Here is a 72,089-nt window from a genome sequence, read left to right as displayed (position 1 = left end):
CTGTGGGTTTTTTTTCCCTCTCATTTGAGGAAATCCCTTCTCTAGTCTCTTAGAATTCCTAACTCCCTTTAAGCTAAATGGCACCTCCCACACAAACCTTTTCCTGATTTCCCCCAAATCTTAGCTCCCTTCTGAATTTACTTTGCATAGATTTTATATTTACTTATCAATATACTTGTTATCCTCTCCCCTTCCAATGGAATGTAAGCTCTTCGAAAGCAGGGACTGTTCTGTTTTTGTCCCTAGTATTTGTAGCACAAGCACATAATAAATACTGAAGTTAATGAGTGTCAGTTTATTAGTGTCAGCAATGCAAATGATAGACACAATAAAACATATTTACTGAGCAGTTATCACATACAGAGTATTACTGCAGCACCACAAAAGGGAGATTCAGGGCTCAAATCCCGTGGCATGGTCATCATCATAGTGATAAGAAGTCAGATTTATATTGTCATCAAAGGAGATAACATCTGTAAAGTATTTTGCAAACCTTAAACTGCTCTACAAATGCTAACTGTTGTATTGTTTTGAAGTTACTAACCACTTTATTCACATCTCATTTAAGATTCACAACCCTACAAAGAAATTACTATCATCATTTAGGGGCAGCTAGGTGGCACAGTGGACGGAGTGCTGGACCTAGAGTCAGGAAAACTCATCTGCCTGAGTTCAAATCTGGCTTCAGACACTTGCTGGCTGTGTGGCTCTGGGCAAGTTACTTACTCCTGTTTGCCTTACTTTCCTCATATGTAAAATGAGCTGGAGAAGGAAATGGACTACTCTAGTATCTTTACCAAGAAAACCCCAAATGGGGTCACACAGAGTCAGGCATGACTGAACAACATCATCATTCTCATTTTACTAATGAGGAAACCAACTCCCCAAGACTTCCCCAAAGATACAAAATAGGTTAGTGACAGAGCCGGGAAAAGTACACAGATCGATTGACTTCTAGGTTGCCTTTTCCACTTGTGTTGTCTGATAGGACTGCAAATGTCCAGGTTCTGAAGCCAGGAGGAGCTGGACTTGAATCCTACCCTGTCACTTAGTACTGTGTGACCTTTGGCAAGTCATCTCTGTCTGATCACCCCTAAAATGAAGGAGGTGAACTCTGATGTCCCTCCCAACTCTAAATTCTGTGATCTTATTTTTTTTCTGTGATCTTATGATACCATGTCCTGTACATACAGTTCTTGAAAAGCATTGATAATAATATTTAATACAATATTAATTATTTGCATCGCCAAGTCTATTAATTGTCCACAAATGACCTTGACATTCATCTCTGTAATATCTCTGGTAGTCTTAAAACCCTAAGTGGAAGAGGTGAAGAGAAGCTTAAGATAGAATAGGAATAAGGAAAGCTTCATCTTCCAAGAATAACACATGATCATAACCTGGGGCAAGAAGAGTATAATGGCTCACCTTTGTTAGTCCAGTCCACCAACAAATAGTCAATGAATAGTAACAGCTCATATTTCTAAAGCAATTTGCATTCCCTTATAGCCATTAATTTTTGTGGAGACTCACCAGGCTACATCAACTTATGTTACCTGGAGTTCCTTTTTTGGGGGGAGGGGGGTGGGAGATTTGAGCCATTGTGTCCCTATGTCCCCTCTGCTGCAGTCCCATTTGGGTATTTCATTGTAAGGAACGGGTGACTCTAGGTTCTTGAAGGCTGTGCCAGTAAAGCAGAAATTTTGAGAGGTCTTATTAGACTTCAAGGACAGTTCAGTAATGAACGATATGTCTACTGTCTGAGGACCTGAGGATGGAAAAAGTCATCACAACAACTATGGAAGAACATCTACTAAGTCATACAGGAGGTTGTAATCTCTGTTAGTAAAAGAAATAGCCACACTCATTAAATCCCAGCTGTTAGAGGGTGTGAAGCCACTCTAAATTCGTACAGTGATGAGACAAATTAGTGGCAGAAAAGTGGTATTGTCTTATGAACATCTATAAATTTTAGTAAGAGTATTGGTAATGTCTTGTAGAGCTAATAAAGGAAGGCCAGTATTGTAAACTCTACTTTAAAAATTTTAAAAACTAAAACTAAAGTTATAGATTCATTTCTCCCCTAACTTGGTATTTATGTAACCTGTCTACCTCCAATCTAATTCAATTCCACAAACACTTCTTAAGTTTCTGAGATGTGGAAGACATTGCTAGACAGTGGGGACATAATGATGAAAACAAAATGTCTGATTCAAGAAGTGTCTACTTTATTGATATCTTTATGTTCAATGTATCTTGCCTGGAGGATGCTATCATTGCATTCATCTATTTAGTTTAATGTGACCTCCAAGCACAAAGACTTAGTTTTCTATATTTCCTTATTGTAATAAAAATAATTTAAGCTATTGAATCAAAAAGATATATTAATATAGCAAGTGATATATTAATATAATTGGAGAAAGATTCCATAATATAAGAGAGAATTTTAATATGTACCTCAGTGAAGCCATCTTGCTTCATTTCACCCACATATAATAAATAGTTAATAAGAAAAAATAAAAATAAAACAAAAACAAAAAGAAGTTTATGCTTTAATTTTTTAATCAGATATTGGTGCAGACCTGTGATTTCATCAGTACTATATAGGGAAGTTCAGGTGTGACAATGAAATCTATAGTCTCAGAAAGCTGTTCAGGGCATGGAGAAGTTAAGTGTTCTCTTGTGATCACATAGACAGTATGTGTCAAAGGCAGGGGTTGAAAATAGGTATTCCTGACTCCAAGAATGGTCTTCTATTCACTACGCCACATTTCCTCTATCCTTTAATGGGGCAAATAAAAACACGTACACAATGAGGTATGATTTGTATTACTAGGTATGATGTTTTTCTCTTAGCTGTCTGACCCTTCTCAATATCCTTTGCTGCATTGTCATCCATATCACTCTCCCTTGCTGTAGGTGTAGCTAAAGGCTCTGTCTTGGGCCTTCCTCTTTTCTCTCTCTTTAGACTCTCTCTTAGTGATCTCCTCAGCACCCATGGGTTTATCACCTTTATGCTAACAATTCACAGATCTATCTATACAGCCATAGTCTCTCTCCTGAACTCTAGTTCTGTGTGTTGAACAGCTTACTGGACGTTTCAGACTGATTGCCCAATAAAGATCTCAAATTCAACATGTCCATTACAGAACTTGGAGCAGCAGGTGGCACAATGGATAAAATGCACATTTACTGTACTTAAAGTCAGGAAAACTCCTTTTCCTGATATCAAATCTGGCCTCATCCACTGACTAGCTGTGTGCCCCTGTTTGCCTCAGTTTCCTCACCTGTAAAATAAACTGGAGAAGGAAATGGCAAACCAGTATCTTTGCCAAGAAAATCCCTAATGGGGTCACAAAGAGTCAGACATAACTGAAACAACTCAGTAACAAAAATACAGAACTCATTTTCTTTCCCCCAAAACCAAGCCTCTTCCAAACTTATCCATTTCTTTTGAGGGTGCCTCCATCTTCCCAATAACTCATGTTCACAAAATCAGTGCCATCTTCTGCTCCTTACTCTCCTTTATTCCCCATTTCACATATCCATTCAACTGTCAAATCTTATTGGTTCCAACTCCATAGCATCTCTTATATCCATCCTTTGACTGAATCCAAACACCATACTTGAGGACCTAGAGGGTCATATATGCCCTTGAGACTGCAGGTTCCCCACCCTTGCTCTAGTGGCTTCCTGTATCAAATATAAATGCCTCTATTTCAAAGTTTTTTCACAGACTGGCTCCAACCTACTTTTCTAGATTTGTTGAACATTACTCCCTTTTACGTCTGTTCCTTTCAGACAGCACTCCATTTTCAATTCCTGTGTCTCTGCAATCAATGTCCCCTGCGCATAGAATGCACTCCTTCCCTCCTTACCTATACCTCTTACAATTTGTCATTTCCTTCAAGGCTTCATTCAGACAGTACCTTCTACATGAAGAAAGCTTGTACAGCATGTACAGGAAAAGGAAAAGTCTTGTGTCCCCCAGCTGCTGGTGCCCTCTTTCAAAAACTATTTTGTATCTATTTTGAATACACTTATGTATGTACATGTTGTTGCCTCTCCAGCTAGATTGTAAGCTCCTTGAGGGTAGGAACTATTTTTGTCTTTGTGTATCCAATGTCTAACAGTACCTAGCACATAGAAGGTGCTTAATAAATGCTGATAGATTGATAGTATGGTATAGTGGATAGAGAGCTGGCCTCAGGAAGATCTGAGTTCGGGTGCCACCTCTGACACACAGACTGTATGAACCTGGGAAAATCATTCAACCTCTGTCTACCCCAAGCAACTCTCTAAGACTCCAAGTTGAAGAATTGTTGCCCATCTCCTTTGGTAGATGGAGTTCCCTCACTGAGAGTGAGGAAATCTCAGGTCTGGACAAAAAATAAAATAAGACAAGTACAATACAAAGTAGAATGTGATGGGACAAAGCAGTGCCCCAGGTCCTTCAATTTCAAGTCTACCGCTTATCTTACCATAGTACCTTGCTGCTACATTTGAACTCAGGAAGATGAGTCTTCCTGACTACGGGTCCAGCACTCTATTCACTACCCACCTAGCTGCCTCAGAGTCAGAAAGACCTAAGTTCAAATCTGGCCTCAGACATTTAGTAGCTGGGTGACACTGGGAAAGCACTTAACCTGTTTGCCTCAGTTTCCTCATCTGTAAAATGGACATAGTACCTCCCACGTTTGTGGTAAGGATCAAGTGAGGTAATAATTGTATAGTGTTTAGCACAGTGTCTGGTGTTTAGCAAATGCTTATTGCCTTCCTTCCTGAGACAAGGCAAAAACTTCATTTCCTCTTGAGGCAGCCAATTCCACTTTGGGGCAGCTCTACTTATTAAGAAGTTTTGCCTGACATCAAACCTAAATCCACATCTCTGCAACTTGTGCCCATTAAACCTAGTTCTACTCTCCAGAACCAAAGAGAATAGATCTACCAGGGGTGAGGAGCCTTGAGGCCCTGAGGTCACATGTGGCCTTCTAGGTCCTCAGGTGTGGCCTTTTGACTGAGGCCAAGTTTTACAGAACAAATCTTCTATTAAAGGTATTTGTTCTGTGAAGTTTGGATTCAGTCAAAGGGCCACACTTGGTTCTCCACCCTTGATAAATGAATCTGTGGATGCAGGTATTCCCTTCATTAGGGTATCTTGTAGTCCATTCTTTTTCCAGCCTTTTCATTTTGTGACAGGCTTGTCCGTGTTCTATTATATGTCTTTTGTAGAGGCCTTCTTCTAGATCTCTTTATGTAGATTTAGGTTGCTGTGTGGCATTTGGGTGGTCCATCTATTATCCTTGATTCTTGGGGCAGCTAGGTGGAGCAGTGGTTAGAGCACCGGCCCTGGATTCAGGAGGACCTGAGTTCAAATCTGGCCTCAGACAATAACACTTACTAACTGTGTGACCCTGGGCAAGTCACTTAACCCCATTGCCTAACAAAAAAAGAGAGAGAGAGAGCTGCTATTATCCTTGATTCTCATTGCATGACAGGGTCAATATCTTTGCTTCTTCAATGTTCTTCAGTGACATCCCTTGGACCACTCACTTCTTGTGCATAGATCTCATATACCATAGCTTACTTTGCCTACCATTCGTCTCTCCATTTCCCTTTGGATCACCCATAACTTTTAACGTTTGGAGGCTGTGGTGTTCCAAAACTGGCAACCACATATCATTGCCTAAAGAATATTTATGTTAAAAATGTAGGGGCTTCATTGTGCCTATGAACACTGAAAGCAGTGCACAATTCCCCAAGTGCAATCTAGCCTACTGTCCTCCTTCTAATCCTGCATCCAACAGCAGCAACTATCCTAGGGACATATACTGATGTACTAACTCGATGGGCTTCCCACCCAAATACATGGCATATTTTGGACACTGGACATTATTTTTCATTCTTTTAGTTTTTTCCTATCTGGATTGTTAGGTTAAATTCTTTTGGGTAATCAGAGATCTCACCAAGAAGGCTCTATAATATTCTGAGACAACTCAATCAATAGAAAAGCATCCGCTAACGTGGACATCATCAAGCATAAAAAAAAATCCCTCTTCCATTTGTAGCCTGTGTAGGAAGTCCTCCATGAAAATGGTGAACACATTTGGTGAGTATGCGTTCTCATCTTTTTACTCCTTGTTTGATATTTTTGGAAAAAAGAAGAAAAAGAGGAAGAAAAAATTCAAGTTTTGCTGACTGTTTTCTCTTTTTTAATTAAATTTTATTTCTTTCAATTATCAAACATTTATTTTCCCCTTCTATTTGCCAACTCCCACTTAAAAAGAAAAAAAATCTTTTAAACTAATATGGAGGATCCCTGAATAGTTATCTCTGTTCTTACAGTGATGAAATAATCTTGTATGATATTGGTTTGCATAAATGTGTGAGACTCCTTGTTGGAGAGGAGCTTATCAGGTTTGGTTTTGCTCTAGGGAGTCAAATGCCATTGTCAGCAAGCAATAAAGACAGTGGGATCTAGTATTTCCTGCATGGTTTGGCAATTGTGAGATTGCAAGGATGTGGTCTGCTGTAGAAAATTATTTATGAAAACTTGTCTGTCCCCTTTTCATATTTACATCAAGGATGCTTGCAATGTATATGTAAATTATTTTCATAAAGTTTTTATAAGGATGAAAAAGTATGTAGGTCAGTAGGAAATGCTATTCTTTTGATAACCTTTTAGGGGTTGATAATATCCTCATTTATGATTTCCCCCATCTTTTTAGGCCTTTTTTCCTTCTCCCTCAAAAATCTAGTTAAATTGTTCTTTGATGCCTTCTAGATTGTGTCAAAGTGGACAATTCTGGCCTCAGTTTCCTCTTCTGTAAAATGAGTGAGTTAGACCTAGATAGTGTCCAAGTGTACTACCTATTCTGATATTCTAGGAAACCAAGATCATTTGCTCCACAGATGCCTATTGGATTGTTTGATTTTTACAGAGCCTTAGAGATTTTTATACCCAGGGGAAAATCACAAAATATTGATCAAAAAGGTCTGGGGAGGAAACTCCCAGAGCTTCCTCTTTTAACTAATTATGCTCTTAAACTGGGTGCTGGAGATTAGTTATTCTACATTATCAAAGAACTCTAGCTCAGGATTCCAAGGACCTGGGTTCAAACCCCACCCCTGACTACGTGTGTGACATTTGGAAAGTCACTTAGTTTCCCTGGGCCTCAGTTTTTCCATTGGTGAACCAATAAGCATTTACTAAGCACTTACTGTGTACCAGGCACTGGGATACAGATACAAGTAAAACGAAAGACAGTCGGCCTTTGAGAAGCTGGTATTTTAATGGGGGAACACAACACACAAAAAAAGGAGACAAAAATCAAATGCAAGCATGGAAGGAAGGAAATAAGTATTTATTGAGGACCTACCAGGTGATAGAAAACGTATTAAGTGCTTTATGAATATTATCTCATTTGTCTTCACAGCTACGATAGGTAAGTAATTATCCTTATTTTATAATTGAGGAAACTAAGGCAGACAGAGCTTAAAGTGACATGGTCACACAGCTAGTATTTGAGAACAGATTTGGATTCCTCTTCCTGACTCCAGGCCCAATGGTCTATCCACTGCACCACCTTGCTTCTAGATGCATAATATAACCAGGAAGGAAGTAAAGATTGATTGGCCTGGGCCTTCCCCAAAATGGAGGAGTCTTTACCAAGTCTTCACCAAGGGATACTGAAGCTGAGGCATGGTTTCAAAGTATAGCAAGTCAGAAGTGGGTGCAGTAGACTCAATGACCTCTGATATCCTTCTGGCCCTATAACTAGATCCCATGATCCTATGGTTCCAAGTGTGGTCAATGCCCTCTAAATTCCTAAGCCACGGGGCAAAGCCATAGTCACTGACAGATTTCTGGAAGACTCAGAGCTTAATATCCCCAGTGTCTTCCTTACCGAGCAGAGGATGATAGATGTATAACATTCCTTTAAAACTACATAGGGAGATACTACCACCCTTTGTCTTTTCCCCAAAGAATGGGGCCTAATAGCATAGAATATCTATGCAAAAAATCCCATTCAACTTCTTTTCAAAGGCTTTAGCTGATATTCTGGCTTCAAGTAATCAGCTTTACAAGTAAAGAAACCCCCAGCTTTGAATCTAGTCTTAGACACAACCTGTGTGAACCTGGACAAATCACTTAACCTCCTTGGGCCTCAGTTTCCTCATCTGTAAAATGAGATTATACTAGTCTAAAGTCTCTTCCAATTCTAAATCTATGTTTACCAAGTAAAGAAAGAAAAATAGTTCATCTCTCCCTCTGTGATTGGGCTGAGTAAACCGTTTGTGAATCACTTCCCTCGATTCTTATTAGTTCCTTCACATTACATTGGCTTCAATCCACAGGCGGAGGAATGTTAAAATACTTCTGCAAGTGGCCAGGTGAACCAGTGCCGAGCCTCACCAAAATTCTCCAGCAATGTTTTCCAAACTGATCAATCAGCAAGCATTTATCAAATGATTTTTATCTGCCAATCTCTGTATAGTTGCTGAGGATACAAAGACAGATACAAAATAACCTGGTGTCCCCAAGAAGCTTATATTCTATTTGGGAGATAAAATGTACACATACAAATATGATAGGTTTATTTTTTTTTTCTTGGAGGGGTTACTAGTAATAGAGGGAAGGGGTGATCAGAAGAGACCGAAAATGGAATCCAGTCTGTCTTTGCTGGGAAAAGATTCAACACGATGAGGGGGTAGAGAAAGAGCTGAGAAAAGCATCTCCTGGCCAGACTGGTGAATCAGAGAAGACAGGATTGGAAGCTGATCTGTCCAATAAAGGGGCTATCCAGAGGGAGCCCCAAATTCCCTTCCAGCTCTTAAATCCCAAGATAGGAATTATCATTTTCTTTGCATTGTCAGTCCCCCAGTGCCCTACATAAGCCCTCTTTCTGTGGCCTGAAGAAATGGTGGCGTTTTCTTTCCCTCCGTTTGTTTCTAAAAGCTGAATTGTGCCTTTGAGGCCGACTCTATTTTCCTCCAAAGTTACCATGAAGAAAAAAGTATAAATCTCACTTTTTACTGGGGCCTGGCACTCCGGGCCAGCGGCCCAGGCAGGCACACTCACTCACTCACACGCACTCACACACACACAAAGACCAGAGGCGACCATGCCATAATGTAAAATAGTTAAAAGCTTATTAGAGCCCTCCAGAGCAGGACGATTTCCACTTTGTTTCAGAACACCCCGAGCCCGGCCTTTCAAGCTATTGTGCTGGCTGCAATTCAAATCTCTCTTTGTCAGTGTGAATGGGCCCTCTGAGAGCTCCTTTATGCCCGCATATTCCCCACAGGCATATATCCCTTAGCTCCATTACTGATCCACCCAAGTATTCAGCCCGCACCTTCTGCCTTCCCTTTTCACTCCCCAAAGTTCCGAGTGACGTGAACGACTCTCTCTGTGCTCCCTGAAAAGTGCACCCCAGCCACTTCCCAGGGGAAAGGGGGGAAGGGGGGAAGGGGGGAAGGGGAAGAGAAGAGGCGGGGTCAGCCCCAGTCACAGCTGGGGAGAGCTAGGCTCACACTTTGCTGTCGCTGCTGCCCTGGTGCCGGACAGGAGGGGACGTGTGACTGACTGCAAATGATTGATTTTTTTTTCTCTCACTCTTTCCTGGACTGAGGCTTGTGTGAGCATGTGGACGAACAAGTGACATGATCCACACCACCCCCAAATCAACACATTCCCTTCACCTCGGCCTTCCTTAAACCAGAAGAAAAAGTCCCAGAGAGCCCATTTCCTCTCTTTACTTAATGAGGGCACTTAAAAAACAAAAAACAAAACAAAAAAAAAAAAAAACAGAGAGCCCCTGAAAGTCTGCCCTCTCTCCATTGCTCTGCTATGTGTTTGCGGAGACGTTCACATCTGTTTGCACTTCGGAAAACACCAGCGAAAGCTTTCAAGGGAAAGAAGGCAGTGATTCGGCCCCTGTTACTACCTCTTTCCAACGCTTATTTCTGCATGCCCACCTCCTCCTCACCTTGCATATAAACGTGATGTGACTGTTCCTGAGCTGAAGTATAAGGGTCACAGATCCAAAGGCGTCCTTTCCTATCTAAATTTAAACAATTGCTGTTAACAATGCAATTTTAGGCAGAAAATCTTCTAACTAGATTAAATCCAGAGGCCACTGAAACAGGAAAAAACCCACACACACACACACATGCAGCATTGAAAGTAAACGTGAGGCCTCCTAACAGGATAGAGAGTGTGAAATCCATGCAGAGGAGAGAGAATAGCCCGTGCCGTGGCCCATTCTTTCCTTCCCACACGGCCTTGACCGTTTGACTCCGAGGCCATTGAGTTGATCAGCTGGAGTCTTTTGGGCTGTGAATGGGGACCCAGTGGAAAGACACAAGTCTAAGAGCTAACGCTTCCATTTCAAGAAGCCTGAGTTGGGGGGTTTTAATGCCAGTAAACATATCGCAATCAGGGTTCCCTTCTAATAGAGGCAACACCATATCTCCTCTTGTCACACCCTCACCCCAAAGAAAATGGATCAAGAGAAGTCACCAGCAGGCCCTAAAAGGTTATTTTTTGTCTGTTTGTTTTTTGTTTGTTTAAGGGAGAAAATTCAAACAAAGGTTTTAGCAAACTTTCTTTGAGAGATACTTTGGAAACGCCCTCGAAGCAAAGTACCTTTGAAAATAACAGTACTAGCCCCAACCCCACCCCACCCCCTCTTCAAATCACAGCCCCAGGACCAAAGAGGGAAAAAGATATTAAAAGTGGTTTCAATTGTTGAAGCTTTTGGGTGGTTGGAGGAGGGGAAAGAAGGGGAATGGCTTAGGCTCCCTGCGGAATAGAGAAGAGCAGAGTTTTCCACTCTTCAATCAACCTGCCTTGCTAGTAGTAAATCTTAATAAATCTTTGAATTGAAACGAATGTGTTGAATTCTAACCCTAACCAGAGAGGGTGACAACAGATTTCTTCTGGGGCTGGATCCTCCTGGGATTTTTCATTCTTAACTAGTTGGACTTCCATCTACCTTCTAGGGGAAAGCTTGATTAGAAATGTGAATTTGAGACCCACTATCTTTCTGACATTAATAAGAAAATACCAACTCCATTGCCCAAAGAGTACTGCTGCCCTGAGTTAGGTATGGTTCTAATGCTTTCTTACTCAGCCTGGAGTATTTTATGGGGCAGTGCCTTATAAAAACATCAAAGGATTTGGAGTTAGAAAGAGACTTAGAGATCAACTAATCTAATCTCCTCACTGTATTTTTTAAAATCTCCTTTTTAATATAAGCTTAGTAAATAGCAACAAACATGAACAGTTCAATATTCAAAGTGCAACATAAAAAGGGATTTTATATGAAACTGAATATTATGTAGAATTTTTTAAAATTCCATTATATACAGCCTGGTTTTTTCTGTAATAATTCAAATCCAGTATGGTAGCTCCAACATTTCCCTGCTTGCCTGTTAATTTTTTAAATGATTCATTGGTTATTTTTCCCCCAAGTGTTAATATCATTACTGTCTATTCCCCTAAACTCTCCTACTCCCATAAAATAAAATAAATATAAAGGCCCATTCCTATAATAAATAACAAGTCCATATGTTGACATTTTCTGAAAATGTATGTCACTTTCTGAACCTAGATTTACCACTTCTCTCCTAAGAGGTAGGAGACACGGACCTCTAAGGAATCAAGTTGGTCATTTTTTCCTGCAGGGTTTGATCATTGTATTATTTTTCAATAAAATTTGATTGTATGCACAGATGAGTGTGTCTTACAACTCTAATGTGGTAAATTATTTTTTTTTTACAAGTGCACTGTGCATTAGAGTAAGCCTATATCCTTTGGAATACTGTTTTCCAAGCCTCCTACTCCTTCATAGTGGTGGCTGTTAAATCATGTGTGATCCTGACTAAGGCTCTTTCAATAGTTGAATTATTTCTTTCTGGCTACTTGCAGCATTTTTTCTTTGACCTGGAAGCTCTGTATGGTGGCTATAATGTTCCTGAGAGTTTTAGTTGTGGATTTTTTTCTGGGGTGACTAGTAGATTCTTTCAATTTCCGATTTACTCTCTGGTTCTAAGAAATTTGGGCACTTTTATGATTTCTTGCAATATGATACCCAGGCTTTTTATTTATTTATTTATTGTTTTGCTATGACTTTCAGGTGGTCCATTGATTTTAAATAATCTCTCTTTGATTTGTTTTCTATATCAGTTGTTTTTGCTATAAGATAACTTGCATTTCCTCCTATTTTTTTTTTTTTTTAATATTCCTGGTTGTCTCAAAGAGTCATTAGCTTCAATTTGGCCCATTGTAATTTTGAAGGAGTTTGTTACTTAGGTAAGGTTTTGTATTTCTTGTGCCAAGCTGTTAATTCCCTTTCCAATTCTATGTTCCATAGCTCTCAGTTTTTTCCTCTAGTGCTCTCATTTAATTTATTAACAAAAAAACAAACAAACAAAACAACAAAACATTTTAAAGCTCTTGCTTTATCTGTTCCAGGAATTCTAATTGTTGTTTTTAAGCTATGTTTATGTTTGAGGCTTTGCTTATAGATGTTTTGCATTCTCTTCTGGATTTATATCTTGAGTTTCCCTATCACTATAGTGTTTTATGGTAGGATTCTTTTTTTGTTTGTTTGTTTGTTTATTTGCTCATTCTTCCAACCTACTTCCTGTCTTTGGACTTTATATTAGAGCTGGGCCCTGTGGACTTCTAGAAGGAATATTTGGGATGAGCTTCAGTCTTCTAGGGTCTTACTACCACTTTCTTGGGTTACTGAGTGTTTTGTTATTCCAGAATCTCAGGGACAGTTTAGGATGATGATCTGCAAGCTTTCAGTGCTTCCAAAGTGGTCTGATCCACAGAAAAGTCTGATCATTGCTCTCCCCACCCCTGTCTGAGTTCTGCAAGTTCTGGTGCAGTTTAGGGCTTCAGAGGTACTGCGACCCCAGTATCACAACACATGGATCCTGCCCGAAAGAATTTGACCCAAGTCTTCTTTCAGCCAAAGACAAGGTTTGTTAGAACATCCATCATATTGGGCAGACTCTTAAGGTGTCTGAACATTAGTAAGCTATTGGCTAGATTTTAAGAATCTGAGCAGTGGCTAGATTTTAGGAATCTGAGCAGTGGCTAGCTTATATGAATTTAAGCAGTGGCTAGATTTTAGGAATCTGAGCCAATAGCTTACTAATGTTCAGACTCTTTAAGAGTCTGCCCAATATGATGGATGTTCTAATAAACCTTGTCTTTGACTGAAAGAAGGCTTGGGTCGAATTCTTTTGGGCAGGACCCGAGTATTGTGATATTGAGGTCCCAGCACCCCTAAACCCCTAAACCGCATCATTTTGGTGGCCTGTATGGGAAACTGCCTAACTCCAAGTTCTTCTCTAGCCAAGACTGGAAGGTATGTAAGCCTCCTCCTGCCCCCTCCCCAACCTCCTTTCTTGCTCTGCAGTTAGGGTTGCTCTCCAAGCAACAAGGCTTGGAGGTGCTTTTCAAGCAGACCGTTATGAGCCTGTCTCTTACTTGGCCTGATGCTCTCAAGTTCTTGGTCCACTGGGTCAGTTGAAGGTCATGGACCTGGGTATACCTTCCACAGCATAGAGGACAAGGATAGGCACCCTATCTGGAAGTGTATGCTCAATTCTGTTAATTCCCTTGGTGCTAGGGAATTGGGGAAAACTGCAGTTGCTTTTTGGTTCCCCTGAGGCTTACTTACTCCCTTCCCTCTGCACCTCTGAATCCTCCTTCATGGAGGTTACAGGAAAAGTTAGAACAGCTATGATGGATGTTCTATTAAACCTTGTCTTTGACAAATTCTTTCGGGCAGGACCCACGTGTTGTGATTTTGGGGTCCCAGGACCCCTGAATCCCTAAACCACATCAGTTTCTTACCTGGATTTGAGTCTGAGCAACACACCTGTGGTTTTGCCCTGGTTTGAAATTCCAGTAGATTATTGATGGACTCAGCTACCATCTACCAACTGGAAAGCTCTGTGGGTTCAGAGTGACAGAACTTTAGGCTTCCCTTTGGTCTGGGGTGCCTGCCCTGGTTATTCCACTACAGGTTACATACTATGTTAGGGGATGAAACTAACATTCTCCATCCTCTGTTACTTCTCTTCTCTCCTTCCCCATTCACTTCTAAGGTCAGAGACACACAGCTTCTATTTGCTTCTGAACTTGTCCTCGCTCAGTACTAGGCTCTACGATCACTTCTCATCCTAGAACACCAATCCCAGGTACAGGGCCTCTCCTCAATCTGCTCTGGATCTATGACCTAGAACTAGGTAATGAGCAACAGAGCTACCAGCTGGTTGTTGTTGTTCATCCTTTATTTTCACAGAGGACCAATGGCATCAGAGGTGATGTCTTGACTTGCACAAGAAGTGGATTTAAGTGAAGCAGAGCTGCACAAAGTCATCAGTCTTACTTCCTCTTCCATAGTTATCAAAGTCCAGTGGCAGGACAAAAGTCAGGACAACTGGCCATGGCCTGAGATGCAGTGGGTGATGTTGGCATCTTTGATGTCTGAGGAAGCTTCAAGTGTTCCACAGCACCTGTTTCAATTGTTTTCATGGCCATTGGAACAAATTGTTCTCAATCTGCCTATTCCACCAGGGAAAGTCTTCATGCTTGTGGTAGACACCCCCCAAATTCACCAACAGGTTTAAGAACTGTTGGTTACCTTCAACGTGGTTTAGCCCATCTGCTAGGGAGTGTCCATTGTGCATGATACAGTTTTTTGGAGCCACAGGGGACAATTGATTGACAGGTAGACACCAAAGGTTCAGGGAGGACTAGCACCTCTGGTGTGAGGGCTTGCCAAACTCTTTTCAGGGCTGCTAGTCTTCCCTGAAACTTTGGTGTCTACATGTCCCCCAGATCCCACCTGTGGTTCCAAGAAGCTGCATCAATCAATAAACTCTTATTAAACTCCTTCTGTATATCCTAGGTGAGAGAGGAAGTGAAATCTAGGAGATAGAGCGCTGGCCTTGAAGCAAGGAAGAAGAGGTTAAGTCATTTCCACTAGATAACTCTCTAAGACTCTTTAAGTTTCAGGGAAGGTGCCCACTTGCATTTGGTGGAAAGTATTTCTTCATTCAAGGGTACTTTATACCAATAAAATCTAATCCCTATCCCAGTATCACAGTCACTAGTATTGTGGATACAAAGATGAAAACAAAACTCTCCTTGCCCTTAAGGAATTTGTATTCTAGAGGGGGGGATAATATGCATTTTGCTCAATATAAACCTCAGTGTTTAATATGAGGATTTCATTCATTTGGGTCATTTCTTTCTGTCAACCTAAGCACCATGTGAAGACTTTCTCAAACACCTACCTCCAGCATAAGCTTACATCAACATACCCTTGGTAGACACAGTAGGGTGGGGATAACCATGAGAATGACAACAGATTCTAATATTTACAAACCTCCCTCAGGAGGTCAAATATATCAACAGCCCTTTCAGGTAAGCACTAAGGAATATTATTTTTCAAATTTTACAGATGAGAAAGTGAATAAGACCGATAATGAAGAGATGTTGTTGGGAGAAGACAACAAAAATCCAATGGTGAGAAATGGCATCACAATGGCATCATCTCACCAAATGGTGAGAAAAAAAAAATTCTAATCCTCTATTCCTATCGCCCCACCACTACTTCCCTTCAGAATATAAACTCTTTAAGGACCTGGACCATTTTTTTTTTTTTTGCTTTTTCTTTGTATCCCTAGGAGTTAGCACAGAAACTGCCGTAAGGTAAGTGCTTAATAAATGCTTGACCTAGTCGTTGATCTTAAATCTAATCATCTAAAAAGTCCTTTTCATTGTTCTTTTTCTAGGGTTTATTGTCTAAAGCTAGCCAGCCACCAGTTTGGGCAAAGTTTTGTTGAATTTAAATGTGGTTGTTTTAATGTATTTTAATGTAAAAACCATTCTTAGCTCCTGGGGGCATACAAAAACAAAAGCAGGCCTTTAGGCATAGTTTGTCTGCTCTCCTTATAATACTGACATTATCATCTAATTTAGCTGCTCTCTGTTTAGCCTCTCTCCCTCTCTCCCTCGTATATACCCCACTTCAATCCAAGGCTGCTAGTTTAATATTCCTAAAATTCAACTCTAAAATTATTCCCTTGTTCAAAAATTATTCCAAGAAAAATCATTCTGAACCCTGCAAAAAGGTAGATTCCTCTGTACTGGATCTGGGACCTCTTCTTGCCTTAATACACAGTCTGTCTGTGTGCTGGAAAAATAACTAAGCTGGTCTGTTAGTTGTTGTTGTTGTTTTTGCTTGTTTATATGTTTATTTATTTTTTTGCATTTCCTGAACAGTAAGTACTTGGTCTGGTGAGTTTTCTAGATCTGTGTGAAGAAGTTACAGGCTAGAGCTCAGCTGTACTTCTTCCTATTACTCTGCCATCTTGCTTTCATTGCCTTTTAAAAAATGTTTTTATTGATATCTTTTGCTTTTTCCAACACAGTTTTCCCCAGTATGCTTTCCCCCTCTACATCCCAGAGAGCCATCCCATGTAACAAATAGTATTAAAAAAAAAAAGACAAGAAAGAGAAGAGGAAAAAAAATCAAATCAATCAGTACATTGAAAAATTTTGAAAGCATATGTAATGTGCAACATCTGTTGACTTCCTGGGGGTAGGTTGGGAGTGTCCTCCTATATCTCTTCTTCCAAGTTATGCTTGATCTGTATAATTTTGCAACATTCACTTTTGATTTTTTTGTGTGTTAGTTTCTTTTTCCATTTACATTGTTACAGTCACTGTGTGTGTTTTTTTTGGTTCTGCTCACTTCACTCTGCATCAGTTCATGCCTCATAGCCTTTCAGACAAATATAATTTTCCTTTATCATCTTAGTAATCTGATAAGTATGAAGTAGGTCCTTTGAATTGTTCTAATTTTCATTTTATTAGCAGTGATTTGAGAATTTTTTTCATTTGTTGTTGGCCTGACTTTCTTCTTTTGAGAACTCTCTGTTCATATTCTTTGCTTATTTATATATTGGAGAATGGCATACATATATATGCCATATATAATATAATTATATTATTATAATGTATTACTATTGCATCTAATACATGCCACAATATGTAATATTCAATAACAAGCATTTATTAAGCACCTATGATGTGCCAGGAATAGGAAGCTGGATGGCTCAGTGGATAGAGTACTGGGCCTGGATTCAGGAAGGCCTGAGTTCAAATCTGGTCTCAGACATTTACTAGCTGTATGACCCTGGACAAGTAACTTAACCTCTGTTTGCCTTAATCTACTGCCAAATCACTCTAATATTTTTGCCAAGAAAACCCCATATGGGGTCACAAAAGTCAGGAATGACTCAACAACAACAATAACATGTGCCAGGCACTGTGCTAAATGCTAAGGATACAAAGAAAAGCAAAAACCAGTCTCAGCCCTCAAGGAGCTTTCTCTACAAAGACGAGACAACATGCCAACAATCATGCACAAACAAGATGTATGCAAGAAAATTTGGAGATAATCACCAAGGGAAAACACTAGCTTTAAGAGGGATCAAGGGGCAGCTAGCTGGTGCAGTGGATAGAGCACTGGCCCTGGAATTAGGAGGACCTGAGTTCAAATCCAGCCTCAGACACATAACACTTACTAGCTGTGTGACCCTGGGCAAGTCACTTAACCCTACTGCCTAGCGAAAAGAAAAAAAAAAGAGGGATCAAAAAAGGTTTTCACAGAAGGTAGAATTTTAGCTGAGACTTGAAAAGTTGATCAGTCAACAAAAAAGGACCAGAAACAAATGTATATAGTAACCTAGTGTTTGATAAACCCAAGGACTCCAAATATTGGGGGACATATTATTTAACAAAATCTACTGGTAAAGATGGAAAATCAGGAGACTTTTCCTTCCCTAAGGAAAAAAAGACAGGAAAGCTAGCAGATGAGGATGAGGAGGGAGAGAATTACAGGCATGGAGAATTTTGAGTAAAAATACCTAGAGTCAAGAAATAGAATATGAAGTATGAGGAATAGCAAAGTGCCCCATATCACTGGATCCCAGATTATGTGGATGACAAGGGTAGGAGAGATGGGAACAAAAGTCTGAGAAGACTGGAAAAGTAAGAAGGAGCTCAGTTATAAAAGGCTTTAAAAGCTAATCAGAGGATTTTATATTTGATCTTGGAGGTGATAGGCTCAGAGCCACTGTTGTTCACTGCATAGGACAGTGCTATTGTCAGTCATACCAGTACTTTAGGAAGATTCATTTGACAAGTGAATGGAGGATGAACTAGAGGGGAAAAGACTTATGGTGGGCTATCAACCAGTAAGCTACTGCAATAGTCTAGGTCTAAGATGTTGAGGTCCTACACTGCACTAGGGTGGTGGCAATGTCAGATGAAAGGAGGGGGCATAGACTAGAAATGTTGTGAAGGTAGAATTGACTGGACTGGGCAAGTGATTTTATGTAGGGCGATATGAAGGTTGAGAAAATGAGGAGTTAAGGATGACATTTAGGTTTTGAGCATTGAGTGAAACATGAGTCCAGTTCTGAACATGTTTACATTTCCAAAGATGTCTGTGGAATGCTGAAGATGTCTAAGGGACATCCAGATCAAGATATTCAATAGGCAGCTGCAAAGTTAGACTGGAGGTCAGGATTGAGGGCAGGACTAGATAAGTAGATCTGAGCATAATTGACTGAATAAAGATCATAATTGAATCCACAGAAGCTGATAAAATCATCAAGTGAAATAGTAATAAAGGGAGAAGTGAGAGAAGCTAGGACTGAACTTTGGGAACATGAATTTATTTGTATCACTTTCATAGACAGGTAGGTAGATAGATAGATAGATGGATGATAGATAGATAGACCTATACACATATGTTATATATATAGTTATATATGTGTATATGTATATGTACATATGATATCATATCTTTATCAGAGAAATATATTACAAAGATTTTTTTTCCAGTTAACTATTTTGATTTTGTTTTTCAATAACTTTTCAATTAAAAAAAAACTACCATAGTTCAAGCTTTCACTGCCTCTGGAGGGGGCGGGCATACTGCTTGCTGGGGGGATGCTGGAATGATTGGGGGGGCAGTAGTAGCCTTGGGTGCAATTGGGAGGTGGTTAAAAATAAGGGGACAAGGGGCAGCTAGATGGAGCAGTGGACAGAGCTCTGGCCTTGGAGTCAGGAGGACCTGAGTTCAAATCCAGCCTCAAACCAAACACTTGACACTTATTAGCTGTATGACCCTGGGCAAGTCACTTAATCCTGATTGCCTTTCTAAAAATAAAAAAATTAAAAAAAAAATAAGGGGGCAGTGGAAGCTTAAGAAGAGAAGAAAATTTTGAAAAACCATTTGTACTTGTTTTATATGTTGTGTAACAGAGTTAAAGTTGTAGTGATTTACATTATTTTCCAAATAAACACACAAAATGCAAGTTACAATTGATCAGTGGTCAAGACTGCCAACAGGTCTTAACAAGCAAGTGTTGGCAGGTGAGCACGTCACATATTGCCAGGAAGTCCACCATACATCAGCAGGAATATGTGTGTGTAATGACTTGTTTACAATACCATACTATACGGTTACATGACACAATATTGTGTCATTAAAATTTCAATGCAGGAAAAAACCCACAAATTTACAATAAATTATTAAATTTAAGATGCATAATTTAAAAATATTTTATATATTTTTGAAATGACAAATTAAATTAAAAAAACATTAAAGGGTTAAAGAAAGCAGATTTCCAGGGGGGTCCTGGATAATTTTTTTTGAAAAGGGGGTGGTAATTCAAATAAGTCTCGGGACCTCTGACCTAGATTATTGTAATGGCTCCCTAACTGATCCCTCTGCTTCAAGTTTCTCTCCACTCCGGACTATCCTCCATAGTATAGCCAAAGTAATTTTCTTTAAGTGCAGATCTGATCAAGTCACTTTAATAAACTCCAGGGGCTCCCTATTGCCTCTAGGATCAAATATAAACCCTTCTGTTTTACTTTTAAAGCCCTTCACAACCCTCTCCCAACCTACTCTCTTCTTGCAATCTTTGATCCTACCAAACTGATCCATGGTCTATTCCTCATGCATGACATGCCATCTCTTATCTCTGCTCCCTTGTAGTGATTGATGCCATGTATATACCCCATGCCTGGAATACACTACTACCTCACCTTTGCCTCATAGAATTCCTCTCTTCCTTCAAGACTTAGCTCAAGAAGTACTTCCTTTATGAAGCCTTTTCTGGCACCCCTAAAATACTAATGTCTTTCTAAAATTACCTTGTTCATTTTTATTCTTGTATACTGAATGTGCGTCTCTCAAACATTAAGTGCCTTGTAAATAGGAATTGTTTCATTCATTATATTTCTATCCCTGGTAACTAATGCAGCACTTAGTACATACTAGAAGTTTAATAAATACTTGATGATTGATTCATTGAAGGCAGAGCCTCAATGGATAACATCCCAGAAGGAGGAATTTTTAAACCTTGCCTCCAGTATACAGCCCTGTCTTGGCTCTATATTTGTTATTCTACTAAAGGCAAACCTTTCTTCCAACCTACAGTCTAATAGGAAAGGGAGAAAGAGGATGCAGCGAACCTTTCAGAACAGAGAAAGCCAAGCCATACAGATGGCTGGAGAAAGGGAGGGATGCATCTCAGCTCAAGAGGATGAATGGTAGTCCGACAAGCCAACAGAATGCACACTAATTTTTCATCATGGCATTTAAGGCTATCTGGGAGATGAATCTGTTATGAAACCAAAACCTTACCTGTTTTCTTGCTAAACTTGTACTTAGATTATTTTAAAAAAAAAATGTTTAGATCTGGACTAGAAGGAATATCATCTCTTTATACCATTCCTGTATATTATTGGCACTTTGAAATCATTAAAGGTATAATCTGGAAGCCCAGATTCCAGAATTCAGCTTTTAAAGTTGCCACAATTTTGGAGATGACATGAATAGCATTTAAATTCCACTTTCTCCTAATTTCACATTCTTATTGACACTTTTTATTTTTATATCACATTCATCTCTTACTATATCACCACCTGCAACCCCCAATACAAGCAGCTTTTCATGTAGATTTTAAAAGAGGGAAAGAAAAACAATTTAGCCAAATGGCACAATGGAAAGAGCCCTCTAGATTTCACATTTTAAGGACCTGGGTTCAAATCCCAGCTCTGCTACTGGGCAAATCACTTTATTTCTCTGGGTTTCAGTTTCCTTCTGTATAAAATGGGAGGGTTGGGCTAGATGACCTCTAAGGTCCTTTCTAGCCCTAAACCTACGAACCTATGAACATCAATCTATTCCACACCATAACCTCCGTAATGAAAGCAGGGAGGTGCATTTTTCTCAACTCTTCTCCGGGGGCCGTGCTTGGTCACGATAATGACTGTGTTCACTTTTGTTTTGTTGTTGTTCTTTCCCTTTACGTTGTTGTGGCCATTGTGCATACTGTTTTCCTGATTCTGCTCACTTCGTTGTGCATTAGTGCATATGTCTTACAGCTTTTCTAAATTCTTTATAGTCATTATTTCTCATGGCTCAGTAACATTCCATTACATTCATGTATCACAATTTGTTTAGTCATTCCTTGAGAGATACTTTGTTTCCAGGTTAAAGTTCCATTTTCAATTTTTTCTTTTTTTATGAACTTAGCAATCAATAAATACAAATATTTTAAAAAATGATGAACAAAAAAGAGGATGGCATATAAAACTATGAACTTCTGTTATGTAGTTTGCTTTTTAAAGTATAATGAATAAAATTGCCCTGTTTTGTGTACTCTCTTGAATTTTTTTCTTCTGTGTATTTTAATTTTTTAATGCTCTTTTGTTTCTTTTTTTAAAATATTCTATCTTTACCCATCCCCCAGCCCTCTCTTATAACAAGTATAGTCAAACAAACAAATCAGCAGACATTTATTTCTGTTTATCTTCAAAACGAGTGCCCTGCTGCCTTTCCTGCTGCCACCAATCCCCTCCCCCAGCCCTTTTGGAGAAAGGTTTGGATTTTTTCTCTCCTTGGCCCTTTCCATTCTGTGTTCTTTGAGAACCCCCTCATGTTTGTGTTCCTCTTTCTTTCCAATACAATGGTGCTCTCCATTTCCTAGGACTCCAGTCAGACAACCCTTAGATCTTTACTGAATGAAGTTGCCGTGGCCTAAGGTCAGCTGGGGGCGCAGGGAACAGAGGCATTCCCTTCAGCTGCTAATCTAAGCCATGGTAAGAGAGTTCTGAAAGCCCATCCACTTGAGACTATCCGAAAAACACTCACACCTCATGGAGGGCTCAGAATGTTGACTCGCCTGTCACTTGATCCAGCCTCCTTCTCTAAGCCCCCAAGGTATGGGAAGCTTAGAGACATTCATTCAGAGAAATCAATCCCCCTCTCTCCTATTCTCTCAGTGAAGGCAAATATCTCTCCTTTCCTCCCCATCAACCCCCAAACACAGTAAAGCAAAATGCTGAGGCTACTGCCCTCTATACCCTACTATTGAAAATAGTTTTATTCCTTAAAGAACTCAAGATTTATGGAGCATCTTGGTAGGCAAGAGGGCTTGGACAATTAGTCTCATCAAACAAACATCTTCTACCCTGACAGCCATCTAAGAGGAGGCCTCAGGGCAGCCTGAGGAGTTTTGATTTTCCAAAAGCTTTTAAGTGGCTCTCCTAATTTTCTGCCTTCCCCTCCCCTCCATAGCTAAAACTGACTTCATCCACTCCTCATCCTCCCTCAAGGATGACCATGGCAGATGTTGTAAGTAAAGGAGGCAGTGAATCTCTGAAACCTTCTGGGGTGTGTGTGTGTGTGTGTGTGTGTGTGTGTGTGTGTGTGTGTGTACGTGTGTGTGTGTGTGTGTGTGTACGTGTGTGTGTACGTGTGTACTCGGGTGCTCCTCCAATTCCCAAAGAACAAAATGGCCAAAGCCTCCTATTCTGTGCATTCCACTACCAGCTGGGACCAGAAACAGGGAAATCATTAAGGATAGAATAGCCATGACAGCTCCTGCACATTTTATCATATCTATTTTTTTAGTACCCTCCTAGATAATAGAGGCTTTAGATCAACAGTGCCAATCAAAGCCTCCCTGTTTCAATGGGGTTTTGTGTAATGTCCTTATCAGAGCCTCATAATACACAATGTGGACCATTCTTAATATGCCTTTACATTGCACACTGTAGTAGTTCCTTTCAGCTTGAAGGGGTTAGCAAATATTGAGATGACACAAACCCGCCTCATGTTCACTTGGCACAGGCTCCCAGACAGGGTCAATGAGAATTATGAATAATGTACCAACCCCACCAAACAGTGGTAAGCTTTCCCTAGGTTACAGGCTAGGCAGTAGAAACTTTGTTCCAGAGCCATTACAGGGCCCCCATATGCCCCAGGCATCACTTAAGATCTAGTGGCTTTGGGTTCAAACTGTGCCCCTTTCTGGAGCTCTGCCACTGAAGGACAATAGTTTATACTGGGAAGTCTGGGAACCATAGCAGATCAGAGGTGACCGGGGCTTAGAGTACCCTGGAGGTCAGGAGCCTATTCTATCAAATCTTCCAAATAGGCACCTGTTCTGTTCACAAATCTCTTCAAAGAAAAAAAAGATTCCACAGCCTCCATCCTAGCAAGAGCCATATATATATATATATATATAATATATATATATAGTATGTATGTATGTATATGTATATATGTGTGTGTGTGTGTATATGTATGTATATGTATATGTATATGTATATATATATATGTGTGTATATAAAATGTAGAGTCAGTTTCTGGTTCTAAGGAGCTGAATTCCAACCTAGCTCACCTATTTACCACCAGTGTGAGTCTGGACCTTTTCTGGGCCTCAAATGACATCCTTAAAATAAGACTCAGGACTAGGTCTTTAAGATGCCTTCCAGCTTTAAAATTCAACCTACTTTTCTTTCCAGTTTTATTTCATATTCCTCTCCTTCATAGTGTCTATGTTTTAGATGAACAGTGCCTGGAACTCAATTCTCCATTCCCTGCTTCCATACATTTGGAAAAGCTGTCCCCTAAGTCTAGAGCCGAACTTGAGGACCTAGAGGGCCACATGTGGCCTCAAGGCTACAGGTTTCCCACCCCTGTTATAGAATAATGCATTGCTTTCTCATCTTCCATCTTGGAGAATTTTCTTCCTATTTCAAGGCTCAGCTCAGGTGCTGCTTTCCCCAGTTCCCCTCATTTCTCCTCAGATGGTTTTATTGACATCCTATAGAATGAAAACTCCTTGAGGGCAGGGGGCTGTGTCTTTTTTTCTTTGTACTCTCAGCACCTAGCATTGTGCCTCCAATTGTAACACTTAATGTTAATTTAATTAAATTCAACCCAGTAATTAAGGTTAGCCTATTTGCCTCCCGAACTCCTTGACTGGGCCTATTAAGAACATCAGGATCAAAAAATCTTAGATTGTTAGGGCTGGAAGAGACCTTAATAGAATTTCTAATCTAAACTCTTCATTTTATAGGGGAGGAGAGACCCAAACTGAGACCCAAAGAGGGAAAGACAAATGCCTAAGGTCACACATATGGCAGAACCAAGTCTAGGATAGGACTCAGGCTTCTTCACTTCCACTCTAACAGCTAGTTATTTAAAGTCTATCAGACACCATGCCAGGGTTCTCTAAAGTGAGGGTGTTCCACCTAGTATGGGGCACTGATGATGCTCCTTTTGGGATGAGGGCTTAATCCCTCTTAACCCTGTGATCTCTGAGCCTCCCCATGTCCCACCAACCGGTTCTCTGAGGAGGTCAATGAAGTGAGCACAAACAGTGACCAAAATAGATGGCCACCTAGGAGAAGCGAAGAAAGCATCTCTCAGGCTCAGTCATGGGGAAAATGAGACCTTCTCTAAGTAGATCCAAAACTATCCCTCTAGGGAATCAGGAGGAGGGATGGGTTGGGGACACACACTCAAGAGGAATCTTTTCACAGTAAAAGAGCTAATTTGTTTCCCAAAGGTGATACTTAAGTCATACCTTCACCAATTAAAGGAGGGCAACTGAATTTGAGAACACAATTACTACCCATCTAGATCCCTCTAAGCCTATGAACGTTTTGACCAAAGCAGAGCAGAGCAGAGATGAGCTGAGCTGAGCTGAACTGATTTCCCTCTTCCAGAGAAAGTTCACTTTAAATACAAATGGAGCAAATGATATGCTAACAAAAACTTCTTTAATGCAGGTCCTAGAAGTGTGGCACAGTTGGGAAAAACAAACAAATACTATTTCTGGAGTCTGAAGACCTGGCTTCAAAACTTACCTCTGAGGTGTTTTACCTATTTTACCTTAGATAGATCACTTAACTGCCCTGGGCCTCAGTTTCCACACCTGTAAGATTAGAGAGTTGGAATGCACAGCTTCTGAGGTCCCTTCCAGCTTTAAAGCTATGAGCCTGAGATCTCTACTGTAGGTAGCTGAAAGAACAAAAGCTATGGTTTAAAAATATAAAACAAAGCAAAAAACAAAAAACTAACTCTTCCACTGAAATCCTCTGATGCCTCCCAAGCCAGAATTCTCCAAGGCTACAACAGCAAAGCTCAAATTCTGGCAGGTCCCAAGGCTAGAAAGGTTTTGGATACAGGCACACCAGTAGTATCCCAGAATCAGCCCAGATAAGAGCAAAGACGTCCGTCCTTGGAATTGATTCAGCCACAGAAACTTATAAAACTTTGTACTGAACCACAGTACATCAGCAGAGGGGGTATCCATACCCTGAAGTCATGGAGCATTATAGTACTGATATATGTCCTAAAATACACTTTTCATTAAATTATTTTGACTACCCAATTACAGTAGTGACTAACACTGCACTTATCAATCTCACCTATCTGGAATAGAAGTGAGAAACCTAAAGGAAGTAAAAAGGTGTTTGAGCATCTAAGTAAGCACCTGAAAGAAGTCCTAAGTTTATACAATTAGAATCATTATCATCATAATTAATATCTAGCATTGATATAACACTTTAAGATTTACCCCAAAATTACAAATATTAACTCTTTTTTAAATTAATTAGTTTATTTTTAGTTTTCAACAATCACTTCCATAAGCTTTTGAGTTTTGAATTTTCTCCCCCTGATATAGGCTCTACATATTAAACATATTATCACACTGGTCATGTTGTAAAGAAGAATTAGAACCAATAGGAGCAGCCACAAGAAAGAAGAAACAAAACAGAAGAAAAAATATTAACTCTTTTGACTCCTATAACAACCCTGGGAATTAGATGCCATTATTATCCTCATTTTATAGATGAGGAAACTGAGACAGACTGAGGTTAAGTTACTTGCCCAGGGTCACTCAGCTAGTAAGTGTCTGACGCTGAATTTGAACCCAGGTCTTCCTGACTCTGGTGCAGCACTCTATTCACTGTGTCATATAACTATCCAATTTCCTTGTTAATGAAAGTAGGCCAAGGGAGGTTAACTAATCAGGACAGTATATAAGTCCAGCTCCTTTGAGTTCAAGTTCAGAACTTTTCCTTCTATAACATATTGACTTTCCTTATAAGACAGGTTTCAGGCAGAACCTAATGAACCCTATTTTGTTACATATTTTGAAATTTTTAGTATAAATTATGCACATCAACAATATACAAAACCAAATAAACATACAAACAAGGAATAAAACATGTAAAATATGACATAAAACCTTAAGAAAAGACATTCCCTTTGGGATTACCCCATTCCCATCACTTTCCCCATTGAATTTGTTCTCCTTCCATTTGTTTATCTTGAAACAATATTCTAGAACACTTAAATTTTGAACATTTAAGTCTTTGAAGAAGATTTTTTTCATTTTCTTAGCAATTGGATCATCGGGAACTGAGAAGTAAAACCGAACATTAACATATAGCAAACAAAGAGTTTTCCCTTATGAAATATGGAATTCCATGACCTCATACAGTCTCTCTTAGCCATGACAATTAAGAAGAAATAGTAGCACACCAGATAAAGCATTAACTTTAGGGTTCAAAGACCCAGGTTCAAATCCCACTTCTGTTACTTAACAGTTATGTGATCTTGGGCCTAAGTCATTTAACCTCACTAGTCCTCTTTTTCTCATCCATAAAATGAATGGGTTGAACAAGATAGCTTGTAAGGTCCCTTCCAACACTAAGTCTATGACCTCTCCAGAATGCAAGCTAAACTGTTTTTCTATAGGATTGTGTTCATTGTCTGTGGGAAGGGTCATTAAAGCTGGTGTTGTATATATGTATGCATACGCATAAATGAATAATTGTAGTTTCCATAGTCTTTCAGTTCCACTGATCTCATTTTGCATCGCTTTGTATGAGTCTTTATTTTCTTGTGCGCTTCATTTTTATTTTTTATGGCTCCATATTGTTATATTCACATACTTGGACATATGAATTCTATGGCTATTAGCTGGACACATCGTTTGTCTTCAGTTTTTTTACTATTACGAATAAAGCAAACATGAATATTTTTGTAAGGATGGATCTTGTTTTTCTTTTTCATGATCTATTTAGCATAAGAGACCTTATGATGAAATTGCTAGGCCAAAAGGTTTGAGCAGTTTTGTGACTCATCCCATACTGCCATATGCTACCTTAAACAAGAAACTCCATCTCCCAATTCCAGGCATTTTCACATGTCTGGAATTCTTTCCTTCCTCATCACCATCTCTTGGCTTCCCTGGCTCCGTTCAAGTCCCATCTAAAATCCCAAGACACCTATCCCAATCTGCCTTAATTCTAATGCCTTCCTTCTGTGGATCATCTTCCATTTATCCTGAACATAATTTGTTTTTATGTAATTCCTTGCATGTTGTCTCCCATATCAGACTATGAGTTCCTTGAGAACAGAGACTGCCTTTTGTCTTTCTTGATATCCCCAGCACTTAGCTCACTACCTAGCCAGTAGGTATTGTTGTTTAGTCAATTCCGATTTCTCCATTACCCCATTTGGGCTTTTCTTGGCAAAGATCCTGGAGTGGTTTGCCATTTTCTTCTCCAGATCATTTTACAGATGTGGGACTGAAGCAAACAGGGTTAAGTGACTTGCCCAGGGTCACACAGCTAGTAAGTGTCTGAGGCCAGATTTGAACTCATGAAGATGAATCATTCCAGATTTTGGCCCAGTGCTTTATCCACTTCTCCACCTAGCTGCCCCAGAAGGTGCTTAAAATGTCTAATATAATGGCTCTTAAACTAAAGTGGCCCTGAATCACCTGACTACCACCACTTCCTTATGTTAGTTGTTTGCCTCATTGATATGTAAGCTCCTTAGGGCAAGACTGTCTTTGCTTTTGTATTTGAGGTGCCTGGTTCTTAATACTTGTTTAAATGCTTTTTCATCCCTTAAAGGGTGAAGTTAGGTTCTTTTCACATTCTCTGGCTCTTCACATTGCCTCCCACCACCCACCACCCACCACCACTTTGACCTCTAAGGGAAATCACTTAAAACTAAGTTTGGCTCAAGTCTAGGGTCTACCCAAAAGGGATCTTCTAGGAAAGTATTAATGTACAGGGTAGATCAGGTATATAATAGCTATTGATTTCCTCCACTCATGCTTAAAAGGCACAAGACTCAAACTTGCATTGACAAAGACCGAAGACTGATACAGTGACCCATCATTGCTATTATACTCTCCAAGGAGATTGATACTTAGAACATTAAACTATGAAATACTTAGTGTGATTGCTGAACAACCATTTCACCTTCACCTTAGCTGTGTACTGTCTGAGCATTTCCTTCAATGTCCCATCTTCTGTCAAACCAGGGTATGACAGGGCTTAACCTCCTATGGGTGGCCAACTTCCTCCAAGAAATTTGCAGAAAACTTCTTTGACTGCCAGCCAGCACCAAATGAAACACCCAGAAGCTTTTGACTTCTTCAATTTACTAGGCTGTTACCAAATCCAGGTGAGTCAAGAAGCATTTATCCATAGCACTAATTCTGGAAAGGTCATTGGACTTCTGGGGAAATTCAAACACTGTTCTTTCAAGTGTGTTCTCTAGTACCTTGCACTAAAAATCTCAGCAAAATCTATATTGCAGAGTCCCTAAGGGTCTTCTAAATTTCATATAAAAAAGTCCATTCAGCATGGTTCTTAGACAATGCCCAAATTAATCACCTTTAGGAAGAGCATAAACTGATCATAGCTAGTAGGGTTAGAGATCACAATCATTCTCAAATACAAAGTTATGAGAATTCAAAATACAACATTTTATTATCTCTAAGGCACACTCTTTAAAGATTCAGAGTACATCCTGGGAAATCTCAACTAATTTTGCATGTTTTTCAGTTCTTTAGTTAATTTAAGTGATATTTTGTGCATACTTTTCTAATCCATATTATCTACAATTCTATTTTTCACTGTGGTGAGTGGGACATTGGTAGTTTCTATTAATTTTTTTCTATTATCTTCTCCATGTTAGCATGGTTTTTTTTTTTCTTTTTTAGCCTCTTTTAATCCTGACGAGTTCTCTGATGATTTTTGTTTTGTTTTGTTTTCTATATGCTCTTCTTTTATTTGGTTTTGTGGTTTTCTTATCAGTATAAATTCTTGCTTAATTTTTTTTAAATGTGTCATTTAAAAAATTCTATTTCAGAATGACTCCAGAGGCATCTCGGCATAGTGAAGCACTGGACTTGGAATCAGAAAGATCTGGGTTTAAATCCAGCCTATGACACTTACTAGCAGTGTGACTTTGGCCAAGTCGCTTAACTTTTCTGAACCTCAATTTCTTCATATGTAAAATGAAGAGGTGGGACTTAATGACCACTAAAGTCCCTTCTAGCTCTTAATTTATGATCTCTGATTCATTCGCATAGGATTTAAAAAAAATAGGTTTTACTTTTTGCACCTTTACCATAAAAATGAATAAAAAATAAAGATGTTGATTCTGATTGGTGACATTTCTTAGAGGTATTTAACCAACATAAAATAATCGCCCTAACAAGAAGGCCCAAGAGCCTAGAAATTAGCCTTACCCGGCCCACTTGCCAAGTGGAGAAAAATTCCAACCAAGGGCAACACTGGTATAGAACACAAGCTCATTTACAAGTCATCAATAGGGATAATGATAGAAAATAATGAAAAAATATGGCATCACAAAATAGTGAAAAGCAGGAGGGTCAACAAATCTGCCAAAAGCTTGGTAAAAGCTACAGCTAAACCAGAACATCTCTAAATGATGTTCATTTATAGATGAGACTAGGAGGAGAACAAATAAATAGATGTAAAATTGAATAGGTCTATTAGCATTTATACAACAATTTATTTTTATTACTAATAGACTAATAAAACCACTATTTAGATTCTATAGTATGTGAGAAAATGAAAGTGGTGTTCAAGAAAATGAAGTCAGGAAGAGAGGTTGGACCAGACCAAACACATGTAGAGGAAGTCCATGCTTCAGGTGGCCTAATTTTAAAGACATGGGGCTTCATTCAAGCCTGTCTGGTGCCTCAGTTTTGGAATTTGAACAAAATTATACATTCGTAGGCCTTCTAACAGTTAACAAAAGGAAGTTTATTTAGCTATATCGTAGAAAGGCTACGGCATTGATTCAGTTGGGTGTAGCTTGCCTATCTTTGTGTTGGCCATAGTGGCATTCTGGTCAGAGACCTAATGGAGGAGCTCCTGACTCTTCATGTCCTTGCTTTTGTACCAGGAAACTATATCAACGGCCCAAGCCTAAGTCCTCTGAGACAATTAAGTTGAGGAAAGTTTCAACATCTTTTAAGAAAAAGCTAGCCTATTATGTATGGTATAGGGTACTAGGAAAATTTTGCCTAGCCTAAGTGGCAGTTCCCTAGGAGATTGTTCTTTAAGGGGAAAAATTCAAAACAACGAGATAAAACTCAGTTGGCTTTATTACCAGTAAAAAAGATAACCAAGAAGATAGCGGTTAAGTACAATCCATATATACATACTATAAAATCCTTACAATATTGACTCTCTGCATACTTTGAGTGCATCCTTGGTGAATATGAGAAGGGGGCTGATGGGTTTTCACTAATGCACCTCTAGAGCAATCTCATCTGGAAGATCACACAACTGACTGCCAGGTATAATTATTATATACATATATATATATATATACATATATACATATAATATATGATATATATGTGTGTGTGTGTGTGCCTCTGTGTGTGTGTGTGTGTGTGTGTACACGCACTCCTATATTTACTGATTACAAAAAGCATTTGACTTGATAGAGGAAAAATAGATGGATTTAAGTTCTCCTCCAAAAAGGCGTCCTCCATGCACATGCAAGCATGGTACACTCTGATATAGCTAGGTCTGCTACATCTAACCCTCTGGATTCTAGGGTACATTGAAGTGTAGGGAGGAGGGATTCTCTCTATTTTCTCTGGAATCCCACCAGCTGAGAGTATCCCTTTGTTAGGTGCCAGCAGATAGCACCCCTTAACAGTGGTTAACTTTTACAAAAGGATATTTACCTTGAAGATATAGCAAAAACAAAACACAAACATTTTCCCCAATACCTAGGGGGCTTACTTTTCTCTATACAGGGGGAAATAGGCTTAAAACTTGGCTCAGATACTATATAGCATCGATCCCACTAGATTCACATCCAGATGACTTTTGGATGAGTACGTCTCAGCTTCTGCTAACCTAGGTCCAGAAGGTTATTCCCAAAGGTCATTTCTTGCTCCTCTTGCATTGATGGTACATTGGCTCTTGAACCCAGACTCTGGAACATCAGGACACTAGAGCGTCATCCTGTTCTTTTGAATTCACTAGGTCAGAGGCTTCAATCTCTTTAACCTAAAAGGGAGAAGATCAAACAGAGGCCAAGGACTGTGGCTGTTTCTCAGCCACAGCGGCCTCAGAGGGGAGAAAACCCCAAGGCCTTTCTCCATGCAGCCAGGTCTCTTGAAGCAAACAAGTCACCAAATGAAGCGAAGGGACGTGGCTGAAGTTGACTTGGGAGCTTTTGAAGCCTCTCCCAGTTCTGGCTATAAGGCTGATCAAAAAAGGCTCCTCTCTACCATGTGGTTAACAGACCCAAACCAGTTACAAAATGTCTCCACAGGCTCTCAAAATGCAAACTCAAATAGAAACTGAGGCCACTAAACTGTGCATATGAATCTCTGGAATCCTCGGATTAATCTAGGAAGCTGCGTATTAACATTCTCCATATTCTATTGTATTTTTATTTTGTTAAACATTTCCCAATTATATTTTAATCTGGTTTGGGCTGTACTTGGAAGCGTTGCTGATGTATCCAGTTCAGCCTTAAGGCACTTTTCATAAATGTCATCATGATTCTCCTGGAATAAGGCCGTCCCAGCTTCTCCGCTGTGGAGAAGCTGCTTCAACTGAGAGAGCTAATGGGGTGTACGCGTATGCCTGGTCTCTGTTACGCGTATATCCTCACCCTAGGTCTATGCTGTCTGCGGTGGCAGAGAGTATTCACAAACTACAGAACAATAGATTTAACCGCAGAAACTACTTTGTTCGATGATTTTCTGTTTATTGATATCGAGTCAGAGTTAAATCCCTTCACGTGAATGTTAGAGCCTATCCCTTTCTTTTTCTTCAGGCAGAGTCATGCACTGGCTTTGGAGAGAAAAACGCTAGGTGACACACTGGATAGAGTGGTGGACTTGGAGTCGAGAAGACCCAGGTTCAAATCCTGCAGCTCACAACCCTGGCTGTATGACTGGGAACCTCTCCCAGTCTCAATTTCTTCGTTTGTAAAATGGGAATAACAAGAGAACCTACTTCATAAGGTTGTGATGATCGCATGAGATGATATGTAAAGTGCTTTGTAAACCTTAAAACACTATATAAATATGACCTACAACTCAACTCCCAGCTCTGCTGTTTCCTAGCTCTGTAGGATTTCTAAAAACACAAGGATAAGAGTCAAGCAAGATGTGAAGATATTGATAACTTTATGTTGGATAAACACAATATGGATGAAATCACAGATTCATTGATGTGTCAGAGTAATTTTGTCATATGTGTGATTGTAACAGATAAATATCTCCAGGGTATATTTTCTTCTATTTACTTTTCCACTTTAAAACTAATCAATAAATACTTACCAAATACCTACTGGGTATAGTGCCTAGCATTACCTGCTGTAGCAACACATAAGGAGATGGGTAGAGAACCTGTCTCTGCTCTCAAAGAAATATCAGGTTAGTTGGGAAATAGAATGAATGTTTCCCTTTTCTTATAGTACCGATTAAGGTTTGGGATGGTCCCCAGAAGCCTTTAAGAAGGTGAAATCTGAGCTTTCTTTCTAAGATGCTATAGAATCAGAGAATATGAGAGCTAAAAGGGACCAATCTGCTTACTTTTCAGATGAGGCAATGGTGGCAGGAAGGAAAAAGAACTCGGTCACACTGCAGCTTGTTGGCAAAACTAGTGCTAGAGCCTAGCTACCCAGTTCTGAGCACCAGGCACTTCCCATTACAATGTACAACTTTGCCTGTCTCACAGGATGTGGTTAGAACTACACTGGATCCGAAGACCTGTTTATCATATCTGGGCTCTGCCTTGAACAACCTGCGTGACCTTGGGCAAGTCTTTTTCCCCCTCTGGACCTCAGTTTATTTATCTATGAAATGAGGAGGTCGGACTGGATGACCTCTTAGGACCCCTCTAGCTCTAAATCTATGATCCTATAATCCTACTTAAAGGGTAGGGGGAAAGGGCTTGGTGGGAGCTCCAGAGCTGTGAGAAGGTAACAGCTGTAAAATTCAGGTCACTGACTCCTGGCACCAGTGACCTCTTGCTGTTACCTTTGTTTACTCCAAGGGTAGCCTGGGATCTGAGCACTGAGGAAGGATACAGAAATTGTTGCCTTGGGGAAGAGAAAAGCTTTAACATCTAACCACAGATCTGAAAGGGAAATAATAGGATTTTGTGGGCTTCACGTTGATCTCCATATGAGAGCAGCCTCTGTTTGCCTTTTTTTCAACCCATGGAGGCTGCCTTTTCAGCCCCAAGCCTGAGCTGTCCTTTCTGAACCAATTATTATCACAGGGCTTATGGAGAGGAAAGAGTAACTTTCTCTCTAGCACTTGGCAGAATGTTTTCAGCCACCAAGAAAATTGTAGCTAAATTCTTGATCATAGGAATTATATCATCACAAACATATTATCTAGTCATACCATTGACTCCAAAGTCTACCATTTTATACCTGCAAAAGTTGTGCTTATTTCTGCCCCAAAAGTAGATTTGATTTCCTATAACATTGTTTCTTAAACCGTACTGTAAAAAATTCTGAAATGTCTTGAGTTTTTCTTAGTGAGTCATATCATTTGTTGATAGGCATTAAAAATAATTATTTTAGAGGATTTTGCTACAAGGGTTCTGATAAAGTTTTGCTTAAACTGAAGGGTTTTTACGACTGTGGTAAAAGTGGAAAACCACTACCCTATAACATTAAACCAGAAAAAATGAGAGCTAGACAAGTCTTTAGACAATATTTGGTCCACTCCTCTCATTTTATAGATCATAAACTTAAAGCTGGAAGGGACCTTAGAGCCCTTAATTTTACATATGAGGAAAGTGAGGCCCATGGAGGTGAAGGGATTTGCCCCAGGTCATAAAAAGGACAGAGGTAGGAATTAAACCAGGGGTGAGAAACCTGGGGCCTTGAGGGCACAAGTGGCTTTCTAGGTTCTTGGGTGCAGCCTTTTGACTGAGCCCAAGTTTTACAGAACAAATCCTTTGTTCTATGAAGTTTGGATTCAGTCAGAGGGCTGCACTTGAGGACCTAGAGGGCCATATGTGGCCTTGAGGCCGCAGGTTCCCCACCCCTGAATTAAACCATGCTTTTGACTTTAAATCTGAGTTCTACTACCTTTCATGACAAAGAGAGAGTAATACTACCTGACTGAAGTTATGCTGTCTATAGCTTATTCATTCATCTACTTATTTATTTATCTATTTATTTGTTTGTCTATCTATGTATCTATCTATCTTTCTATCTGTCAATCAGGGTTAAGTGACTTGCCCAGGGTTATACAGTTAGTAAGTGTCTGAGGTCAGATTTGTACTCAGGTCCTCTTAACTCCAGGACCAGTGCTCTATCCATTGTACCTCCTGATTCTATCCACAGTGCTCTACCCATTGTACTTCTTAACTTCCTCTGTATATAGTTTAAATAATTTTTATCAATGTCTTTTGTTTCTAAATCTCCCTTTCCCCCTAAATATATCCCTCCTCTCTCCGCTCTAGAAAGACCCATCCCTTATAACAAAGACCAAAAACAAGAGAGAGAAAAAGCACCCCAACAAAACCAACCAACACAGTGTAGCATATTTAAACTTCTTTTGTTTATCAAAACTTGTTTAACAAAACTTGTTTTGTTCATCAAAGACTAGGATGCTGTGTTCATTTGCTTCTATATATTGGGTACCTAATTTGTTGCACCAATCAACCTCTCTAATTATTCAACAGTACCAAATTGTTTTGATGATTAGGGCTTAGTAGCATAGTTTGAGATCAGGTACAGCTAGCCTCCCTTCCCTCCCATTTTTCCCTTAAGTTTTCTTGAGATTCTTGACACTTTGTTTCTCCCATGTGAATTTCATTATTTTTTTCTAGCTCTAAAAAGTAATCTTTTGGTAGTTTGATTGGTATGGCACTGAATAAGTAAATTGATTTAGGTAGCATTATTAAATTTATTACATTGGCTTGGCCTACCCATGAACAATTAATATTTCTCAAATCATTTAGATCTAGCTTTATTCGTGTAAAGAATGTTTGTGGTTGCATTTATATTGTTCTTGTTTTTGTCTTGGCAGGTAGACTCCAAAATATATTCTACTTCATGTAGTTATTTTAGATGGAAATTTTTTTTCTATCACTTCCTGCTGATTTTTGTTGGTAATATTACAAAAAAATGCTGATGATTCCTGCAGATTTATTTTATATCCAGCAACTTTGCTGAAATTATTTTTTTCAATTAGTTTTTTAGGTGACTCTAATGTTCTTAAAAAAATCATCTTATCAGTTGACATGATTGTACATGTATGGCCTATATCAGATTGCTTGCTGTCTTGGAGAGGAGAAAGGGGAAGGAGCAAGGGAGAAAAATTTGGAAAGCAAAATTTTGCAAAAAATGAATGTTGAAAACTATTTTTACATGTAATTGGGGAAAAAAATGAAATACTATGAAATTCAAGATGCAAAAAACTATCATACCATCTGCAAACAGTGATCATTTTGTTTCCTCTTTGCCTATGCTCATTCATTCAATTCTTTTTTCTTATCTTATTGCTATAGCTAGCAATTCTAGCACTATATTGAATAGTAATGGTGATAATGGGCTAGATGGCGCAGTTGTTAAAGTGCTAGGCCTGGAGTCAAGAAGACTCATCTTCATGAGTTCAAATCTGGCCTCAGACACTTACTAGCTGTGTGACCCTGAGCAAATCACTTAACTCTGCTTGCCTCAGTTCTTCACCTATTAAAAAAAAAAAATAGCTAGAGAAGGAAATGGCAGACCACTCGAGTATCTTTGCCAAGAAAATGCCAAATGGGGTTACAAAGAGTCAAATATGACTGACATGACTAAACAACAATAAAAATGGGCATCCTTGTGTTACCTCAGATCTTATTGGAAAGGCCTCTTTTGTTGTTGTTCAGTTGAGCCTCTAGTTTTCCCTATTACTGGTAATTCTGGCTCTTGGTTTTAGATAAATACTCCATGTAGTATTAAGGAAATGTGACTGTGACTTTTTCTTTGATTTCTCCAACAGGATTCAGTCTGATGTATCTTCTGTTTGGAGAAGCTTTGGGGGACAGCTTGGTGTACTGCTTCCTTCTACTCTGCCATCATGGCTCCAAACCTCACAATCATAACTTTTAGTGCTAATGGGATGAAATCACCCATAAAACAGAAGAGAGTAGCAAAATGGATTAAAAAGCAGGATCTAATAATATATTGTTTCAAGAAATGCACTTGAAAAATAAAGATTTACACAGAGTTAAAATAAGAGACCAAAGCTAAATCTGTTATGTTTTAGATGAATTTTAAAAAAGCCTAAGTAGCAATCACGAGCTCATATAAAGCTACAGAAAAGATAAATTCAATTAGAAGGGATACTCAGGGAGAGTACATTTCACTTAAAGGTATTGAATGGTATAAACAAATTGTATGAAGACAGTAAAACTATAATAGTGGCAGATCTCAATATATCCCTTTCAGATACAGACAAATTGAACCAAAAAATAAACAAGCTCACAAGAAAGAAGTTAAGGTATTGGACAGAATGTTAGAAAAGTTAGAATGATAGAGTTCTCATGATTATTGAATTAGAATAGGAAGGATTAAGATTATATTTAGCTATGTAAGGCACATTTACAAATACTGGCCATGTTAAAAAAAAAAAAGCACAAAAAAACTTGTGAAAGAATGCAGAAAGACTTTCAGGTATTTATGACAAAAAGACCAAAGCTGAATGGAAAATTTGACATATAAGATCAGGAGAAACATAAGAAGGTAAGTATTAAAGATCAATAATAAGAGACTTAAAAAGATCAAACTGTTTACTTTTTACATTGGAAAATGTTCTCTGTAACTCTTAAGAATGTTTTCATTGGGTAGTTTAAAAGAGCATACATAGATAGAAGGCTTGGAGTTGAGTTGAGTGTAAAAGGGTGATCCTAAAAAATAAAATTGGGTAGGGAGAGGTAAAATGGTACAATTATCTCATACAAACATGCCATGAATGAAAAAACCGTTACAGTGGAGGCAGGAGGGAGTGGAGGATTGGTTGTGCTAGAACTCTCATTCTCATAATAACTGAGTTGAAGAGGGAAAAACGTATTCATCTAGAAAGGTATAAAAAGTCTTATTAATTTATAAAGAAATAGGAGGGTAAGGAGATAGGATAAGGGAGGGATTCTTCAGAGGAGGCAGTAAATTAGGGAGGCAGTGGTTAATAAGAAATTAGACATTTGTTGGAGGAGGAATATGGTAAAAGAAGAGGGAGAGAAAGAAAAACAGTGAGGGAAAATGGGATGGAGGGAAATATACAGCTTTGAAATATATATAACTTTGAATGTTAACGAGGCAAATTCACCCATAAAATGGAAATGGATAGTAGAATGGATTAAAAACCAGAATCCAACAATATGTTGTTTACAAAAAACATTTAAAAATGAGAAATTACACACAGAGTAAAAATAAAGGGCTGGAGTAGAATTTATTATGCTTCAGCTCATGAAAAAAAAAAGCAGAAGTACCAATCATGATCTCAGATAAGGTTAAAGCTAAAATTGACTTAATTAAAAAAGATAAATGGGGAAATTACATAATGATAAAAGGAAATAGATAATGAAGTAATACCTATGCTAAACCTATCTGCATCAAATACTATAACATCTAAATTTTAAAGGAAAAGCTAAATGAATTACAGGCAGAAATAGATAGCAAAACTATAATAGTGGGGAACTTCAACCTTCCTTTTCAGAATTAAATAAATCTAACCCAAAAATAAATAAGAAACAATTCAACAAGATGAATAGAATCTTAAATAAGCTAGATATGATAGACATCTGGAGAGAACTGAGTGGGAATAGAAAGAAATATACCATTGGTGCATGGTACCTTTACAAAAATTGATCATATATTATGGAATAAAAACTTTATAGGTTTTTTGTTTTGTTTTTGCTTAGGCAATTGGGGTTAAGTGACTTGCCCAGGGTCACACAGCTAGTAAGTGTCAAGTGTCTGAGGCCAGATTTGAACTCAGGTCCTCCTAACGCCAAGGCTGGAGCTCTATCCACTGCACCACCTAGCTGGCCCAAAAACTTTGTAGTTAAATGCAAAAAAACAGAAATAGTAAATGCATCCTTTCCAAGTGACAATGCAATAAAAATTATGTTCAATCAAGGACCATGGAAACACAGATTAAAAATTAATTGGAGACTAAACAATTTAATCTTGATGACTGAGTGGGTTAAAGAACAAATCATAGAAATGATCAATAATTTCATTAATGAGAATGAGAATGAGAATGAGACAACATACCAACACCTATGGGATGAGCAAAAGTAGCAGAGGAAATGTTATATTACTAAATATTTATATCAATAAAATAGAGAAAGAATAGACCAATGAATTGGGTATACAATTAAAAAAACTGGGGAAAGAACAAATTAAAAATCCTAAAAATTAAAGGTAAAATTAATAAAATTGATTGTAAGAAAACCATTGAATTAATAAATAAAACTAGTAGTTGGTTTTCTGGAAAAAATAATAAAATTGATAAAGCATTGATTGATAAGATTTTTAAAAGGGAGAATAAAACCAAACTACTAGTATCAAAAATGAAAAAAGGTGAATATATTACAAATTAAGATGAAATCAAAGCATTTATTAGGAGTTATTTTACCCAGAATATATGCCAATAAATTTAACAATTTAAGTGAAATGGAAGAATACTTACAAAAATATAAACTGCTTAAATTAACAGAAGAGGAAATAGAATATCTAAATAAACATATCTTAGAAAAAGAAATCAAGCAGGCCACAAATAAGCTTCCTAAGGGAGCAAAAAAAAAAAAAAAAGCATCAGGACCAATGAATTTGCAAGTAAATTCTACCAAACATTAAAAGTCAACTAATTTCAATATTAAATAAATTAGGATAGGGATAGGGAGGCAAAGGAGTCCTACCAAACTCCTTTTATGAAAGAAATATGGTACTGATACCAGAAAGAGCAAAAACAGAGAAAGAAAACTATAGATTAATTTTATTAATGAATATGGATGCAAAAAATTTAGATAAAGTACTAGTTAGTAGACTACAACAATATATTACAAAGATTATACATTGTTACCAAGTGGGATTTATACCAGGAATGCAGGGATGGTTTAACATAAGGAAAACTATCATAATTGTTTATATCAATAACAAAAGTAAGAAAAATCATATGATTATATCAATAAATTCTGAAAAAGATTGTTATCAAATACAACATTCATTCCTATTAAAAACCACTTGAATGTATAGGTATAAGTGGGTTTTTCTTTAAAATGATAAGAAGCATATATGTAAAACCATTAGTACACATTATTTGTAATAGGGATAAGTTAGAAGCCTTTCCAATAAGATCAGGAGTGAAACAAAGATGCCTATTATCACCAGTATTATTCAATGTTGTATTAGAAATGTTAGCAATAGCAATAAGAGAAGGAAAGAAACTGAAGGAATCAGAGCCCACAATGATGTAATAAAACTAACTCTTTTTGCAGATGGTATGATGACATATTTGGAAAATCCTAGAGATTTAACTAAAAAGTTAGTTGAAACAATAATTTTAGCAAAGTAGTAGGATATAAAATAAACCCATATAAATCATCAGCATTTCTATATATCACCAACAAAACCCTGCAAGAAGAGATAGTAACAGACACCTCATTTAAAATAAGTGTAGATTGTATAAAATACCTGGGAGCATACCTGCCAAGACAAGCCCAGAAACTACATGAACATAATTATAAAACACTTTTTATACAAATAAAGTCAGATTTAAATAATTGGAGAAATATTAATTGTTCATGAGTAGACAGAGCCAATATAATAAAAATGACAATTCTACTTAACCTAATCTACTTATTTAATGCCATCCCAATTAAATTGCCAAAAAACTATGTTACTGAGCTAGAAAAATAATAACTCATTTGGAAGAACAAAAGGTCAAGAATATAAAAGGAATTGATGAAAAAAATTGCATTTTTACATTACAAGGGGTTTATGCCAGATTTTTAACTACATTATAAGGCAGTAATTATCTAAACTATCTGGTACTGGCTATGAAATAGAAAGGTAGGTCAGTGGGAAAAAGTAGATATACAATACACAGCAATAAATGGTTATAATAACTTTGTACATGATAAATGGAAAGATTTAAAGATAAGAATTCATTATTTAGTAAACATTGTTGAGAAAACTGGAAAGTAGTATGGCAGAAATTGGGCATAGGCCATTTACCAAGATAAGGTCAAAATGTATACATAACCTAGATATAAAGGGACATATCATAAGAAAATTAGAATATGGAACATATTACCTATCAGACTTATGGATAGGAGAATAACTTATGAATAAACAAGAGATAGGGAGCATTGTGTGGTGTAAAATGGGTAATTTTGATTGGGCTAAATTAAAAAGGTTTTAAAAAAAACAAATGAAAACCAATGTAGCCAAGATTAGAAGGAAAGCAGAAAATTGGGGGGGAAGGAGATTTAATAGACAGTTTATCAGATAAAGGTTTCATATCTCTAATATATAGAGAACTTTGTCAAATTTATAAGAATATGATCACTCTCCCAAATGATAAATGGTCAAAAGATATGAACAGCCAGTTTGGTTTTTTTTTTTTTGCTGAAGAAATAAAAAACTATATAAAGAAATATGAAAAAAATGCTCTAAATCATTATTGATTACCCAAGTGCAAATTAACACAACTTTGACATATCATCTCATACCTATCAGATTGGCTAAAATAATAGAAAGGGAAAGTGACAAATGTTGGAGGGGATGTGGAAAAATTGGGACACTAATTCATTGTTGATAGAACTGTGAACTGATCCAACCATTTTGGAAAGCAATTTGGAATTGTGTCCAAAGAGTGATCAAACTGTGTATGCTGTTTGACCCAGCAATACCACTAGTAGGTCTGTTTCCCAAGGTGATTAGGGAAAAAGGAAAAGAACTTACATCTTCTAAAATATTTAGAGCAGTTCTCTTTGTGGTAAGGGGATGCTCATCAGTTAAGGAATGGCTAAACAAGTTGTGTTTTATGACTGTGATGTAATACTACTGTGCTATGAGAAATGATGAGATGGTTGATTTTAGAAAAAACATGGAAGTACTTGTGTGAAATAATAAAGAGCAAAATGAGCAGAACCAAGAGAACTTTGTATACACTAACAGCAATATTCTAAGAACAAATGTGAATAACTAAGTCATTTTAAGTATTATAAATATTCAAATAAGTTACAAAGAACCTATAGAGGAAGATGCTATCTATCTCCAAAGAAAAAAGTGATAAATGGAAGTATATATAGTATGGTTTTACATATATAAATATGTATACATATATGTGTTTGTGTGTGTATATACATACATATATACATGTACACATATCTGTGTCTAATGGTGGCCTTCTCTAGTGCAGGGTGGGGAGGGAGGGAGGGGAAAAAATAAAAAGTGCACAGCAGAGAACAAAAGAAAACTCAGAAGGAAGCGTGGAAAAGCAGGGTAGCTTTGAAAGTGATGTGTAGCATTTATTACATAGTTGTTGCTTTTTTAAGTAAACAGTATGAAATGGAGATTCATGGTTTCATATTGTATCCTTTTTTATATGTTGTGCTGTATACATGGAAATGTTGATTTTTTTTGCATTTAAGTTCAAAATGAATAAAAAATTAAAAATTCCTCCCTTATGAAAAAAAAGAAAAGCAGTAATATTAAACACAACATTTAATGATTACAATGTAATAACAATTTAATTCAATCATGTGAAGAAATTATTAAAATTATTTTGAGACTAAATTACTTAAAAATTGGTGTGTCAAAGAACAAATCATAAAACAAATTAATAATTTCATTAAAGATAATGATAACAATGAGACAAAATACTAAAATTTTGGGGATATAGTCAAACCAGTCTTTAGGGGAAAATTTATATCTCTAAGCACTTTCATCAACAAAAGAGAAAAAGAACAATTCAACAAATTGACCATGCAACTAAAAAAAAAAAAGAACAAAAAAAAGCAATTAAAAAACCTCATCTAAACACCAAAATAGATCTTGAAAATCAAAGAAGATATTAATAAAATTGAAAGCCAAAAAAAAATCCATTTAATGAATAAATAAAACTAGGAACTTTATTTTAAAAAAAATAAAGAAAATAGACAAACCATTAGCTAATTTGATTAAAAAGAAGAAAGAGAAAGGCCAAAGTACTAGTATCAAAAATAAAAGAGCAAAATTCACAACTAATGAAAAAGAAATAAAATATCATTACAAACTATTTTGTCCAACTTTATACAAATAAAACCAGCAATTTAGATGAATTAAATGAACGTTTACAAAAATAGAAAACACCTCTGTTAATAGAACAAGAAATAGAGAATTTAAACAAGCCAGTCTCAGAAAAAGATTCCAAACTAGTCACAAATATGCTCCCAAAGAAAAAAGCCCCAGGATCAGATGGATTTACAAGAAAATTCTATCAAACATCCAAAGAACAATTAATTTCAAAATTCTACAAATCATTAGGTAAATAGCAGGAATCCTTCTTTGATGATACTTAAACCAGAGAGAAGAGCAATCAAGTGGTGCAGTGGATAGTGTCAGGCTTGGAGTCAGAAAGACTCATCTTCCTGAGTTCAAATCTGGTCTCAGACACTAGCTGCATGACCTTGGACAAGTCACTTAACCCTGTTTGTCTCGGTTTCTTGTCTGTAAAATGAGTTGGAGAAGGATATGGTCATGAAGTCGTACACAAATGAAACCAGTGAACAACAACAACAACAATAACAAAAACCAGAGAGAGTCAAAAGAGAGAAAGAAGACTACGGATAAATATCCCTAATGAACATTGATGTAAAGAATTAAATAAAATATTAGTACAAAGGCTATAGTAACACATCACAAAGACCATATTCTATGAGCAGATTGGATTTATACCAGGAATATAAGGTTAATTTCATAATTGGAAAACTGTGAATATAATTGGTCATATTAATAATAAGAAAAAAAACATAGGATTATGTGAATAGATATAAAAAAAGTTTTGACATAATACAACACCAGTTTTTATTAAAACTAGTAGAAAACATAGGAATAAATGGAGTTCTCCTTAACATGGTAAAGTATATATCCCAAACCAAAAACCACCATTATATGTAATGGGAATAAAATAGAGTCCTTTCAAATAAAATCAGGTGTAAGGCTATATAACCATTGTCACCAGTATTGTCTGATATCGTGCTAGATATGATAGTTATAGTAGTAAGTCTATAATATATAATAACATATGATATGTAATAGCTATAGCAGAAGAAATTGAGGAAATAAGTTTAGGCAATGAAGAAACAAAATTAATACATTTTTGCAGATAATATGATAGGATATTTTAAAACTTCAGAGAATCAACTAAACAATTAATTGAAATAATTTCAGCAAAGTGGCAGAATATGAACACATCCATATAAATTACCAGTATTTCTTTATGTTACCAATACAAGCCAGTAGGAAAAGATAGAAACAGAAATTTAAAGTAACTAAAGAATGTATAAAATATAAGCATATTTTGTTTTATTGCCCTTTGCTTCTTTAAGTTTTGCAGATATTGTTGCTTTTTTACAAATTGAAGGTTTGTGACAACCGTGCATAGAGCAAATCTTTGTCATTTTTCCAACAGCATGTGCTTATATCATGTCTCTGTATCACATTTTGATATTTCTCATAATATTTCAAACTTTTGCATATTATAATATCTGTTATGGTAATCTATGATCAGTGATCTTTGATGTTATTATTGTAATTGTTTTGGGGCACCATGATCCGCACCCATCTAAGATAGCAAATGTAATCAATAAATGCTGTGTGTGTTCTGCCTGCTCCACCAATGGGCTGTTCCCCCATCTTTCTCTCTTTCCTTAGGCCTCCCTATTCTGTGAGACACAATAATATTGGAAGTAGACCAATTAATAATCCTACAAAAGCCTCTAAGTGTTCAAATGAAGAGAAGAGTTAAGTGATTGCAGACTTCATGGTTGTCGTCTTTTAAGAAATTGCCATAGCCTCCTTAACCTCCAGCTACTACCACTCTGCTCAGTCAGCAGCCATTAGCATTGAGGTAAGACCCTCTACCAACAAAAAGATTACAACTAACTGAAGGCTCAGATGACAGTTAGCATTTTTTTTTTAGCCATAAAGTATTTTTAATTAAGGAATGTACATTTTTTAGACTTAATACTATTGTACACTTAATAGACTAGAGTATGGTGAAAATGTAAGTTTTATATGCACTGGGAAGTAAAATTTGCATGACTTGCTTTATTGCAATATTCATTTTATTGAGGTGGCATGGAACTGAACCTGCAATGTCTCCAATGTATGCCTGTACTCAAGAGCCTAATAACCATAGGAAGTAGATAAATATGACTATAAAACACTGTTTTAGGAAACAAGGACAGACCTAAATAGAGAAATATTAACTGCTCACATGTTGGTGAAGTCAATATAATTTTAAAAGTCATTATATAAATTAATTTACTTCAGCACCATTAAGCTACCAGAAGATTATTTTATAGACCTAGAAAAAATAATAAAAATAATGTGGAGAAACTTTAAGGTCAAGAATCTTAAGGGAAATAATGGGGAGAAAGTGGGAAGAAAGTGGACCTAGAAGTACCACATCTCAAATACAGTAATTATCAAAATAATTTGGTACTGGTTAAAAAATAAAGGGGACAATGAGTGAAACAGTCTAGGTACACAATATTCATAAACAAATGAACTAAAGAGCCTAGTGTTTAATAAACACAAAAATCTCTGCTACTGTGGTAGACTGATTATTTGACAAAATCTGCTGGGAAAATTGGACAGCAATCTGGCAGTAATTAGGTTTAGACCAACAGTTGTTGGTCTAAATAAAATAAGTTCCAAATGGATACTTGACCATTATTGGTGATATAAAAAATCACATAATAAATAAATTAGAGGAGCAAGGAAGAAACTGTCTTTCAGATCTATAGATGGAGGAAGAGTGTATAACTAACACAGACATAAATCACCACAGAAGATAAAATGGGCAATGTTGATTTCTTAAAATTATAAACTTCTTGCATAAACAAATCTAGTGCAGCTAAGAGTAGAGGTGAAACAGTTAAATGGGAAAAATTTCTCCCATAGTAAGAATAGTAGAAAGTTTCTCCAATAAATATCTAACTTTTAAGATACATAAAGAACTTATTCAAATTGGTAAGGATAAGAGCCATTTCTAATTTCATTAATGGTCTAAGGATATGAACAGGCAAGTTCTCAAGGGAAGACTTCCAAGCTATCAATAACCAAGTATAACAATACTCCAAATTCACTAATAATTAGATAGATGCAAATTAAAACATCTGAGGTTCTACCTCATGCCAATCAATTTGGTAAAGTTGACCTAAAAGGATAATGGCAGATATTGGAAAGATTGTGGGAAAACAGGTACATTGATGCACTATTGGTAAAGGGTGAATTGGTCCAGCCACTCTGGTAAGCAATCTGGAATAATTAATCCCTTTGACCCATCAATATTATTACTAAATCTATACCCCAAAGAGACCAATGAAAGAGGGAAAAGTCCCACAAGAACAAAACTATTTATAGCAGCTCTTTTTGTAGTGGAAAGGTTTGGAAACTCAGAGGGATAGGAGGAAAGGAACCTGTCAATTGAAGGTTGAACAAATGGTTGAACAAATTATGGATATGAATGTGATGAAATATTATTGTGCTGTAAGAAATAAATGGTTTCAGAGAAACCTGGGAAGGTTTGTATGCAGAATGAAGTGAGCAGAACTGGTAGAATAATTTATATTATAACTCAACATTATAAAATGAACAGTTATGAAGGACTTAAGAACTCTGATTGATGAAATAATCAGCTCCCCTTCAGCTATACTCAGAGACAATCAAACTCTAAAACCCCATATGGGGTCATGACCCACAGTTTAAGAAGCGCTGAAGGGGTTGCAAGTGGAAAAAGTTTAAGATCCCCTGCTCCAGATCATGCCATTATCCACGTGTTTTGAAAATTCATGAACTCTGAACTTTTTTTTTATTTATCACAATCTTTTATCATTCTATCTTATCATTCTATCTTTCCGTCTGCCTTACAATCACTAACTCTGTTCATCCTCATTGTGTTCTCCAATCTCTTCATCTCTTTCTTCTTGCCCAGGCCATTACTCTTGCAGTGGCTATATTCTGTTCCTTTCTCTGTCTTAACCTCTAGGTGAACCAGTTTACCTTTATGATTCTAAGTTGCAGAACAGGTACGGATATATGTTGGTAAAGAGATTTTCTTCATCAGGAGTACCATATTCCAATAAAATCATGAATCAAAAAAAATTTTTAAGATGTCCAGCGTATGATGGACATTAGGATGGGCACCCCTACAGTTAGTTCATCTGTCCATATATCTTCAATAGGTACTAGGGTCTTCACCTCCTTGGCCCCCCTACCTGCCGAGAGGGCCTCTCAGCCTGGCACCTAAGGGAACAGCTCCAACACGAAAACACATGAAGTGGAGGGTCCTGCTGCCCCCCGCAGCCTGCCCCAGGCCTCAGCTTCACTTCTGAAGGCCCATTTCTTTCCTCTCCTACTTATCCTCTTGTATGTAATATAGGATTTGTATTTTTTCCTTTCTCTTTTTTCTTCTCTCCCTACACTACCCTTGCATTCAAGATTATGAAACTCTTTGTTGTCGGCTCTGGCCTTTTTTTCCTCTTCCTGCTCACCCTGGTGGTGGGAAGTGGCTGGGGGAGAAGACTCCAAATAGATATCATCAGCCCAACAGCCCTAAGTCTCCCTTTTTATTATTAGGAAAACAAAACAAAAAAGTCATGAATATGAACAGAATTGTCAGATGAATTATTTGAAGTATTTTTTTTTGTACTGTGTCCTCAAATTTAATGGATTAATGTGTCTTGTATACATAAAAAGAAAACCTCTAAAAAAAAAATAGGTACTGGGGCGGATAGTTAACTTGGTTCAAAATTCAGTAGAAAAAGGAAAGCAGTCTGGATTGCCTTTGGGAATTTTGTGGCGTTTTTAACGACTCCAAGCTTCTCCCTTAACTAAAGGTCCATGTTTTACATGTCAGTATTCTTCTAATGATGTTGTGTGGTTGCAAGTAATACCATTCTCTGAATAATTTACATGGCTACTTTCCCAGAGTATAATGGAGAGGCTCATGGTGGGTGTAAATATATTGCTATGTATTTCCAGTAAAGAATTGCACAGGAGAAGGGGCATAGATGACATTATGAGAGAGTTTTGTAAGTAGGAAAGGAGATGAACTGGTCATGTGGCCAAAGACGGATAACCAATAGTCAGCTTCCATCTTCTACTGGTATCCTCCCAATATTAAGAGTTCTATTTGAAGGCCCCTAGCACGTTAGGCCAATTGGAAGGATTCCCAGGACGATATGGACAAGAGTTACAGAGGATGAGAAGGCCTGGATGGGCGCAATCTACACTGTTAGATAGAAATACCTACTCAGATGAGACCACAGATCAAAAAAGTGTAAAGTATATAAAATATCGAAGAGGATAAAGCTATATAATTTCCTTTTGGTCCTGCTTTATTCAATCTGAATCACGTCTTTCCATATTTCTTTCAGTTCTTTATAGTTGTTCTTCCTGATAATGCAATGATATCCTATTGCATTCTTATACCACAGTTTATTCAACTATTCTCCTAATTGTTGGGCACAAAATTTGTTCCCAACTTTTTGCCATTACAAATAGTGCTGCTGAGAATATTGTATACGTATAAGTCTTTTTGTTCCTTGCAGTGATCTTCTTAAGGGATAAACCTAGCGGGATCATTGGGTTAAAGGATATGAATGATTTGATTTTTTAAAGCTTTTATTATTTAATCCATATTGCTTTCTATAGGTTAGTGTTCTTATTTTCTTTTTTAAAAAGTTTTATTTATTTACATTGTTTTTTATAGTACTCTCAGTTCTCAATGACCCTCTATCAATACAGCCTTATAACGAAGGAAAAGATAAGCAAAACAAACTTCCATACCAATTATGATTGACCTATGTAATGACACATTCTCATAGTCCACCATCACTTTACCAAGAGGAGGGAAATGGATTTTATCATAAATTCTAAGGAACCAAGATTAGATATTTTATCCAATCTGAATTTTGAAGTCTTTTTTTAATGTTTTTGTGTACTTTCTTGTGGTCATTGTGTGTATTATTCTTCACTCCAAAAAAAAAGAAATACGTGGTGAAGCCAAATAAATTATTACTGGACAAGTCTGACGATATATTCACGATTCTACACCTGTAGAAGTGGTAAATGCTAAGAAATGGGAAACATGTTTCACTGCTGACCTTCTGAAGTCAAGATTCCCACGTTTTTCTTAATTCCTCATATATTAATACTTTCTTATGACCCAATAGCATTCCATTATACCCATATGAAGGGATGTACTGGCAAATGTTTAATAATCATCTCACTAGGGAAAAGAACATGCACATAACACACTTTAAAGTATAATCTGTATTATTAACATTTTCTCTATGTCTTTCTTAAGTCTAGACAATCAACACTAGACTAAAACATTTGCCAGTTTCTGATGTATAAATGCTCACACTGAAAATTTAACACTTGCTCTCATGAACTGGTTCAAACTGACAACAGTATACAACTGCCATATTCTACAATTTGTTCATCTGTTCCTCAATTGATAGGCACACACTTTGCTTCCAGTATTTTGCTACTACAAAAAAAAAATGTAATTACAAATATTTGATATATATATGGTCTTTCTGTCATACACCACTTTAGTAATATTCCAAATTGATTTCCATAAATGTTGGACCTATTCATAGCTCCAACAACATCATATTAGTGTACTTGACTTTCCACAGTTCTTCCAACACTGGCTATTTCCATCTTTTATTAACTTTTAGTGTGCCTGTATTTCAATAATATTGCTAACATTTATCTTTTCCGTTTTTACCATCTTTTCCAGTTTTTTCCTCTGTATAAAGAATGAGTCAATCTAGATGACCCCTAATATACTGTCAACCTGTGAGACTGACAGAGGGAGAAATCATTGCACTGTGGCTAATCCTCTACTCATTGTGGGGAATTAGCCACTGGGTACAGAACCTTGTATATATTGGGTATCTAATAAATACTTAATTGAATGAATGGCTTCTGACTGGTGATCACATAGTCTACACATCAGCTCTGCATTTTTGTTGTACTAATGAACTCTGTTCAAAGAGCAAAAGCTATTGCTGAATCAATGACCTCAAGAACATTCCCCAAACCACCAGCAAAAAGTAGGAATTTTCTGTTGTCCATTCTCTTAGTAGAACAATTACACCTGCAAACCTCTGCCTGGGCAGGAGAGCTCCCAGAGACTCACTTCACTGCTTTTCAGACTGCTCTAAGAGTCTCACAATGGTTCCGCAGCAGCCCTGGCCAAAGTTCATTATAGAGCTTGCAATATCCCCTAGGCAACTTCTGGTCCCCTGTAGCAAAGTAGTATAGATGACCCCAAAATATTAGGGAAACAACTCATTCCTGGAGAAAGGCAAGAAGCATTAAGAACCTAATGATAGGAATTCTGTTTTCAAAAGAGTTAAACTCTCATTTTTAATGACTGACCACAAGCTTTTGAATTTCTACAACCCAGTTTGGAAGTCCACATGTTCCTCTTGATTTTTCCATGACCCACCATTATTTCTAGCACACTGCTTCCTAATACCCAGAGATATGCCATCTTGGAAACAAGGAGGTAATATTTCCTTCAAGTCAATGAACTAGGTTGCACACTGTTTTTGTTTTTCTATTTATAACAAACTACTTACAAAATGGGCCTTTCAAAACATTTAACTAAATGTTCTTACTCAACCAAAACCAAATTATTACTAGAATTATACTCCTCTCATTTTTCTCTTTCCTTCCCACACTTGGAATAATGGTGTTTACTACGTTCTCCTTTACTTTCATACTTTCACACAGAAGCACTTGAGATTGGCAGAGAAGGCAGTGTATGTGCCTTTCAAAATTGAGCAGAGCACTTGAGAAGACTTGCCAATCAGTGGTAGCCCAGGGAGGAAGTCGGCTGGACTGAGAGAAGGGTATGTAGCTCAGACCAAAACCCCTCATCTAAGTATTGGGATCTTCTAACTCCCTTGCCTCCTTAGACTATAGCCTGCTTCTGCCTAGGTAAGAGCTATTTCTCTTTCTCTCTCTCTCTTATCACCCCATTATTATCATTATTATTGTTATCATTATTTTTTGGTTAAAGCCAGCAGGGCAGGGAAAGATAGGGATAATAGTACCTATCTTAACATGGGCATTGTGGGAATCAAATGAAATAATAGATGTAAAGCCTTTTGCAAATTTAACAGTGTTGTGTAAATGTTAATTATTATTAATGATCCTTTCTTACTCTCTTCCTAACTTCTCTGTTCCTCTTGATCACAGGGTATAATGGAAGGGAGCCTTAGCTCGTAGATAAGAGACATGAAGGACTAGAGTTCTAATCACAGCTGTGACTCTGAAACGTTAAAGTGATAACAGAAATGGGAGTTCTTATTATTACATCCTTGCCTAATTGGAAATCCAACCTGGACTAATTCATAACTTCTAAGAAACTGGTAGGAATCTCAGAGGTCATCTAATCCAAGTACCTCATTTTAAACAGCTGAGCTAACTGAGGCCTGCAGGGGTTTGGTGACCAGGCAGGGACTGCTTCCTTTTTCTTTTAGTACTGCTACCACCTAGCACAATGCCTTTCACATAATAGATGCTTCACAAATACCTATTGATTGATTTGCTCCAGGTTACACAAGCATACATATGTGTGCATATACACGTATGGAAAGAGGCACTGCCTCCCCAGAAGCACTGAGATTTTCTAACTATGGGATCTTGAACTCAATCACTGGCCCCTTTTCAGGGCTCAGGAGGCATCTGTTACCCTTAGCTCTGGCTCCCTGGGGCCAGCCCGCATTTGGAACTGATTTTCTTTTGGAAAAAGTTTGGGAGGCAGAAAGAGGGAGGCAGCAGGGACCAAGGGAAAGTGCCTGGCTGGGGCCCTGGCAGAGTGCCAAATGTGGGGGACAGAAAGGGTGGGTAGAAGGGGCAAAGATGAGAGGGAGGCATGAGGGATTTCGGGATGCGCTGAAATCTATAATGGACACAACGAAATAATTTCAGATTAACTCAGCACTTTTTGCCTACTCTCTCATATGTTTATTTAATGAATGCATCAAGCATTTATTAAGTGCTTACTATTTACCAGGTACTGTCCTGGGGATACACAGACTAAAATGAAACAGTCCTTGCCTTTGAAGAAATTATGTTCTATTATGGAAAGACAACATGTACACAGAACAGTAAATACATAATCTCTCAGTAAGATGGGGAGGAGGGCACTGGGGATGGGAATTAGGTAGGAGGTGGCTCTTGGCCTGAGCCTTAAAGGAAGCTCAGGGGTAGAGAAGAGAAGGGAGAACATTCCAGGTATGGAAGATAGGTTTTACAAGGGCTTTTTTCTCAGTCCTGTCCTTGAGGTCTCTGCTTCATTTAATTTGGTGACCACCCACTTCTAAATATTTTTTCCTCTCTAGGTTTTCATGATAATGTTCTTTCTTGGTTCTCCACCTATCTCCTGATCCTCAGTTCTTTGTGTTGAATTATCATTTGCATCATGAATAAACTCTGGGTAACCTCAAAAAGCATTTTTTTTAATCTCATTGGCTCCCATGGGTTAAATTATCATCTTTATGCAGATGATTTTCAGATCTATATATCCAACCCCAGTCTCTCTAAGGTTTCAGTCCTCCGACACCAAATGACTATTAGATATTTTGAACTGGATGTCCTGTAGGCACTGCTAACTCAATTTCTCTAAAAACAGAAATCACTGTCTTTGCCCACAAACACACCCCTCTTCCAAACTTCCCTATTTCTATTGGAGGGTACCACCATCCTTCCATTTACCCAGGCTCAAACCTCAATTTTATTCTCTTTTCCTCACTCTTATTCATTCCACATAACCAATTAATTGCCAGATCTTGCTATTTCTACTACCATATCTTTTGTACTCATCTATTTCTTGACACTTATATAGCTACCATTATGTTTTGTGCCTTCATTAACTCTCACCTGGACAGTTGAATTATCTTTCTTTATTGGACTGCCTGCCAGGTCTTTCCCCTCTCCAATCAATTTTCCATACCATCACAAAACAATTTTTCTAAAGCTTAGGTGTGACCATATCACCCTACTTTTACCATTACAGGAATCCCTGGGTAAGGATAATGATGATGAAGAAAATACCATATATTCCTAAAGCAATAAGGTTTACAAAGTACTTCCTTCACCATAGTCAGGTAAGGTGGGTTATACAAATATTATTACCCCCATTTTACAGATGAAGAAACCAAGGCTCAGAAATATTAAGTGATTTTCCCAATGTAACATAGATAGTAAGTATTGGGACCAGAATTTATATTCAAGTTTCCTGTCTCCAAGTCCAGTGCAATTTTCAGTACACCACATTTTTGGTGGGATGATCTAGAAAAATTCATATCTAAAACAGATGAAGCCCTTTTAGGAACTGGTATGCGAAGACTAGTTTCCAAAGACTGAGGAGAAAACCTGATCACTGACTTCTATGTCTGAGTTTAAAGCCAGAACCCCTTCCCTTTAGGTCTTTGGTTTTTGTCCCTTTGTTTCCCTAAATCCAAATATTACCTTACTCAAAAGTTCCACAGAAATGAATTGGGTCAAGTGACACTATGGTGGAAAGCCCAAGGATGGGGACAAAGGTTTTGTGAGGCACCATCAAGCCTCGAGCAGGGGGAAATTCCAACAGCAGTCAAATACTCTGCCGAGCCTGACCCTGTGGATTCAGACAATTCTACTTTGTCAAAGGAGCCAGAATAATGGAGGAGGGAGGGAGGCAAGGAGAGGCCAGGCTTATCTTCCTACCCAGGCCAACTTGCCTCTTGGTCAAACAAAGGTTATGTTCTCCTGTTCCTTTACAGGGGGTTGACTGTTTTTGTGTAAATGAGGAACAAATGGCTATAATGCTGAGCTGAATCTCAAATCATGTAATCCATGTTGGGGTGAGAGAAAGAGGGTGCTGTTTCAGAGGAAAACTTTGACAGAGTTGGAGCAGAGAGAAAAGCCTCTGCCTGTGTCAAGGACTAAACCCGTGTTGTCATGTAGTTTCTCTGGGTTTAAGAACATGTGCTGGGGCCTATGGTGTAGCTCTTTGCATTACAAGAAGATGCTGGTCTTAAGAATTAGCTACAATTACCCAAATAAAGACTAACTCAGGTCTGCATTATTTATGTTTTATTTATTAATTTATTTTTTATGTTTTATTTATTATACTAGATATATAATATAGTATACTATATTATACACTAGAAATTTGTAAAATATTCATTTATCCTTGGTCTATTATTACTTAATTGCATGGCCGGGGACAAATCAGTTCCCTCAGAATCTCAGTGTCTTCCTCTGTAAAAATAAGACAAGATGGACAAACAAGTCTTACAAGATAATCTCGAAATCCTTTCCACCTCTGGCATTCTCTGCTTCTTTCATTGGCTGTCAATGGCTCTAAGGATTCTATAGGTTCCAACCAAGTCTGAGTGTGAAGCCAGAGCCAAGGAATTTAGACAACTCACAGAATTAAGGAATTTTAGAGAGGGTAGAGATGTGGCTAGGTAGCTCAACCAAGACCTGAAAAAGGGAATCCCCACTATAGCATGCCTGACAAATGCCTATTCCGCTTGTCCTTGAAGTGCTTGAAATGGAGAAAACCTACTGCCTGGAGAGCTAGCTCATTCTAGTTTGGGACAGCCCTAATTATTAGGAGGCTTTTCTGACATCAAATCTAAGTCTACTTCTTTGCAATTTTCTCCCATTTCTCCTGATTCTACCCTCTATGGTCAAATAGAATCAATCAATCGGAAAGTATTGAAATGCCAATTATATCCCAGGCACTGTGGTAGGTACTGAAAGATACAAAAATGAAATATCCCCTGCCCTCATGGAGGTGAAGGGGAAACAATATGTAAGCATAAGAGTATGTTCAAAATAAGTACAATTTTATGTCTAGGGGAAGAAACTAGCCATTAGGGAGACCAGGGGAGGATTCATCTAAGAGGTGACGTTGGAGATGAGCATTGAAGTGAACAAGGGATTCAACGAGGTGGAGATGGGAAGGAAGTATGTTCCAAATGAGGAGGAAGGCAAAGGCATGAAGGTGGGAGATATTTCAGGTCATAAGAACAGCAAGAAGGCCATAGAGTGCATGAAAAGGAGTAATGTGTAATAAGTCTGGAAAGGCAGTTAGGATCAAGTTGTAAAGGGCTCTAAATGCCAAACAGGAGTATTTGTATTTCAACCTAGAAGTAATAGGGAGCCTTTGATTTTTATTGTCCTTTGGGAATATCTTTTTGGCCACCATGAGGTGGTTGGATTGAAGCAGGGAGAGATGAGGCAGGAAGACCAGTTAGAAAGCTATTGCATAGATTAGGTGAGAAATTATAAGAGCCTGAGCTAGGGAGTGGTAACTATGTAAGTGAGGAGAAGGAGACAGATGAGAGAGATGTGGAGGTAGAATTACAAACATATATGTGAGAGAGTATGAGGGCAATGAAGAGTCAGAGATGATTCAGAGGTTTTCAAACCTGGGTAGGCAGAAGGGTGGTGTTGTCTGTGATCTAAAGAGGAGTGGGTTTGGGGGGAGGGCCAAGACAATGAGTTCTGTTTTGTACATGTTGAGTTTGAGATGTCTATGGGACATTCAGTAGGATATGGATTCATCTAGGAGTATTCTGTAAGGAAATGACAATTGAACCCCTGGGCGCTGATGCAGACACTGAGAGATTGCAGAGAAAAAAGACTAGGACAGAGCCATGGGGAACAACCACAATTGGAGTAGGGCATGATATAGATGATGATCCAGCAAAGGAGAATGAGAAAAAGGGGTTAGACAATTTAGAGGAGCAGTAGGAAGGAGCAGTCGCAACAATCCGGAGAAGAGAGACTATCCAAGAAAACATGGCCAATAGTGTCACCCGCTACAAAGCAACCAGGAAGCTTGAGGCCTAAGGAAGAGAATATTGGATTTGGCCATTAACAGATAATTAATAGATAATCTTGGAGTGTGCATTTTCCTTTAAGAGATGAAGTCAGATTATAAAATGCAGCAAGTCTAATCCCTTTTACACATGATAGACTTTTAGAGGCTGGTCAAATGCCAGCAAATATCTTAGTTCAGGTTTGACTTTGGGATGAAATGAAGACCTTGTAAGTCACTGAACAGTTAACAAAGGCTTGTTTTGCCCTCATATAACAAAGATGAGGATACAATGATACTTATCTATCTCTCCCCCTTATGGAAGCCCATCTGGTCAGCAGGGCAGCAGGGCAGAGTATGGTGACTTGAGTGTTCTCAGGCACCCACCAAATCTGAGAGGCCCAGATTTCATCTGTCTGGGACTTTTTATACCTTAGGTGACCAGGAAACTGAGGAACCTTTATCCAATCCTATGCTTTCCAAACCTCAGACCACTTGTCTGGGTCCATAACTACCACCCAGAAATTAGTGTAAATGAAGATCTTCTCTGCCCCATCTCTCAAGACTCTCACATGTCATGAAACCTGGGGCTCAACCCACTGGAAGGGCTTGCCAGGATCCCCATTCCCTAGCATTTCCCATGTTACTGGATTAGTGGCTGCCAAAGTGCAGTTGCATTTTACTCTCTTGTAGTAGATGGACCCATCAGTAAACCAGGCAAAACAGTGGTCTTCAGGAGCCAGGTCCCAGTAGGTATTAGCCCATTGGGCTAAGAGGCAGAGGCAAGATTCCACAGCCTCAGTCTCTGGCATAGTCAACATCTATTTGTGAAGGGCACTAATCCTGGAGGGCTCCAATAAGTGTGATTTTTAATGTGTCACTTCCATTTGGCAATAAAATCTTCCTACGTTCCGCCCATCTTGTTGTAGGGATTCTTTTGCTTCATTCAATTCATAATAATCAACAACTCTGGACAAAAAGGGATTGTATGACCCTGTGTTATCTGTTCAGTAACAATTAGGGTCCAGTAAGAGTCAAGCAACTGCTTTTCAAAAGTGGCCTATGAATGGTTGTTTAAGAGAAATTGGACCTTCAGAAGCCCAATAGTCACTTATTTTCTCCACCTCTTAGTGCATCAAAGGATCCACTCAGTCTTTGGACAAGAGACCTTCAAAAATATGGCCCTTTACAGGGTCATGAGGGCCCAGTGAAAGAAACCGCTGGACAGCCTGCTTTATATTTTCCAGGGTGGTAGCCTCTTCTGGGCCCTATTTGGAAGACACAGACTTGTGGGTGACTCAGTGAAGGAGGCCATCAATATACCCAGGTGAGGAATGTGGGTTCTTCAAAACCTAAAGAGTCCAATGAGTTTCTGGGCTTCCTTCTTCTCTATATCATAGGGAAGGTCTACTGATCATTGGATCAGTAGCTTACTCTGTTCAGTGCCCTGAATCCTCTAGGTTTCCCCCACCCACCATACTCCAAAAATCTTGACTAAGTGAGCTAAACTCTGGGTTTTCTTAGAATTGATTTCTTACCCCTTGTCCTGCATGTGAGCCACCATCTGATCTAGGAAATCTGCCATTGTGGCCTTGTCTGGTTCAGTCAACATTATGTCATCAATTCTCTCAGAAAGGGAGGCCTCTTTCAAGTCTCTGCCCACTATAATGTGGCAGCATGAAGGAGAGTTTAGGAAATTCTGGGAATGGATGCTGAAAACAGAACCCAAGGGTCCTGTACAGGGGTTTGGGTGATCTTTGGGACAGAGGACATCCCTAGGCATCAGTCAAGAATGGGGGACAATCAAACAGTCTAGTGACTCTCAGTGATTGTTCTGTAGATTGGGGATTTCAGTGGGGATTATAGAGAGTTTCTTCCTAGGGCATTCCACAACTAGATCATCTAGATGGGAGTAAGGCATTTCTCCTTACTTCAAAGTGAGAATGGGATGTTCAAAGTGGAGATGGGTTGTTTTGCTCTAAACATCTGAGCAGCTATAGAGATAGGTTTTCTCTCTAGATGCAGGGTAAAGAACAGCCACCCAACATCCCAACTTCGGGTCACTTTGACAGTGTCAGCTTTATGCCAGGATCGGTGAGGTTTCAGCAAGCCAGCTAGTAAGTCTCCACAGCAAATTAAAACTATATTATAAGAAAGGGTTACAAGTTGGGCCCCAAGTAGTAAAATAGAGTCTAGGAGACATCAAAGTGTTACTCAGTCTAAGAAACATCAAAGGACCATTTGGGAAAAAAAATTCTCATCATAGATACACATATCATGTGTAACTTCCGCTAGGTCACTGATAAAAATGGCAAATGTGGATAACTAGTATACTCCACGAGAGACCTTCAGTTCAATTTGAAATTAAACTATTAACAACGACTCTAAGTCTAGCTGTTCAGTCATTTCTGAATCCATCTCATTATCATTTAGTGCACATCTCTCCATTTTTCTCACAAAATACTGAGTACTTTATCAAATGCTTTGCAGATATCTGAATAAAATAAATTTCCAGCATTCCTTTGATCCATTTTTGAAACACTGTCCAAAAAAAAAGTAAGATTAGTCTGGAATGATCTGTTTTTAATGAAGCCATATAAATTCTTTGTAATCACCACTTCTTCTTCTAGATCTTTACTAACCCATTTAATAATCATTCCTTCTCAACTTTTCATAGGAGTTGAAGTCAAGCTCACTGGCCCACAATTTGCAGATTCTGTTCTCTCCCCTCCACCTCAAGCAAAGGGTCTTTTCCTTCTTTGATTTTATATTTCTCCCAGTGTAACTTCACACACACACACACACACACACACACACAGACCAAAAACCTTTTTTTGGCTATCCCTTTACCAGCTTCAGTCCATTCTAAACTTTACCTCTCCTGACACTTTTGACAAGGCTATGCCATGCTTTTATATTCATTCTGTCTGTCCTTGCTTTCATCTTTTTAAAATTTAAGTTAGTTGGTGAACTCCCTGTGGATCCACATTAGTCTCTTCATACAACTCTTGTTTCCTTCCTCAACTCAGTTCTTTCCTTTTATATATTCAACACTTCAAGCAGGGAAATGAGATGGTTGGACTTCTGCTTTGGAAATGTAAATTGGAGTCATGTGAAGGATAGATTTGAGAGGGAAGAGACTAGAAATGAAGAATTCAATGCAAAGGCATTGTTCTAGTTGAGAGGTAATGAGGGCTTGAACCAGGATGGTGGCTGTATGAGTGAAAAGAAGGATATACATGTAAGACATTTTGTGGAAGTAGAATAGAGAGGACTTTGCAATTGATTGAATGTGGGGCATGAGTGAGTGGGATGAGGAATTGAAGAATAAGTCTAAGTTAAGAACCTAACTTGACTGGAAGATGCTAATGGTTTTGGAGAGAAGCGAGATCATGAGTTCTGTTTTGGACGTGTTGAATTTAAGATGTCTGTCATGTGTTGGTTTTCAAAGCTGGCTTCTTGTGTTCAGGGGATCAGAGACATGCCATTCCATTGCAGGCCAGTCTCCTAGGCTAGCCTCTTTCTGCCTGCAAGGGGCAGAGAGTTGCCATTACTTCCTGTTCCCTCTGCCTATCTCCTAGCCTGGCCTACCTGCAGAGAAAGAAGAGGAATGTCATTCCATCAGCTATCTCCACTGGTCCCCTCATGTACTGCCTAACCCCAAGAGAGTACTCTACCCTGAGGCCAGACTCCTAGTGCTATTGATAACTCACCTGAATTCATTTGTCAGTGATTAACAAATTCTCACCCAGCTCATACTCTTTCCATCCCAATGATTCTAAATCCTCTGCTTTCATTATTCAAACCCTTTTCTCCATCTTCCATTGTCTGCTCCCTTATTCCCAGTTCCTCAACCCAGCCTGTCTAGTGTTTCTCTGGAAAGCTGTCCACTGTTCACTGTGCTCTCTGGAATGCCTGCTCCATAGGTAACAAATTTGTTTTCATCTTAAATCCTTTCTTTTCCCACTCCTTTTATCTTCTGCCTCTCCCTGAGACCTGACTCTCTCTTGATGACACAGCCTCCCTGGACACCTACTCCTGGGCTGGTTGCACTTTTACTCATTCCCCCCACCCCAGCCCCCAACGTTCACTGGTTGAGGTGGAGAAGTTGGAATACTCCTTCCTACCCATTACCATTTTCAAGTTCTCCCTCAACCATTATCATTCAGTAACCTCTCCTCCTTTGAGATTTATTCAACCTATATCTGCCACTGAATCAAAATTCTGGTGGCTGTTATCTGTTGTCTCAAGGATACTCCTCTTCTTTCCTCAATGAGTCCAGTGCCTGTTCACAGTCTTTCTTTTTTCCCCAACTACTGCCCTCATATTAGGGAATTTCTACATACATATTGATACTCTCTCAAATACCCAAACCTCCTAGTTCCTCAACTTACTCATTTACCATGACCTACCCTTCTACCTTACCTCATCTATACACAGAGATGGTCATATCCTTGATCATGTCATCACAATTTCCATGTTCATGAACTCTGAAATTCCTTTATCATAATCTTTTGTCATTCTACCCTTCCTTCTTCCAAGTAACCCCAAACCCCTATGCCTCCCTATGATTTCTAATCCTTCTACCTTAGCTTTTTTTCCCCCTAGTCATGACCCTTTAACTTGCTCCTTAACTCTCCTTCTTGACCCCTGGGTGAAGTAATTCACCTCTACACTGTTCTCTTCTCTTGATCCCCTTGCCTCCTTATCCTATTGAAGATCTTTCCCTGTGAAGTCTGAATTACTTCCACCATCCACTGCTTTCATTCCTACTCAAGAGCTGATGATTGAAACTGAAGAAAATCATGAAACCATGATGACTGTACCCACTACACACATTTGTTTTACATAATCTTAACTGGGCCCTTATTGTGGCAAGGCAATCTTTTTATACATCCCTAATTAACTCACTATCTTACTCACCACAGTGACTTTTCCAAGTTTTTTCATCCTACTTCAAACTTTCATCCCATAGTTCCCCCTTCCCCAGCCTTTTAGCTAAAAACTTTGTAATACACTTCACCAAAGAAAAAAGAGGTAATTCATTGAGAGTTATTTAATTTTCCTTCATCTTTATCTCACATCACCTAGATGCAATTCTCCAACTATTTCCACCTTTAACCTTATCTTACATATGATGGACTTTCTATGATTCATTCTATCCTATTTTCTAGCAGATTGCCCCATCTATTATCCCCACTCACTCACTTATCTTTGATATCTCCCTGAATGTTTGCTTCCCTAATGGCTATCGACATGCATGTCTCCTCCATCTTCAAAAAACCCTCACTTGATCCATCCATCACCAAGAGCTATTGCCCCATATCTCTCCTCCTTTTTGTGGTTAAACTGTGATAAGGTCTTCTACAATCAATGTTACCATTTCTCTTCCTTTTATTCTTTTCTTGCTTCTCTGCAGTTTGGCTTTTGACCTCATCATCAACTGAAATTGTTCTGTCCAAAATTACCAATAATCTCATAATTGCCAAATCTAATGGCCTTTTCTCAATCCTCATCCTTCTTGAACTCTCTGCATCCCTTGACATTGTTGGTCACACTCTTTTCCTTGATATTCTCTTCTTTGTAGGTTTTTGTGCTACCATTCAATCTTTGTTCTCCTCCTACCTATGTACCTATCTGACTAATCCTTATCAGTGTCCTTTGCTGGATCTTTATCCAGATCATAACTGTGGGTGTCCCTCAGGGTTCTTTTCTCTATAGACCATTTCACTTGATGAACTCATCAGTTCCCATGAATCCAATTATCATCTTGATGCTGATGCTTTTCAAATCAGCTTATCCAAGCTCTCTGCTGACCTCTAGTCTCTCATCTCCAACCACCTTTTGGAAATCTCTAACCAGATATCCTATCAACATGCTAAACTTAACATGTGCAAAATTGAATTCATTCTTTTTCCTCCAAACCCGTCCCCTCTCCGTAACTTCATTATTGTCTGCACCGGTATCTTCTCAGTCACCCAGGCTTGAAGTTCTGGTGTCATCCTTAACTCCCTACTTTCTCTCATTCTTCATATCTAGTCTGCTTCCAAGTCCTATAGATCCCATCCTTGTAACATCTCTCACATATGCCCCCTCTCTCTTTTGATGCTTCTACCATCCTGGTGCAGACTCTCATGACCTTATCCTGGCATATTTAATAGCCTGGTGAGTGGTCTCAATGCCTCAGGTCTCTGTCCACTCCAGTGAATCCTCTACTCACATGTCAAACTGATATTCCTATAGTGCAGGTCTACCATGTCACCCCATTGTTTAATAAACATCACTGACTCACTATCATCTCCAGGATCAAACATAAATTCCTCTGTTAGTCATTCAAAGCTCTTCATTACTCAGCCCTTTCCTACTTTCCAGTATTTTTAGATTTTACTCTTCATTCTCTTCCACAGCCCCCATTGAACTCTGAAACCCGGTAACACTGGACTCCTGGCTGTTCCTAACACAAGACATTTCATTTCTTGACTTGAGGCTTTTACAATGGGCATTTCTCATCCCTGGAATTCTCTTGCTCCTTATCTCTGGCTCCTAGCTTCCCAACTTTCTTCAGGTTCTAGATAAAAACCTTTCTTCAACCCCCTTAATGCCAATGCCTTCCCTCTTATTATCATCTTCACTTTAGTCTGTGTATATCTTATTTGTACCTTATTATTTGCATGTTGTCTACTTCATTAGATTGTGAGCTCCTTAAGAGCAGGGACTGTCTTTTGCCTTTCTTTGCATCCCCAGTGCTTAGCACAGTGCCTGACACACAGTAAGTACTTAATAAAAGTTTATTGACTGATTCACATTCAATTGGAGATTTCCAGTAGGCACTTAGTGATTTCAGATTTGAGCTCAGGAGTCATCTGCATAGAAATTATCATTGAACCTATGGGAGCTAATAATTGACAAGAGAAGGGATATGTCAAAAGAAGAAGTATAGGACAGAATTGTAAAAGACACCTATGCTTAGGGAGGGGGATATGTATGTTGATCTAGTAAAGGAGACTTAGAAGGGATGATGGGATAGGAAGGAGGAGAACCAGGGGAGAAGTGTCATGAAGGAGGAAAGAATGTCCAGGAGGAGAGTGGTCAGCAATAAAATGCTGCAGAAAGAATGATAAATAATGAAAGATCATAGGATTTTTCAATTAATAGATCACTATTAACCTTGAAGAGAGTATTTTTAGTTGAGTGGTGAGATCAGAAGCCAGATTGCAAGGGGTTGAGAAGTTGTTAGGAGAAGAAACATAAACCATGAATGTAAGAGAGTTTGGTATTTATAGAGAGGAGAAATATAGGATGATAGCTAATGGGAATATGAGGATAAGTAAAAGTTATACTTAAGATGGGGCAGCCTGTGTATGCTTGTAGGCAGTAGAGCAGGAGGCAGTATATAAGGAGCGATCAAAGAAATAAAGGAGATAATTAACTGAAGAAATAAAGGAGATAATTAATACAGAGGAAAAAAGAGGGGATCCAAGCAAAGATTATCTGTACAAGGACTGGCATTGACAAGGATAAAGGTCACTTCTTTATAAGAGACTGGAGCAGAGTAAAAAAAGAGGGATAATATTGAAGGGATAAATTCCACGTTTGAAATGTGGAACAGGAGAAGGAGGAAGTTCATGATGGATGACCTTGGTAAGTAAGGAGTGAGATCGCCTGTTGAGAGTGAGCAGGGACAAGAGGTAGAGAAGGTTTCAGGAAAAAGGTTTGGAACAGTGTGTGTGTGTGTGTGTGTGTGTGTGTGTGTGTGTGTGTGTGTGTGTGTGTGTGTAAGAGAGGAGGGGAGAGGGAGGAAGGGAGAGAGAAGGGTAGGGAGCAGAAGGAGAGAGAGATAGACAGAGACAGAGAGAGACAGAGAGAGAATCAATTAGAGAAGGACAATAGGATTGTTGTAGAGCTTTGGGGACCAGTTAAGATTAAATAATGTAAATATGTAGTGGACCCACTTGAGAGAACTGTGTGATTTCTAGAAGCACTCAACTGCATATACATAAGAGTAGAGAAAGCAAGTCACCCCAGGATTAGGATTTGTCAAGGTATGAGTAACAACAGAAAAAGGGGGACAAGGGATTGAGAAACACAGAACCAGTTAACTTTAGGCTCAAGACTGTGAAGAAAGAACAATGAGACCAAGGCAGGGGTGATGGACTGGGAAGGGGGAGAAATGTAGTGATTGGTGGTCAAATTGAGAATGAAGGACTGGTTTAGAAGGATTGAGGCAAGAGAGAAATAAAATGATTGGAGGTTGCAGTCAGATGTATTTCAGAAAGATGAATTCTGGAAGAAGGGCATTTCTGGGAAGTGGTGGAATCATCCCTGTAGGTGACTACGGTATGGTAAAGATCACAGGCTGTGAAAATTGAGGAGGTTAATGAATCTGGTGATCAGAGTGGTTGAAGGGGCTTCAACATGAATTTTAAAGTTTCCTTTATATGAGGGCAGAATTGGGGTGGAGAGGAAAAATCCTTGAGGAAGGAGGGAGAATGACCTAGGTGCTAACTGATAACTGCTGCCATGATCTAGATAGGGGGATTTATATGTGTGAAGTGAACCTCAAAGGAGGAGAGAGTGTTAAGTGATGATACTGAGGAATGGTCTGGATGTGGCAGTGAGTAACAGGGAGTATGCCTATTCTCCTATAGAATCATATCAGTACATGAACACTGCAAAATGGAGTTTGGGGTTTGTTCTTTTAGTTTCCTTTCACAAAATTAAGTCAGCATTTTCCACTGAGCATAAACTAGGGGTATAGGATGATGGAGTGGCTTGTGTCATGATTCCACAAAAGAAAATCCTATGTATTGTCCAATATTTAATGAGTAATTTTCAGTAAGATGGGAATTCTAGTCATAAACCTGCTATTACCTCACTGTATGGCCTTAGGCAGGTAAATTGCTTTGCCTCTCTGAGCCTCAGTTTTTCATCTTTAAAATAAATGAGTTGACATAGATAATGGTCCTTTTAACTCTAACATTTCATAGTATAAGAAAGGAACTTTTCCATTCTAAGATCCTACAATTATAATAACAATCATTCCAGAATTCTTTGCATTTACAAAGTGTTTTTCCCTTCTACAAGTTTATATGATACTAACCACAGATTACATTGGTCAATTCAGGTGATTTCCATCTAAGTATAATAATATTGATAGCTAACATTTCTTCTTTTTTGCACTTAATAGTATTTTATTTTTTTCTAATTGCATGTAAAGATAGTTGTCAACATTCATTTTTGTAAGATTTTGAGTTCCAAATTTTTCTCCCTCCTTCCCTTCTCTCCCTTATCCCCAACACAGTATGCAATCTGATATAGACTATACATGTATAATCATGTTAAACATATTTCCACATTAATCATGTTGTGAAAGAAGAATCAGAACAAAAGGGAAAAACCATGAGAAAGAAAAAACAAAAAAAAAGTGAAAACAGTACGCTTTGATCTTCATTCAGACTCCATAGTTCTTTTTCTGAATGTAGACATCATTTTCCATCATGTGTCTTTTGGAATTGTCTTGAATCACTGTATTACTGAGAAGAACTATATCTATCACAGTTGATAATCACACAGTATTGCTGTTACTGTGTACAATGTTCTCCAGGTTTCGCTCACTTCACTCAGCATCAGTTCATATGTCTTTTCAGGTTTTTTTGAAATCTGCCTGCTCATCATTTCTTATGGCACAATAGTATTCCACTACATTCATATACCACAACTTGTTCCATTCCCCAATTGATAGGCATTTCCACAATTTCCAATTCTTTGCCACCACAGAAGGGGCTGTTATAAATGTTTTTGTACATGTGAGTCCTTTTCCTTAATAGCTAACGTTTTTATAGCATACTTATTACATGCCAAGCACTCTGCTAAGCACTTGATCCTCACAACAACCCTGGGAGGTAGGTGCTATTATTATGTCCATTTTACAGTTAAGAAAACTGAGGCAGACAGAAGTTGAGTGATTTGCCCAGGGTCACTCAGCTAGTAATTGTTTGAGGCTAGATTTGAACTCAGGTCTTCCTGATTTCAGGCCCGGTGCTCTATGCACTGAACTGCCTAGCTGCTTCCAAGTATAAAACAATTGCCACTTTAAAAAAAAAATGACTTCTTTGGGCTTTTGTGCTAAATGCTTTAAATATATGATCTTATCTGATCCTCACAACACCCCTCTGCCAGAGAATCAGCATGACATTGTGGATGGAGAGCTGGTCTTGGAGCTAGGAAGACCTGAATTCCATTTCTGCCCCTAATATATATAAGCTGTGTGACTCTGGGCAAATCACTTAACCTCTCAGTGCCCCTTGCAATTCTTTAAGACTATAAATGACAGAGAAAGTGCATTTATCAAGTGAATTTCCTCACCAGGCAATTCAATCAATACAATAGTGAAATCACAGCTCCTGTCCCTATCCCAGATAACCCCATGAGGAGATGTTATTATTAATCCTATTTTGACACATGAAGATACTAAGTCTGATAGAAGTTTGGTTACTTCTTTTCCTATACAGAATCTGGAAGCTAGTGTCAGAGCTGGTAATTACTACTTTTAGAAGGTCTTCAATTCAGAGTATATCCAGTTGGGAAAAATACACTAATGGAATCATTGAGGTAAGGACAATGACCTGGCATTATCAGTCAATCAATCAAGTCAATCTATTATTAAGTGCCTGCTATGTGTCTGGTACCATGCTAACTTCTGGTAATACAAAGAAAAACCAAAACAAACAGTTTATGATGTTAAAGAGTTTGTAATCTAATGGTGAAGACAACATGCAAACAAAATATATATATATAGGATAAATTGGAGATAATCAGCAAAGGGAAGGCATTAGGATTAAGGAGATAGAGAAAGGTTTCTTGTAGAAGGTAAGATTTTAACTATGACTTAAAGGAAGCCGAGGAAACCCTCATAGTGAGAAGGGAAAGAAAATTCCAGGCATGTGAGATGGCCAGTGAAAATGCCTGGAGTTAATAGAGGTAGCATATGATTCAAGAACAATAGAGAGGGGGCACCTAGGTGGCGCAGTGGACAGAGTACTGTCCCTGGAGTCAGGAGGACCTGAGTTCAAATCCGGCCTCAGACACATGAAACTTACTAGCTGTGTGACCCTGGGCAAGTCACTTAACCCCATTGCCTAGCCAAAAAAAAAAAAAAAAAAAGAACAGTAAAGAGGCCAGAATATAGGGGTTGAAGGTGGTGGGTTGGTAAGTAATGTGTAAGAAGACTGGAAAGATAGAAAGGGCTTTGAACATCAAACAGAAGATTTTATATTGATTGATTGATCCTGGAAGTAATAGAAAACCACTGGAACTTATAAGGGGTGACTTATAAGGGGAGCTTATAACAAGGGGTGACATGCTCAGACTTATACCTTAGGAAGATTAATTTGATATCTGGATGGAGGATGGACGGGAATAGAGAGAGTTTTAGGCAAGGAGACCAATCAGAAGACTATGGAATAATTCATTTCAGAGGTGAGGAAGGGCTTGCACCACGTGATGGCAGCATCAGAGAAGAGAAGAGGGGTATGTATGAGAGATATTACAAGGGTATAATCTACCAGATTTGGCAGCAGATTGGATATGGGAGATGAGTGAGAGTGAATTGTTAAGGTTGACTGACACCTATGTTGCGAGCCCAAGAGAGTGGGAGAGTGGTAGTGCTTTCTACAGTAATAGGAAAGTTAGGAAGAGTTAGGCTCGGTGGAAAAGATAATGGGTTCAGTTTTGGACATGCTGAGTTTAAGATATCTACAGGATATCCATAGACATCTTTCGGATGTCCAGTAGGTAGTTGGAGACAGGAGACTGGAGGTTAGTAGTGAGGCTGGGAAATCAATTAGTAGAACTGGGAATCATTAGCATAGAGATGAGAATTTAATTTTGAGGAATTCAAGGATTGCATTAAGCAAACCATTTGCACTCAGCAAAATAGTGTGGAGGGAGAAGAGAAGAGGGCCAAGGCCATAGACTTGGCAGACACTCTCATTTATCAAGGGTGGCTTGGATGAAGATCTAGCAAAGGAAGTGGTCGGAAAGATAAAAGGGAGAATCAGGCTAAGATAGTGTCATGAAAACCTAAAGAGAAGAAAGTATTAAGGAGAAGAAGTTGATTGACAGTGTCAAAAACTGCAGAGAGGTCAAGAAAAATGAGAACTGAGAAAAGGCCACCAGACTTGGTAATTAAGAGATCATTAGTAACTTTGGAAAGAGCAGTTTCGATTGAATGGTCGGAAGCTAGAATAGAGTTAAGAGAGCGAGAGCAGAGGAAATGGAGGCAGATTGTAGATGGCCTTCTCAGGGAATTTAGCTGTGAAAGGGGGGAGAGAGAGAGAGATGGGCAATAGTCATCAAGGATCAATGGATCACGTGAAGGTTTTTATTAAATGTCTGTCATATGCTAGGCACTAGTCTAGGTACTAGGAATACAAAGACCCTCCTCCCACCCCCAAATGAAGCAGTCCTTGTCTTCAATGAACTCACATTCTATTGTGAGTGACAATGTATTCATGTAACAGCATATACAAAAAAAACCCCAAAAAACTAAACAAACAAGAAAAAGAGCTGGGTTTTACAGGAAAGGTGATGGACAAATGTCACAAGTCCTGTATGTAAAAAGAGTTGGTCATTGTATGTTATAGTCTAAAAGGTCATTATATGATATAGTCTAAAAAACAAAGTTAGTGGCCAACCCTCAGTGAAAGGAAACTCTCTACCGTTCTCAGATCTGGTTTTTCCATGACAGACACACAGTCTACCCTTGGGCCTGAACCTGAAACCTTTGCCTCTTGGTAGGACCTACCAAAGGTTGTGTTTTGTTGGTGTAGCCTTTGAAAGCCCCAGTTCAACTCCATGAAATGATGTGGCCTTAAAGGACTTTTGCAACTTTTCCCCAAAAGTTATTGTATGTGCTTCCATGAAAGGGTACACACTGATAGAAGACATATAGACTACATGAGTGCTGAGGGAACACTGAATAAGTGCTTTGACATAGAATGTAAGCTAGAATTAGTAAAATCGAGGGTAAGGGACTATGACATTTTTCATCTTTGTATCGTTAGTGCCTAGCACGGATTCTTGTACATGTGGGAGGTGGGAGGGGGTAGTGCTATATCCCAGATCTCCTACCAGATCTCCTACTAGATCTCCTAACTTCCCTCTTCTGATACAGATCAATCAATCAACAAATATTTATTAATAGCTTACTATGTGGCAGGTATTGTGCTAGTACAAAGAATGAAACAATCCCTGCTCAAAATGAATTTACACTATGATGAGGCAACTCAGATTGGCAACTAAGTCTATAATGTGTAGTCTTAGAAGACTGCCTAGGATGGAGAGATTAAGTGATTTTCAAAGGCTCATACAGCTGGTATGGAAGTTGGGCTTGAACTCAGGTCTTCTGACTTGGAAGCCAGCTTTCTTTCTACCATGGTACCCCACCACGTTAGTCTCCTAAAATAATAATTTCTCATTTGACTATTCTTGTGCTAAAAACCCTTGATATATCTAAGGCCAGCCTTCTATCCATTGTACCATACTGTCTCTCTGCCTTACACATAGTTGGCATTTGATAGATGTTTTTTGATTCATTGGATTATTTCTTTAATCAGGGAAGGCTTAGAGTGGAGGTGGCTTCTGAATTTTATTACCTGGGCGGAAAAGGAGCAGCTTCCTCCTCTGTTCCTGTCTTGTCACCCATCCTTCTTTCTCCTTCCCTCTTCTCTGCCTCTGAAAAGCTCCTGGGACAGATGTGGTTCAGAGAAGTTAATCAATGAGAGCTTAAATAGCAGAACAACTCCCCCACCCCCCTTCCCTTCAAGAGATATTTATGACCAAAAAAAAAAGGTGCAAAAAGAGAAAAAGAAGGAAAAAGAAAAGACAAATTTAAAAAAGTAGTAACACCTGGAGGAAAAAAAAGTTGTCTTTTCGAAAGCATGTCTGCAAAATCCTGGGAGCTAGGGGCCCTTCCTTCGCAAATTATCCCATCTGCCTGTTAGCTTCCAACTTTGTTTCTGGGCTGTGGTGTTCCCCTCCTTGCTTTATCTGGCCTCCAGTCCATGTGTAAAAGTAGCAGGAGGCCTTTATTAAAGCTGAGCCCCCTCCGCCCGGCTTTCCAGCCAAACTATTCTTGTATTACTTTTTGATGAGTTTTGAATTTAGGTCTAGCAGACAGGGGAAAGGAGGGGACTGGAGGGCGAGGGAGGGGGGGAGGGAGAGTGTGCAAGCAAACTAAACGCAACAGATGGGGCCAATTGTGCTCCCTAGGCAAATTAAGGAAGACATCTGTAGCCCCCAAATACTGGTGGTCTAAAAAGCAATTAGGCCCTTGTGAAAGGGGCCCTTCCAGAGTCCCCCTCAGCCAATCCCCTCTGAGGCACTGCTCACGTTACAATGGCCTTGACCACAATTCACCCAGCCAAAAAAAAGGGGCGGGGGGTTGGGGAGGGGGTGTTGAAGAGATTAATCCAGGAGTTGCTGTGAGCCTAGGTTGAGAATTGCTGGGTTTAAAAGGAAAGGTTACTTAAGTTTCTGCTTTCTCATCTCCCTGATCCCACTCACCCCCTTCCTCGTACACCCAGATTGCGCTCTGTATTGAGGAAAACTGGGGAGAGGATTTGGGGGTTGGGTCTTGCTTGGCCTTGCCTTGTTTGGGGTCGACATACATGTGAGAATGTGTGCAGACCCACATTGTAAGTGGTCGGTAATCTGCAAATTGCTCTGAGACCTCAATTTTCCACTGACTTGTTTGGAAAATAATGAATGAGGACAAGCCCCTGTGGTTGGAATGAGCCCCCACCTCCTCTTGCCCAAGAAGAAGAAGAAAAAAAAAAGCTGTTATATGATAAGACCCCTTCTGTAAGTGATAATTATAATGATTGTTATGATGTGGGGGAGTCTCCTGACAATTGGAAATAGGAACTCTGGCTGGGCTAAGCCTGCTGGGGTGGCAGCCTCCTAATGTCATTCTCACCTAGCCATGGGGAGCCAGAATGAGAAATTCAGAGAGGATTTTTTTAGCCCCATTGGTTATGAACCCCACTGCCTCCTTTATTCATGCATATTTATGACCAGTGGATGGGGAAGAAGGCGGAAAAAAAGCCCTAACAATTGAAAGAGCTGTTCCTGGGAGGTCACGGTACCTTTACATTACCCATCTCGCCTTTGTTTTCCCTCAACACACTGATGTCCAATGTGCTGGAGAGAGAAGAGAAGCTATCTGTGCCAGGCCAGATCACAAGAGGCCCCAGGACAGAGATGAAAATAAAGCCAACATTGATTTGATCTATTACTGGATTTCTGTTAACTTTCTCGTGCTATATCCTATTACTCTGGCCAACAATGGCAGACACCCTTACAGAGTTGCCCCTCACTTCCACCAGCATCCTTATTTTCATTTCCCTGCCCCACATTAAATCCAGAGAGAATGAAGCCATGAGCTCCAAGGGATGAGTGTTTTCCCTGGGCAGCAAATAAGCAGCCTCTTGTCTCAAGATAAGGAAATCCAAATGAATGAAAGTCTGGCTCAGGTCAGGTTAGGTTAGATTTGGTGAGTTGTAGCTCAGCAGATTCAGAAAATAGACAAGCTTGGTTTGATATGAAAGCTTAGTTCACTAGAGTTCTTAAATTTTTGCCTCATTTTATTTTGAGAAAACTGGCTTGGTTCATGGTTTGGTTAAAAAGAACGTATGTAAGTTCATTATAATCACAAATTAGTGCTTTTATTTATTTCCAGTTTGGGGTTCAGAGTTCAGTGCAGGCAGCAAAGGCACACTGTCCTAAACCTCTATTCAAACGCCTCTGATGAGGCTTTCCAGTGTAACTGGAAAGACTTCTAATAATCTCTTTGCTTTTGTAGATTTGCTAATGTTTTAAATGTACAACATAAAGAAACTTTCCTTCCATGTGCATCATGTCTTTTCAGCAAATCCCTCATCTTCTCTTAAGAAGAACCCAAGTTTTGCTGGAATCCTCTAAAAGTCTTATCTCTGTTTAATGTCATCATCACCTTCATCCTCCATATTCCTCAACCTTGTAATCTTATAGGCATCTTTGACTCTTCTCTGTCCCTCACCTTACACACCCATTCAGTTGCCATTGAATTTGGCTATAAAAACCTCCTTGGTTCTCTGCTCTCTCTTTGAAGAGAGTAGTTGCAGTTGAACGTTGAAGTCAGAAACAAGACTATACAGAAAATTAAGAAGAGATTGAGAAGGCTAAGT

This window comes from Vombatus ursinus, unplaced genomic scaffold (assembly GCF_900497805.2).
Source record: "Vombatus ursinus unplaced genomic scaffold, bare-nosed wombat genome assembly UNPS02007284.1, whole genome shotgun sequence".
In the NCBI taxonomy this organism is placed as follows: Eukaryota; Metazoa; Chordata; class Mammalia; order Diprotodontia; family Vombatidae; genus Vombatus; species Vombatus ursinus.
This window is presented reverse-complemented; position numbering follows the sequence as displayed.